This window comes from Conger conger, chromosome 10 (assembly GCF_963514075.1).
Source record: "Conger conger chromosome 10, fConCon1.1, whole genome shotgun sequence".
Lineage (NCBI taxonomy): Eukaryota > Metazoa > Chordata > Actinopteri > Anguilliformes > Congridae > Conger > Conger conger.
Window position 1 is genome coordinate 8,223,883 of NC_083769.1, and position 72,089 is coordinate 8,295,971.

General features: G+C 43.4%; 1 protein-coding gene across 1 annotated transcript; it reads left to right on the forward strand.

Moving 5' to 3' along the window:
- Nucleotides 1-24,862: 24,862 nt before the first annotated feature.
- LOC133138629 (mitochondrial import inner membrane translocase subunit Tim17-A-like) lies at nucleotides 24,863-29,433 on the forward strand. The gene is made up of 4 exons (XM_061257543.1): nucleotides 24,863-24,920; nucleotides 24,966-25,094; nucleotides 28,112-28,222; nucleotides 28,672-29,433. Exons 1-4 carry the CDS (start codon nucleotides 24,863-24,865, stop codon nucleotides 28,740-28,742), a joined length of 369 nt encoding a protein of 122 aa, XP_061113527.1. The 3' UTR covers nucleotides 28,743-29,433.
- The last annotated feature ends 42,656 nt before the right edge of the window (nucleotides 29,434-72,089 follow it).

Here is a 72,089-nt window from a genome sequence, read left to right on the forward strand (position 1 = left end):
TTTTGCCTAGCCCTTTTTGTACTTTTTGTACCATTCTTTTGCATCTCAATTCTGGCATTGTTTGAACTCTGATTACCTGGCTTGAAATTGGACTGAATAGAAACAAAGGTTTTTGCATACTCCCTGGTCTGCGCCTGGGTCCTCTGAACGGTACCTCACACAGTCAGCCTCCACACCACAGCCAGTCAGGCCCCAGTCAGCCTCACAGACAGGCCCACAGAGAGCCTCCATGCAGTGCAGAGATTGAGGCAGAAGAAGCCCATGCCCATGATAAACAAATCACTTCAAATTCACACATCAGCTCCCTCTCTCCGAGTGAAGCTTAGCAGAGCATTTTTGTCTCTTGACATGGACGGGGAAGAGTCCAAGGGCATAGGTTTGATTTTGACATTGGTTGGGACACAAATGGGGGAGGTTCGCAGGGGATGTAACCACCACTGGAAGCTGAGGGGTTTTGCATTGACGATCATCATCATCAGAGCCTTAATTTAGAGATAATTATGGTGGCCAACACACTCATTAAGAGACACACAGACACACATTAATTCATCCTTTACTCAAATTTGCCAGATGAATGGGACTTTGAAGAGCACATTTTAAGGCAGGTACTGTTTCCTATTCAAACCAATGATCTGTAAACATATATTTACATGAAAAATAAGACTGTTATGATTGTAAGACTAATAAAAATACACCTTTGCCGTTCTCTCACTGCTTAAGAATAAATCAATTTAAAATGCATTCAACATATTAAAATGCACCAGATGCCTCCAAATTGCATCAGAAAAAAAATGTCAGGGGACATCATCTGAACCCCCCTTTGGCCTACTACTTACAACTACCCTGTCTGCCACGAAAAAATCATTCCATGGTCAAAGTCACTTAGATCACATTTCTTCCCCATTCTGATGGTTGATGTGAACATGACCCGTATCTGCATGATTGTATGCATTGCCCTGCTGCCACACAATTGGCTGATAAGATAATCGCATAATCGAAGAAGTACAGTGGTGTGAAAAAGTGTTTGCCCCCTTCCTGACTTCTTATTTTCTTTTGCATGTTTGTCACTTAAATGTCTCTGATCATCAAACAAATTTAAATATTAGTCAAAAACAACACAAGTAAACACAAAATGCAGTTTTTAAATGAAGGTTTTTATTATTAAGGGAGAAAAAAAATCCAAACCTACATGGCCCTGTGTGGAAAAAGTGATTGCCCCCCCTGTTAAAACATAACTTAACTGTGTTTTATCAAACCTGAGTTCAATTTCTCTAGCCACACCCAGGCCAGATTACTGCCACACCTGTTCTCAAACTATCTCTAACTACTGGGCCTGTTGATGTGTTGATGTGGCATCTTTGCAGACTGAACCACTCAAGACCAAAATAAATTTAAAATAATTACTACACTCTACACAGGGCTTGAATGTAATTTCTTTCACTTATTAACTGTCAGTGCAAGCACACAAGTTTCTGCCTAAGCACCTAAGTGCTTGAGCAAAATGGCGGATGGTGGTTGGTCTTACCAAGTGACTTTGAAACTGATCTTCCTCTGAGTATAGCCGCAAGAGCAGCCAGAATTAGACATGCCAACACACCCAGAGCTGCACCAACAACAACAACAAGGCTGTCTGCAACACCTAACAGAAACTCAATCTACACTCAATAGCCCATAATGCTATTGCAAATGTATTAAAAATCTAAAACTGAAATCTCTCATTTACATAAGTATTCAGACCCTTTGCTGTGTCACTCTAAAGTGAGCAGGTGTATCCATCCTCTTTGCTGTAGTTATACTTGTGATGTGTCTAGAACTTGATTGGAGTCCACCTGTGGCAAATTTAATTGATTGGCTATAGCTTAGAAAGGCACACACCTGTGTAGATAAGGTCCTACAATTCACACTGCATTTCAGGACAAAAACCAAGCCATGAAGTCTGAGGAGCTCTCTGTTGACCTCAATGATATAGTTATCTGGCCAAACTGAGTAATCGGGCACAAAGGGCCTTGGTTAGGGAGGTGACCAAGATCCCAACGGTCACTCTAACAGAGCTTCAGAAGTCCTCTGCAGAGAAGGGAGAACCTGCCGGAAGGACAACCGTCTCACCAGCACTCCATCAGTCAGGTCTTTATGGTAGAGTGGCTAGCCCGAAGCCACTCTTAGTAAAAGGCATATGACAGCCCATTTGGAGTTTGCCATTATAGGACTCATAAGAACAAAGATTCTCTGGTCTGATGAGACAATAATTGAACTCTTTGGGCAGAACACCAAGCACTATGTCCGGCGAACACCAGGCACTGCTCATCACCTGGCTAATGCCATCCATTACATTACATTACATTACATGGCATTTAGCAGATGCTCTTATCCAGAGCGACGTACAACAAAGTGCAAATCAAACACAAGAACAAGTGCAAAGAGGACCTGAGAGGACAGTACAGTTCCGAGTCCTAGTGTAAACATATAGAAAATCAGAACCCTTGGAGAGTACAATCAACTTTCAAACTAGCATACCACAGTTGGCAGCTAGAATACAACAATACAACAGCCAATAAAAACAACAATACCTCTACAAGTAACAATATCTATACATAAGTGCCATTACAGTCTAAGGCTAATCATGCTGGTGAGTTGGGGAGGGAAAGGTATAGCCTGAAGAGATGGGTCTTCAGACTGCGCTTGAAGGAGGTCAGAGACTGCCGTTCTGACATCCACCGGGAGGTCATTCCACCACCGTGGGACCAGGACAGACAGCAGTCGTGAGCGTGAAGTGCAGGTGTGGCGAGGGGGAGGCACCAGACGGCATGAAGTGGCAGAACGGGGGGGGTCGTTGGTGTATAGGTCTTGATAAGGGATTGAATATATACAGGGGCTGATCCTTTAACTGCCTGGTATGCGAGCACCAAAGTTTTAAATTTGATGCGAGCCATAACAGGCAGCCAGTGGAGGTTGCTGAGCAGGGGGGTGACATGTGAATGTCTGGGAACATTGAATACCAGACGGGCTGCAGCATTCTGGATCAGTTGTAGGGGTCTGATGGCAGATGCTGGAAGGCCAGCCAGCAGAGAATTGCAATAGTCCAGGCGGGACAGGACCTTTGCTTGTACAAGGAGCTGAGTGGAGTAGGTGGTGAGAAAGGGCATCCCTACAGTGAAGCATGGTGGTGGCAGCATTATGCTTTTGGGGTGCTTCTCAGTGGCAGGGACACTGAGAAGCTGGTCTGAATTGAGGGAACCTCAGGCAACCTGAGACTGGGGGGACAGTTGACCTCTCAGCGTGACAAAGACCCAAAGCATTCAGCCACGATAACGCTGGAGTGGCTTTGAGACTAGTCTCTGACTGGCCTTGACTGGCCAACATGTTTTCACTTTGTCATTATGGGTTATTGAGTATAGGTTGATGGGCAAGCAATTTTATCCATTTAAAATGTAATCTACAACACAATAAAGTGTGCAAAAAGTGAAGGGGTCTGAATACTTTCTGAAATCATGTAGTTTTCTGAAGTCATCATCACAGTGTCTGTAACAAGCGTCTGACTGTATTTCTCAGGGGCACATGATAAGAGCTATTCCATTTGTTTATTTTGTGCCAACTTCTGCTGTTAATGACCTAATTTGGTCAATTTATTTGATCAAACATTTTTGCTAAGTCATGAGCCTCAATTGTAGACTATGTGCCCTTTCATCATTTGACTGTGGTCCAACACATACATAATACAGCTGTTTAGAAAATAAGCAATTAAATCAAAATCATTTTAACAAAATTCACTGTAGTTTTTCCATAACTTTCATCATCACCAGTGAGTACAGGTCATTCTCATTCGATGGAAGGTCTGAGAGCTGCACCGTGCAGTACGCCTGCTCCTGGGGCAGATCAATAGTGCTGTATACAACTGTGTCAGTGTATTCATCATACACATGCTCAGAGTTCTCTTCATCCTGAGGGAGACAAGTTGGAGCCAATAGAACACTTTTACGCTTTTACAATTAGTGTTTCTTTTACGTTTGAGCAAATTTATAAGCACTTACTCATAATATAGCCATCCACTGTATACAATACCTGTATAACCTAGTATTTAAGTGTGCCTCAACCCAATTTTTTTTCTTCCCAGTTGGTGGTTTGCCTTTTATAATCAGGCTCATAATTCTTTTCCCAGATTTTTCTGTCCCTTTTGATGCGTGCTTCTATATTTTTCTTCCCATTATGAATGTATGCGTTCAATAATAAGGGTTTAGAAATAAGATGCTACTTACCAGTACACTGTCTACAGAGATGGACAAGTCCGCTGGATTTAAGGGAATAGAAAGACAGTAAACCAGGGTTAAATTATGCAATAGGTCCCTAATCCTTTATTAAAGCACTTGGTGGTATGACCAGGCTTCTTTCAACAAACTGAAATACGGGGCTTGAATGTCATTTTTTTAACTTATTAACTGTCAGCGCAAGCACACAAGTTTCTGCCTAAACACCCAGTGCTTGAGTAAAATGTTGGATGGTTTTGATCTGTAACGTTGTCCAAACTGTGTATGGTGGTTGGTCTTACCAAGTGATTTTGAAACTGATCTTCTTCTGAGTATGGCCGCAAGAGCAGCCATAATTAGACACGCTAACACGCCCAGAGCTGCACCAACAACAACAAGGCTGTCTGCAACACCTAACAGAAAGCAGTAGTTCAGGAAGTTCAATCTTTTTTGAATATCCATGACACATGCAGAAGCAATTCACACATTAAATTTTGCAAAAATATTTTTAGATTTTAGATTTAAGATGAATAACATTAAAAAGGCTTTGCACATTTCAATGCTATAATTTGGATTATTTCTGCAATGATGCTGCAATAATCCAATAATCTATGCCAAAGTATTTTTTATCAGACATATTTGACCCTGTAATGAATGCATTTCCCTTAAAAACCCATCATCATTTGATGCACTATAGTGCCAGTGCTTCTACTAGTGCAGCATTCTACCCTGTACTGTGAAACCTTGAATTCATCTAAAACGCAATTAAAAGGTTTAATTCCAATTACCATTGTTTCCATCCAGATATATCAAAGTCAGTGGGACTGTGGCAGTTTCCATTGATTGATCTGTAAATGAAGGCAATAGTAGATCACTTATTGAATGTTACAATCAAGAAATGATGGATCCACATAAAACTCATGTGAAATTATTTAACTTCTCTCTAAAGCATAGATGGATAACATAGCTGTACCTTAGACCTGCATTTTAGTAAAATACTTTTTATTTAAAAAATATAACAGAAAAGGACTCTCAACATGTGAAGGAATTTCAGTGTATTTGAAGAAGCACTGTGCCTTTTTAAATGATAGACTTACTATATACAGTACATATACCTATATTTCATATACTGTAATGTGTTACATTTCTGAAACAAACCAGTTTGACCAGTACCCCAGATAGTGTCAAATGTCATGTGTGGGCTTAAATGATATATGTCCAAGAATATATCTGCAGCCAAATGAGCAGTTCGTAGTGCACAAGATCATCGCTATGACTTCCTAAAACTGCACTCATTTACAGTATACAGCTTATTTTGGTTCTTTATCAGTTCCTATTTTGGTTAAGATGTTTGCATGTTCAGATCTGAATGAAAGCCAAGCAAGAACGGCTGGCAAATGCATGGAGGACGCACCACTCACAAACTCACAAGTTGAGTTTTTGATATATATCTCTCTGGTTACTCTAAAATCACATGCACATTATTTTATCATGACACAGATGCAAACATTGTGCCATACTGCTACATATGGGAGGAGTTGTCTGCAGATGTATATGTATTTAATAGATTCAGGCTATCTAGAGTTTATCCTGTTGTCAAATGTCATGTGTGGGCTTAAATGAGGGCGAGATGGCTCAGGCAGTAAGAGCAGTCGTCTGGCAGTCGGAGGGTTGCCGGTTCGATCCCCCGCCCGGGCTGTGTTGAAGTGTCCCTGAGCAAGACACCTAACCCCCAAATGCTCCTGATGAGCTGGTCGGCGCCTTGCATGGCAGCCAATCGCTGTTGGTGTGTGAGTGTGTGTATGAATGAGAAGCATCAATTGTACAGCGCTTTGGATAAAGGTGCTATATAAATGCCAACCATTATCCATTATATCTGCAGCCAAATGAGCAGGTTTGTGCAAGATCATAGGTATGACTTCCTAAAACTGCACTCATTTACAGTATACGGCTTATTTTGGTTAAGGTGTTTGCATGTTCAGATCAAGCAAGAACGGCTGGCAAATGCATGGGGGACGCACCGCTCACAAACTCACAAGTTGAGTTTTTGATATATATCTCTCGGGTTACTCTAAAATCACATCCACATTTTTTTATCATGACACAGATGCAAACATTGTGGGAGGAGTTGTCTGCATATGTATATGTATTTAATAGATTCAGGCTATCTAGAGTTTATCCTGTTGAAATTCAACTCTTAAATGCATGTAGGCTATTGGTTGTGGTTTCCAGTGCATCCATGAATAATACAGGATTAATAGAGATCATGAAGAGACGAAATGATTTGTATCATAGAATGCTAGGTGTCTGTGTGCATATATGTGTGTACATGCATAGAGAGAGAGGGAGAGTGAGATGGAAAGAGAGAGGGAGAGAGAGGGAGGGAGGGAGAGGGAGAGGAGAGAGAGGGGAGAGAGGAAGAGGGAGACGGGAGAGAGGGAGAGAGAGAGAGGGAGAGGGAGACGGGAGAGAGGGAGAGAGAGAGGGAGATGGGAGAGAGGGAGAGGGAGGGAGAGAGGGAGAGAGGAGAGAGGGAGAGGGAGAGTGAGAGTGAGAGGGAGAGGGCATTCTCACAGGGAGGTGTGGAGAAAGGGACTCTCCATTCTTGCTCAGCACTGAAGGCAGTTCCGGTCGGTCTGACGGAGCTGCTGTGTGGTGAACCCCCGCCACTCTGAACAGCAGAGGGCGGCAGTGTGGTTTCAGGAACCGTTGCTGCACAAGCATAAAAACATGCATCAATCTCCTGACCACAGGGTGTCAACCAAAGCAGTTATTATTATAATATGTATCCAGATAAGCGCTCAAATGTTTACTCAAAATGAGGTGACACTTTTCAGTGTGTTGTGCTCAGCAATGAAGTGGTGTACTGAAAGCAGTCGTATATTCCTAACTCTAAAGTATCAGCACATATTACAATTACCAATCAGTGCCTCTTTTTGACGTAAGTGCATTACTCATGGCTGTTATAGAGCGGATACAGTAGAATTATTGTGGCATGCACAAACAAAGAAAGAATGGAAAGGCAAAGTTTGGGTAAGTTATACCTTTACTGACAGTCACTTTCACTTTGACCTTCCAGTCTCTGCCCCATGTTTCTATTCCACAGTAATAGAGGCCTGCGTCCTGTAGACTCAGTTTTATCATGGTGAAACTGAAAAAGCGCCAGTCGGAATTATCATTCAGGAGGAATCTTCTGACAGCCGACGTATCACTTCTGGTAAGAACATCCCTTCTCCAACATGGATGACGGCAGACATACTTTGGTAGATGCAGATAACCATCTGGATATGGACACCTGATGTGTAAATCTCCACCTTCAGTTCCATGTGCTCCAAGTACATCGGCCATTGCTGTCCAGTGAACTTAATGCACCGGCAAAAACATAAATATATATATTTTTTAATTGTTAATTCACCATAGTATTATCAAACACAAAAGTCAAAACATTTGGCCGAAGGTTTTACTCATGCTTTATATGTTATATGTATTTTATTATGTACAGTAAATTTATACTGTGTTGGCTGCTACCTTGGCCAGGTCTGTTTTGAAAAAGTGATTCCGGATTTCAATGCAGCTTCCTGCTTAATAAATAAAAAATGTTTCCGTGTTTGAGATTTTCATCACAAAATGAGTTCAGAAAGGTCAGAAATTACCAATATGAATTTGCTAAACTGTGTTTGCACAGAAATACATGAACTCTTAATTAATCAGGAGTCAAACTGTCATAAAGATATTGATTGAATCTAATGATTGTGTTCATATGCTAAGAATGTGCTTAGTCAGGAATGAACTTTCATATAAGTATTAATAGTCACTGAACTATCAGTAATTTTCAGTGAAGCAAAATGATGTGTGGAAAATGTACTTTGCTGCAAACCTATACACATTTCCTTAACCATCTCTTAAAATACAAAGTAGAACTTCAATAAAAAAACATATATAGGCTAAAAAATAATTACAAGCACAAGCAATGCAAATCACATCATGGCAGCATGCAACACCAGCCTATGAAGCTACAAAGGGAGACGTTTCTGCAAAAGGGGTATGCAGTGTTACCGTCATGCCTCATTCCTGCCCAGTGTCTGTTCCATCCTCTAAAGTACCAAAGGGATTCTGGAAAAAACAAAAACTTTGCTTGAGGAAATACAAAAGACAAGGACTTACTTGCTAGGAGAGAGAGGATCTGCAGAGGGTATCTCATCAGAAACCCAGTTCAAACTGACATCACAGCAGGCTCGTTCAACACACTATAGATATGACTCAAGAGAAGATCACACCTGCTGCACTAGGCGACCGCTTCTCAGTCAGTCCAGTTTTCAGCCTTATGAAGAGATCACATTTACCGACCCTGTGAAAGCTCTGGTCACAACAGAGCAGGGTGGTTTAGGGAAGGAAACTAGACAATAGCACCACAAATTTCCGTGACGGATACAAAAGGAGTGGCCACATCCAAGACTCAAGGGCCCGTGCCTCCCCTGAAATCTGATTGCCCACCCCAGTGCCACCCCGCACATAGCCAGCCTGCTTTTACCACGTTACCATTTTTACCAAGACCATCTTTCCTGTTTTGCTGCCTTCCAAATGTGAATCAAAAGCACTTGTCAGAAGCACCAATCTGATTCACACGTTATTGGCTGTTACGACAGTAAATCTGTTTTCACGAAGACACCATCTTTTCCACTTGCAATACTGCCAGATGTGCTGCAAAAAAGCTAGAATCACCAGGACATGACAGGACAGCTTGCAAGCCTGTATGGTGCAGTTTGTAGGCCTCTAAACTGTATTTTGCTCTTGTCAGTGTGACAGTTTGAAATATTGAATATTTTGAATTGTAACGTTATGGTTGAAATATCATTTGAATGTCATAGTGTTAAACTAGTTAGCTAGCTGACTAAATTGAAGACTACTGACTAGCTAGCTAAAAAACCTTAGTCTCAATAAGAAATAAATTACTTGAATGCTGTTGTTTCTTTAATATATGGCCCCCTTGTGTACAACTAGTTAAATCAGCTAAATATATAAAGCCAAATTGCAAACTTATCAAGTTAGTTGAAAGAATATGTTTTTACATAATATTGTATTGATGCAAGACAAAAAAATCATTCCTATAGTTTCCAAAAGCTCTTGTAAATGTTACATTGTGTTCTCTGTATTAACTCAGAAGAAGACTAACATGAAGTAACATGCATCAGAGCTGGTGAGAATATGATTTTGGACAAAGCAACAATGTATATTATCATAATTTTAATGAATTTAATGAATCATTTTAATCATATGAAGTTAATTTGTTAGAGCACAAACCGCAAATTCTTGAACAGGCTTAGTTACAGGTCAGAGCGTTATTTATTGTAATAGATCATCATGATGATAATACACATTCTTGCTTTGTCCAAAATCATATTCTCACCAGCTTGGATGCATATGTTACTTATCCAGTCACTTCATGTTAGTCTTCTTCTCAGATTGAACCCAGGGTTGGTATAATGCATTTCTGTTTGGTGGTTTGCTGAGAGCATTTGTCACTTTTGTAAGTGAGCACAAAGAAGGGTCTTGATGACAAAATGACAAAAGAGGCTCATAGCATATTTATTTGTCATTGTTAATGTCATCCTTTACATTAGCTTATCAGTAGCCCATAGCCTATTAATTTATGTTTAGTCTTAGTAGACTAGTAATGCAGTGTTTTTTCGTAGTTTCTTTCGCACGTGAAACAATAAAAAATAAAAAATAAACATAAATAACCACAAAAAATGTTTTGCGTGCGCAAAGCCAGGAGATATGGTGGCCACCCCCAGACAACCCTTGGACCCCCCTTGGCCACCCCAGTAAAGAAAATCCTAGAACCGCCCCTGCTGGTGGGAGCTGGTGGAGTGGCGGCCCGGGGAAGATCCAGGAGGGTGGCGGGGGGCTTCAGGGGGGGGCTTCAGGGGGGGCTTCTGGGGGGGCTTCAGGGGCGGCCGGACGTGATTGCCCAGACTGGAGTGGAGGTTCCGGCTGGGTAGTGGGCCTTGGGGTCATCCTCCTCGAAGCCCTCATCCTCCACATCCAGATCCAGGTGGAGAATGTCGCAGCCTCGTCTGCATGGAGCATCAGGGTCCGAGCTGCTGTCCTGCGGCACCCTGCCTGTCTGCGAGTACAGGCACTCAACGCTCAAAGTGAACCAATAAACAAACTCCATCAACACTCGTGCCAAAATGCACGTCAAAGTTGACGCCAACATAAGGAGCTATGCACTAGTGCACTCGCCAGGCTTGTGTTAGGGAAAAATGCAGACTTATGTAGTTTTCAGTACACAGACCCAGAAGAGGGGGCTTTATCAAAAGACGTGATGCTCGCCACAAACATTTGGCGATATGGTTCATATGATTCTGACCTAGTTATTATTGCCATATTATTGTAGCCGAGTTTGTGCTGAAAACAAAACGAAACACTTTGGAAAAGATTGTCTTTCCATCCATAACAATGCATCTAACTACCAATGTATCCAACTACTAAACATTATAAGTAAGTGTAATATTACTCCTAAAGCATAGTTTTTTGGAAACTGATTACCGTTACAACATTCCATGTTTAGATCATGACCATTGTCATGGTCATTACCACATTATCATTGAATGCAGTCATATTGCATCACTATCCTTTGTCACAGGGCTTTTCAACCTTTTTTCACACGCACTGTTGAGCTGGTGGTCAAATGACTGACGATTGATTTTACAGTGTTAAGAGCAGGATCCACCTGCAACATCACAGCAACAACATGGAGCAGTCAGATGGTCCATGTTAGAATAGAGATCAAGCAGTGAGAGGTGGAGGTGGAGGTGGTCAGTGGAATGGCAGATGACAAGTACCCCTTCAGAGAGGTGGCCTTGTTTCTCATCTTAGAGGTGGGGGGTCCTGGTAGGTGTCTTTCATTGCAGTTCAGGATTTTTTCAACATGCAGCTTGTCTGTTCATTTCATTCACAAAATGGATCAAAACTGCCAAACCACTGCAAACATGTCTCAAAAGCACCAGCTGTTCTGCCCCCGCTTCAGTGTGTGTGTGGCGCGATTTAGCCTGCTACATCAGCTCGGCAGATAGCTAAGTTTCCCCAAGATAAAGAATGAAGCAGCTTGTATTCTTTCCAAACTTTACTCAGGAAGCACTGTAAAACTAGACAGATAAAGGAATACATCTTTCAGTTTTTTATACAGACGTTGTTCAAGAACAATATTGTATATTGTCTGTTTAAAACGTATAGCAACAAATGCGTTAGCTCCGGGGTAACTTATATCAGAAATTCCATTACCATACTAGCGGTTAGCATATATGCTCAAAATACACATTTCGAACGAACTTGGGTTCATTAACAAAGGTTTTCATTACTAGTATTCTTAATACTCAATGTCAAGATAACTGTATGAGTCCGTACTTACAGGCAAACGTGTTTTCTGGCCAACCGAATCAAAAGAGAAAAATATGTGACCGTTTACTTCACCATGTATCATCAAACTACCGAAAGACTGATAGTACAAATTAAACAGTTACGTTAGGAGTCACCACTAGAGGTCTCCCTTTCCCCAGATAAACATCAGAACATCACACCAGCATACAGTGCTCTTGTGCTAACTGTGAAAAGTTAAAAGTATCAAAACATTTTCAATTGTAAAAAAAAAACCTGAAACAGACCCACAGTATGTTGTAATTATATATATATATATATATATATATATATATATATAAATATATATATATATATATATATATATATATATATATATATATATATATATATATTTTTTTTTATTTTTTATTTTTTTTTATTTTATTACAGTATTCTGATTTTGTTCAATGATTCTACTCTCTTCTACTGTTTCCACTATTCCCTTTATTTAGAACCACAAAAAGGACCTTATTGAAACATGTAAGTATTTTTTCCTACGACAGCGAAGTATTGTAAAAACAACTAAACTGCTATCTTTTGTGTGGCCAATCTAAACAAATGTTCCTATAGTATTTCATGAAAAGTTAGGAATTTGAACCAATGAGTTGAGAAGTGGGAGGCACAGATGGTGCAGTGCCGCCTCACAGCAAGGAGGTCCTGGGTTCGAATCCCTGTCGGCCGGGGCCTCTCTGTGCGGAGTTTGCATGTTCTCCCCGTGTCTGCGTGGGTTTCCTCCAGGTACAGTGCATCCGGAAAGTATTCACAGCGCTTCACTTTTCCCACATTTTGTTATGTTACAGCCTTATTCTAAAATGGAATAAATTCATTTTTTTCCTCAAAATTCTACACACAACACCCCATAATGACAACATGAAAGAATTTTTTTTGAAATTTCTGCGAATTTATAAAAAATTAAAAACTAAGAAATTACATGTACATATGCAGGTGTGTGAGTGAATGGTGTGTGTGCCCTGCGATGGACTGGCGACCTGTCCAGGGTGTATTCCTGCCTTTCAGACCAGTATCGGTTCAACATCTACTCCCAGAGTGATCCTCTAGGGCGGAAGTTACAAGAGTGTATCATATAAAATCTCATTGGCTGACGAGATGTTTTCCAGATTCCACATTACATTCGATTGGTTAACAAGTGCTTATAAAATAACCATGCTTAAATAAACATAACTTTGTGCACGTCTCAATCTAAGTGCAAAACTTGTCTTGTATTCTTCCTGGTTAATGGTACCTGACCAATTTACTCCTGCTGTTCTCTTGAGAATGCTCCATGCCAACTCTCAGGAATTGGCAGGTGCCCAACAAAGAATTTGTTGGGAATCTTCGTGGTAAATGGTTGGCATTTATACAGCACCTTTATCCAAAGTGCTGTGCAATTGACACACTCACACACTGATGATTGGCTGCCATGCAAGGCCAAGCCTGTCCAGCCTGACCAGCCTGTCAGGAGCATTTGGGGGTTAGGTGTCTTGCTCAGGGACACTTCGATACAGCCCGGGCGGGGGATCGAACTGGCAACCCTCCGACTGCCAGACGACTGCTCTTACTGCCTGAGCCATGTCACCCCATTCACAGGATGGGACAGGTGGGTGCAGTGGGTGGCGCTGTTGCCTCGCAGCAAGAAGATCCTGGGTTTGACTCCCAGCCCTGGCCTTTCTGTGTGGAGTTTGTGTGGTCTCCCCGTGTCCGTGTGGATTTACTCCAGTTTCCTCTCGCAGTCCAAGAGGTGCAGGTTAGCTGGAAGGCAAGAATCTGTTGATATTTGGCACTGTCAATGTTACCATCCACCTTACAGATCTCCCTGGCACCTCCGTATTGATCTTTCCACCTCCAAATTTGACTGTCTTCTGGGTGAACTGACGATTCATCTGAAAAATCAATTTTTCGCCACTTTTCTGCTGTCCAACCTTCCGTCAGGCTGTGGGCCTTGGCGTACGCAACACAGTTTCTTAGCTGTCTCTTGTTTAGCACTGGTTTCTGGGCAGCAATACGACCGTGGAGACCAAGCAAGCGAGCAAGAATCCGACGTACAGTTCTTGAAGAAACAGGTGTTGCTGGCATCCACTCCTCCTGGAGCTGTAAGACGGTTGACATGGGGCTGGCTTTTGACAGTTGGACCAGCAAGCTGTCGTCTCGAGCAGTTGTCTTGCGCAGTTTGCCCGACCTGGGTCTTTCATGGACGTCGCCAGTCTCTTGGTAGCGCTTGCGAATCCTCTCCACCTGCCGTTTAGACACATTGAAGATGTCTGCAACTTCAGCAGGAGACTTGGACTTGAGATTCTTGATGATCAGCACTTTGGTTTCTGGTTTGATCTTGGGCATGTTGACAGAAGCAATGTTGAGAGTGAACTTGATGGCTTAAAGTGTCAAATTTCTGCTCTTATAGCTCAAAGTTACCTACAGCTGACTAATCAAGCCCCTTGTTTGTCTCTTCCTTATTCACTGTGGCCTAGAAATTGGAGTTGGCCATTGCGACAAAACTGGCCTGTTGATCATTATCAAGCTGTAACATTTAGTAACAATTTTGAAATGTCATTTTGCTAGCTTCTAATAAACTTTAGACACTTATGATTAATTTGTGTTGTTTCCTAACTTTATTAGCTAATTAAGAGTTGGGTAATTAGCAATTGTCACTTTTGTCCACTCATGCGACAAAACCTTTGGCCGGGACTGTACACCATGTCTCTTGGTTCTGTTATCTCTTCCCATGGCTTTTCTTACCATTCTTATGCCGACACCCAACTCTTTCTTTCCTTCCCCCCCAATACCCACCACACAGATCTCTACCTGCTTGGCTAATATCTCTGCGTGGATGACTTCTGGCTTTCTGTTTATCATCCATCATTCATTGCATTTCGTCATCCCCTGTTATGTCTGTGTCAGGATGTTATCGAGGCACCCCCTGTCTGCGTGTTGCACTATTCGGGTCGTTTCGGAGATCTCCGGGTTTCGACGATTCCTTCTCAGTCTCGCATTTCCTTACTTTCTGCTTTTCTCGCTAGTTAATGTTGTATAGCACTATTCTTACTAACAACTACTAATTTTGATATTGTACAGTACTAATTATATGAATACACTTACTGTCTGTCTAACTAATAAACTAAGTCACTTAATTTGGGTTGTTTAGATTTAATCGTGTTATTAACGTTATTTCCCGTTTTCAAGTCTGCTCTGTAACTCCGCCTGTCTGTTCTATCACTGACTACTTGCTTAGTTTCAGCAAAGTGTTCGCACCTGTCTCTCACTATCACTACGTCTCCTAACTCTACACAATTGTCTACTCCTTAATCCGGAGCCACGTTTTCGTTTCCCCCTTGTTATTGTTTCATTACCCCATTATGTTCTTGATTTGTTCAGCCCTCCTCACTCCCATGCTCCGACTAGTATGTCTCTTCCCCTCATGTATTTGAGCCCCAGTCTCTGCTTGATACCTTGTCAGAACGTTGATCAATTTCCATTGCCATTGACACCAAGTTTGCCTTCCCCTTCTGTTTTGTTTGCCTTTTGATTATTTGGATATTTTGACTTTTTCCTTCCGCCTTCATTGACTTTGTTTTTGCCCATCCCTTTTTGTACTTCAGCCTGTGATTTTCAGATTATAGACTCCTGCTTTGTTTTTTGACCATTCTTTTGCATCTTGATTCTGGCATTGTTTGAACTCTTATTACCTGGCTTGAAATTGGACTGAATAAAGACAAAGGTTTTTGCATACTCCCTGGTCTGCGTCTGGGTCCTCTGAACGGTACCTCACACAGTCAGCCTCCACACCACAGCCAGTCAGGCCCCAGTCAGCCTCACAGACAGGCCCACAGAGAGCCTCCATGCAGTGCAGAGATTGAGGCAGAAGGAGCCCATGCCCTAATAAACAAATCATTTCAAATTCACACATTAGTTCCCTCTCTCAGAGAGAAGCTTAGCAGAGCATTGTTGTCTCTTGACTGGGAAGAGTCCAAAGGCATAGGTTTGATTTTGACATTGGTAGGGACACAAATGGGGGAGGTTCGCAGGGGATGTAAACCCCACTGGAAGCTGAGGTGTTTTACATTGACGATAGCCTTCTGCCCATCATTTCATGTCATCTAGAGCCTTAATTTATAGATAATTATGGTGGCCAACACACTCATTAAAAGACACATAGACACAAGGGTGTAGCACATGAATTAATCTTTTACTCAAATTTGCCAGATGAATGGGACTTTGAAGAGCACATTGTTTTAAGGCAGGTACTGTTTCCTATTCAAACCAATAATCTGTAAACATATATTTACATTAAAAATAAGATTGTTATTATTGTCCATCCATTATCTTAACCCGCTTATCCTGAACAGGGTCGCAGGGGGGCTGGAGCCTATCCCAGCATACATTGGGCGAAAGGCAGGAATACACCCTGGACAGGTCGCCAGTCCATCACAGGGCACACACGCCGTTCACTCACACACTCATATCTATGGGCAATTTAGACTCTCCAATCAGCCTAACCTGCATGTCTTTGGACTGTGGGAGGAAACCGGAGTACCCGGAGGAAACCCACGCAGACACGGGGAGAACATGCAAACTCCGCACAGAGAGGCCCTGGCCGACGAGGATTTGAACCCAGGACCTCCTTGCTGTGAGGCGGCAGTGCTACCCACTGCACCATCCATGCCACCTGTTATTATTGTAAGACTAATAAAATGTTGAAGATTGGTGGGATTAATTATTGTGACTAATACAAAATTGAACAACAAATTGTTATTCAAAATACATTGGTGTCATGTTCCAGTTTATTCTCCTTCGCTTGTCGCTGGCATCTACAAATACACCTTTGCCGTTCTCTCACTGCTTAACAATAAATACATTTAAAATGCATTCATCATATTAAAATGCACCAGATGCCTCCAAATTGCATCAGAAAAAAAGCGGATATCATCTGAACCCCCCTGGCCAGCTACTTTTTCTCTTTGGCCGACTACTTACATTTCTGGGGAACACTGCAAATGACAGACGACTAGAGACTAGTGAGCGTGAAAATCCCAGGAGATCAGCAGTTCCTGAGATACTCAAACTACCCTGTCTGCCATGAATAATCATTCCATGGTCAAAGTCACTTAGATCACATTTCTTCCCCATTCTGATGGTTGATGTGAACATGACCCGTATCTGTTTTGTTATGTTACAGCCTTACTCCAAAATGGAATAAATTCATTTTTTTCCTCAAAATTATACACACAACACCCCATCATGACAACATGAAAGAAGTTTTTTTGAATTTTTTGCACATTTATTAAAAATAAAAAACTAAGAAATCACATGTACATAAGTATTCACAGCCTTTGACATGAAGCTCAAAATTGAGCTCAGGTGCATCCTGTTTCCACTGATCAACCTTGAGATGTTTCTACAGCTTAATTGGAGTCCACCTGTGGTAAATTCAGTTGATTGGACATGATTTGGAAAGGCACACACCTGTCTATATAAGGTCCCACAGTTGACAGTGCATGTCGGAGCACAAACCAAGCATGAAGTCAAAGGAATTGTCTGTAGACCTCCGAGACAGGATTGTCTCGAGGCACAAATCTGGGGAAGGGTACAGAAAAATTTCTGCTGCTATGTACCAATGAGCACAGTGGCCTCCATCATCCGTAAATGGAAGAAGTTCGGAACCACCAGGACTCTTCCTAGAGCTGGCCGCCCGTCTAAACTGAGCAATCGGGGGAGAAGGGCCTTAGTCAGGCAGGTGACCAAGAACCCGATGGTCACTCTGTCAGAGCGCCAGCGTTCCTCTGTGGAGAGAGGAGAACCTTCCAGAAGGACAACCATCTCCGCAGCAATCCACCAATCAGGCCTGTATGGTAGAGTGGCCAGACGGAAGCCACTCCTTAGTAAAAGGCACATGGCAGCCCACCTGGAGTTTGCCAAAAGGCACCTGAAGGAATGAGAAACAAAATTCTCTGGTCTGATGAGACAAAGATTGAACTCTTTGGCGTGAATGCCAGGCGTCATGTTTGGAGGAAACCAGGCACCGCTCATCACCTGGCCAATACCATCCCTACAGTGAAGCATGGTGGTGGCAGCATCATGCTGTGGGGATGTTTTTCAGCGGCAGGAACTGGGAGACTAGTCAGGATTGAGGGAAAGATGAATGCAGCAATGTACAGAGACATCCTGGATGAAAACCTGCTCCAGAGCGCTCTTGACCTCAGACTGGGGCGACGGTTCATCTTTCAGCAGGACAACGACCCTAAGCACACAGCCAAGATATCAAAGGAGTGGCTTCAGGACAACTCTGTGAATGTCCTTGAGTGGCCCAGCCAGAGCCCAGACTTGAATCCGATTGAACATCTCTGGAGAGATCTGAAAATGGCTGTGCACCGACGCTCCCCATCCAACCTGATGGAGCTTGAGAGGTGCTGCAAAGAGGAATGGGCATAACAAAATGTGGGAAAAGTGAAGCGCTGTGAATACTTTCCAGATGCACTGTATAGCTGACACCCCCCCCCCCCACTCTCCCTTCTTTGACTAAGATTTCTGAAGCGACAGATATCACCTCATCTCAATAAATCTAAGGCAGGGGTGCACAACAAGGGCTGATCCTGTGGTGGGAATTTAAATTTATTCCTGTAAGAAAACACTCAAGAGACAGAGACAGTAAATAAAATCCAATCTTTACATAGGGTCCAAGTTACATGCAAAAACAAGGACAAAGGTTTTTCTCCTTTGTCTGGATATATGTATGTGCAGAGCGCAACAAATGTACGCCCCCTTTGAGTATTAATATTCCCAATGATCAATATTCAAAGACAATCCACTACTCTTCTCCTTACTATTGTTTATTCATATCTCCCCACTTCAAGGTACTGTCTATGCAGATACATGTTCTCCAAACATTCCAGCATGGTGTATACACAGGGGCCTGTGCAATTAACTGCGCGTCTGAGAAATCTATCTTATCTTGTTTTAACTCCCTATTTCCAGGAAGATAATCCCCATGGTAGCTTCCATCATGAGGTCTTATGTTTTTGGTTCTGCAGGCTCTCAGGCACCAAGACAAGACAATCCAGAACACACAGTTAATGGCCGTGGCCTTGGAGGCCCATGGTACAGACAGGTAGAGACATCTCCACTCACACAGTTACAGAAAATAATATTCATTAGCACAAAGCAAGTTATGGTACTTTAACAATTATGTATTATCTGGATCACTCCAGCATAAGCAACTAATAATAGGATAAGCAATTAATAATAAAATAATCACATGAATATATAATTTCAACAACATTTCCCTTCTCTTTTTAATTGATTATCCGCTAACATGCCACTCCTCTCGATTTTCGGCATGTGCTTCATTCACAGGAAAATACTTAATTGTTGAAACAGGTCATTTAATTCTATCACATGTTGGTATGGTCTCTCCGACGTGTCAGACGGAGCGGTCACTTCATTGACGTCCTGTCACATAAACATCTGATATCGTGGGTTAGCATTGAACATTTTTGATATCAATCCTTTAATTATGGGAACCCCACAGCAGCTGCAGAAGGACAGTACTGCGAATCCTGCTACTATGAGGGTCAGTACAGATGTTATTGCTGCTTTCCACCCCCCAGAAATGAGCCACTGACACCAGGAGTTATCATATACATAGTCGTTTTGTTGTGCATCCGACAGATCTTCTAAGCGCTGCAAAGCCTGATCTATTTCTCCGCTTTTCTCATCATTTTCTGGTATGTAAGTGCAACACGAGGCTCCCACGATATGACACACTCCCCCCTGCGCCGCCATCAACAGGTCTAGCACCATCCGATTTTGCAGTGTCATTAGCCGTAAAGCAGTCAACTGTCACTGTATGCTTCTAGTTATGTTGCTGGTCTCATTTATAAGTGTACTTAAACGGTAATTCACAGTCTCCAAACGTAGCATTATCTTCCCCACCCCTGTCCAAGGAAATACGGTGAGGGCTACCTTATGTCCGGTTGTCCACAATTTTGCCTCATCTGGGACGTTGGTGCCCCAGATAGAATCATGAGGCGCACTGGCGTCTCGACTCCCCCGCGTGGTCTCATGCGCGCTCACAATGTACGTGTGATCTCTCAATTGTATAAACACATGCCCCTCCCCAGTTCGGTGGTAATGCCACGATGTCCACACAACCAATACCAACTGTCCACGGCTCTCGTCCCATTCCAATGCGGTGCCGATGGGTTACATAGCGTGCCATTTGGACTGTTCTCTTTACCGGTGGAAAAGGACAGTTCGGTTACGAGCGGATATCCACAGAAAATCAGTAATTTCCCCTGACACCCCTGGGTAACCTCCCACAAATTCAGTGCCATTTCCCTTGACACAACGCCAAAACTTCTGCCCCGATTTATACTGGACTACCATGAGTGGAATGTTAGAAGTCATATTCCCCAATTTCAGATATCCATCTTTATCGGTACAATATTTTAAACCAGAATCCGTTATCAGGTCGAGTGGGGGTGTACTGGGATCCATTGATGTTAATGTACTACGAGCAGTGGATACCGCAATAGCGCACTTTACTGTATCATTCACACTTCGCGTGGGCGCTGCGACTTGTATCACCTCTAGCCTGGGTGTAGATATAGAGGCCGGCAATTGTGTGCACACATAACATTCAGTGCGGTTTGCAGAATGTGCTGATCTATTTGCATATCTCCACCATGACTTAGTAGCATATTGTCGTGAGCCACGGACCCCTTGCCGAGCTCAGACCTCACGTTCCCACGAGCAGTACCCCATGAGGAGGTGTCTCGGGGACGAACTCTCTTTTCCTTTAAGTACTCCGAACGTCCTGGAGCCCTGGTAAGTTCTACTGAACTTCCAGCCCAGTCTCGAAGTGAAGGGTGTGATGCAAATCTGGTATACGACTTCCTGTATTCACTGTATTCCTCTAAAAGAACCCTTATCACATATGATTATAGTAAGATATACTTTATTATAATCAATCAAAAGAATAGTTATACAGCTGACAGGTTAAACATCATCTTTCCGTTTGCTAATCACATACAAGTTTCATATACCCCTTTAGCTCTTTCTAATTTACCTTTCCACCAGATGTTAAATTCAAGGTACACCCCTCAAATATCCATCCTCTTTGGCCTTAGCCTTATCCTATAGCTCCCCCTTCTGGACGTTAAAAGAAACTATTCCTAGAATATTATGTTCATCTAAACTCTAAAAACTTCTCTACATTTTTCTACCTTATATAGTATCTTAATGAAAAATAAAAGACATAAAAATAAAAGGAAACTTATAAAGTTGCGTTGCTCTCTCTTCAACAGCCCATAGATATCTTCAACAGCGAAATCCAAAGAGGGTTTTTTCTTCTCTCTTCTTTTTTCTTATTTTTTCCTGCTTTTTAACGTCTTAAAGCTCACTCCTTATATATCCTTAACTTGTATAAAAGTGTCCCTTTTTTGATAAGAAATGTCCCCAGTATACCGAGTGGAAAGACATTTATCTCTTATGCAACTTTTTTAATGAACATATTCATCACTGTTATTTGTCTCCCTGTCTAATCTCTCCTTGGACTCTCTCCAAACTTTGACATCATACAAGCCAGCAGTAAGTGCCTTCCACCATCTCAATACACTCTTCCGGTGCTCTTTTTTGTGGCACCTTAAGGGATCTACAAAGGACATCCAGCTAATAGCCAAGTGTAATTCATCACTTAACTCCTCCACTGTTAGTCCTTTGAATCTATCCGATAAATTATTCGTGCTATAATCAGGAAGGCCCTTAAAGTCTCTTAATCTTCTTTCGGTATTGACATCCCTTCCGTTTTCCTTATCTTTCCTACATTTTTCCATCTCCTCATACTCTTTGATCTCCCAATCATCTACATTGTTTTCCTCATCTTTTTCCTTTAGCCAGGCATTGTGCTCCTCCCCTGTAGGGTTGGGGTATTCCCCAACTGCTCGCTCAGCATGTTGAATCTCCTCCAAGGTCATGCTGGAACTCATTCTATGCATGGCCTCAGTCAGAACTTTAACCTTGCTCCTTAGTACTCTAAATCTAAGTCCCCCGACTTCAGACTCCTCTGCTGAAAATTATGGCTGCTCATTAGCTCTGAACCGCATATTTTTCCTCTTACGGGCGTTCTTGCTACCACCTCATTGGCGTGTGCGAGGGGTTAACAATGCATTCCTGCCTAACCCATCTCCCGTCAATCTCTCATCAGGGGGGCCTAGGGCTGAGTCCTCGACAATATATGTGTGCAGGATTTCCTGATTCAGCTAGGTAATCATTCGCCTCCAGATATCTTCTAGCCTTAGGCGAGGTTGGCATATGACCTTGCACTTACCATGCATGTCCCTAAGATCAACAGAAACAGGGAGGAGAGAGGCATCTCTGGGAACCGGTCTGGAGTCTCTACTGACTTGGAGTGTAAATAAGTTCTTCACCAGGTTTGAGACGGACGAGCTCTCTATGCCACGCCCCCCTTTGTAGCTGGACTCCCTCCAAGTCTATCCGGACCCTTTAATAATATTGAGATGCACCTACACACCAGCAACTGGAGGCGATACTACCTTACAGTGTGACTGATGTATCCACGTCTCTCTCTCCTGGATTCTCACTGCAGTAGGTGTGGTCAGGAGCACTTGACATGGACCCTTCCACATCGGTTCACTCCACTTTTTCTTTTTACCGACACTTCGCACCAGGATCCAATCTCCAGGCTTAATCTCGCCTGGTGGCAGCTCCGCTGGCAATCTGGGAGGAAGCACATTTCGAATCTCACTCTTATTAGTAACCTCGGCGGGTCAAGACTTCATTCCTAAATTCTGGCCCATTATCACTATATAATGCCTTTGGAATCCCCCACCTAGCAATGATTTCTCTACTCAGACATTTTGCTACTGTGATTGCATCTATAGATGTGGCTGGGAAAGCTTCTACCCATTTAGAGAAAGGTCATATGATTACCAATACATATCTCTTCCCTTCACACGGTGTTAGATGTATAAAGTCCTTCACACCCCGTGTATTATAACTTTGCCATATTGGGCATTTCTTAGAAAACTTTTTTAAGTAAGTGGTGAGTCCAATGGTATAGTAACTTTGATCTATTACCCCTCTCATCCCTTCTCTTGATACATGGCACTGCCCATGTACCAAATGAGCAGCAATATGGAACCACCCCAAAAAACGGCTAAGGAAAATAAAGCAACCCTTAAAAAACCAGGGCGAATAACCCAACCAAAATGAGTGCTAAAAGGCGAGCGCTGCAAGGCGATCCCAAAATAACAACCTAGTATAAAAGACTAGGTAAGCAAAATGAAGAACCTTGAGTCGCAGCTCAGGAAAACGCACACACTACATACCGGGGACAACGTCCCTCACCCACAGGTTCACACGAGCCGAAAACAAGAGAAAACCAAAAGAACCTATAGGAAGGCGTTCGCAGTGTACACCACACTAGCGAGCAGAACACCTTCCTTACCTTATTTTCTTTTAAATTAATCGAAAACCCAAACCAGCACAATACCTGACTCCTATAATCACTGAGTCTACCGTGTGCTTTACCAGCGTGGTGACAGAGCGAACAGTGACACCAAACCCACGATGGCGTCTGAGGCTGCCATATGGACGGCATATATCAAATCTAACAGTGGCTGCACAATCTGTGCATAGTCAGGAATCCAGCTCCGGCAGAAATTTACAGTACCCAAAAGTGACATCATGTCCTTTTTAGTTCTAGGTTTCGGCATCTGGGCTATTGCCAGTTGTCGCTCAGGCAATATAGTCTTTCCCGTTTTTGAAATGTTATGGCCCAAACATTGAACTGTTTCCTGCCACAGTTGCAATTTGCTTTTGTTTACCTTGTGACCTTGTGAAGCAAAAAATTTCAAACATGCCAAAGTATCTATTTTACATTGTTCCACCGTACGCGAGCAAATTAATATATCATCTACATGTATTATAATTTGTCAATCACAGAAAAATCTGCAGATTGCGGTCACATATCATTAAAAATAGTATTGGGGTCCGGTGTGACAGGAGCCCTTGGAATTACCGCTGCATTTACTGCTTGTAAATCCTGCACTAATCTCCATTCTCCTTTCGCTTTACGGACTGGAAAAAGAGGCGTATTACATGGAGAATTTGGGCAAGACACAATTACACCTTTATCAAATAATTCACGTATAACACGTCACTCAGCAGTTCCTCTTGTTCTAGAGTGAGGCATATTTTTTCTCACATCGGATTACTTTAATCGACTTCCCCCATAAAACGGACCCGTGTGCCGCGCAAATTCCATTGTAGTGGTATTGCCGTCATTTTTAGTTCAGGCGAGTATATTGTTATCGGAGAATCACAGATCTGCTCCCAGTTCTGTGCCCTCTGCGCAGAACGTACAACTGCTCCCATATCTTCCCAGTGCTTAGACGGAGCTTTCCCTAGTGAAATATGTCCGTGATCGTCCGGCGACAACTGTAATGATACCACTGCTAACTCATCGGTGTAATAAATCCATAGAGCTGTAGCAGAAGTCGGGGTACCCAATTTAAATTTGGATTCGTATCTCGGAGCCGCTCAGCTTCTTCATGCGAATGAAGTGCTGCTTCCTAACCAAACTTTTTTAACAACTTTTTGTCATCACCTGCCCGCCTCATTATATCACGCATAAGTTTATTCGTATGGGCAGGCTTCAGCAGTCCACTAAAACCAAATTCCTTTACCCAAAATGATTCCCATTTCCCGAACCATTATGCCGACACTCCACACTCTCCCCAGTCATAGTCAAAGTCACGTCATCTGTCCCACAACAGTCTTTACAACAGTTACAACAACACTCCCCTTTACTGTTAGTGTGTTAGTGTTACTGTGAGTTTTTTAAATATATATATTTATTTTTAGTTTTACTCTCTCTGTCTCACATAAACACAAGCCGAATTCAGGGATACCGTCACTCACCCGCCTGCTCCTCTGCTTTTTTGGAGAAACTGTTTTCTGCTTTATATTGTGAATTGTGTTGCGATGTATATAAATTGAAATGCATTTGTTATTTAGCGGATACTTTCATCCAAAGCGTCTTACCATTGATTCGACTAAGCGGGTGACAATCCCCTGTGTGGATCTGATCATGGCTACACTTGAACCACCAACCTTCGGGGGTTCCAGTCATATACCCTTGGCACTAGGCTCCAGGCTGCTATATCGTTCTGTTCTTTTGCACCACGATGTATGGCTGCTTCCATGATCAGCTGGAGCAGAGTGCTTGCGGCCGAGACGGGTTGGGTTGGGCGGAGGAGGAGTTTTTTTGACCGGTCGCTCCCCCCCCAGGCAGCTTCGCGATGTGGGGAGGCCTGTTCTCCCTGATCGACTGCGGGCTGGTGAAGGTGCGCGGGAAGGAGGACCCCTGGAACTCCATCACCAGCGGAGCCATGACCGGCGCCATCCTCGCTGCCAGAAGTGAGTCCCGATCCCGCGGAAACCCACAGGGCGGGGCAGCGCTCGTCTGTGTTCGGTTGTCATGCGCGCAGACGCTCTAAAAATGTTTAAAGGTACCATAGGTAATTTTGGACTTCTAACGGTCGAGAGAGAGATATTGCAGCAACGAACACCCTCAAACCACTACACTGTTTATCCCTCCACCTTCTCTGTGAATGCGCTGACGTTGAAACGCCATTGGCTGTGGCAATTAGAACCAATTTTCAACCAACAAGCTTGAATTACTGTACAGTTATACAATGTGTTGGTACAGAGTGTCGGCCCGTCAACTGCATATTTTGAAACCCGAATTTAAGGACTATAAACACAGGCAGAGGGCGAGTCAACATGTCAGTGAGCCTTTTTCAATGATAGGAAGGGATTTACAATAGTCTTGTAACAATGTTTGAACACAAAAATCTTACCTATTGTACCTTTAACCCTTTCAGTCCCGTATGGCACTCAAGCGTAACTACAGTAAAAGCCCAAACTGCCAACTGGCACTCTCAAACTTATACCTTTCCAACCAATCAAAATGACTGCTATACTGTTGTTTTGAGCCTCTATTAAGACCATTCAAACTTGACTTTCTCCATTTTCCCAGCCACAGCCGAAGCCCCCTTGGTATTGGGGTGGAGCCACTTCATATTGGGCTTGGGGCTGAAAGAGTTAACTGGCTCATAGTTTGTTAAATTGGACATTTTGATAACGATTATCTGCAGCAGCTTGCGATTCCACATGCGTGTGTCCTTGGTGATTCACTGTGGGCAGATATGAGTGAAATACAATTTATGTATCTGGATCTCTCCATTTCCCTCGGGGATACCACACTCACGCCGTCACCCAGTGCAAGGAACCTCGGCGTGGTGATGGACAGCAGACTGTCCCTTTCCGAGAACATTGCGGCGGTGACCCGGTCTTGCAGGTTCTTCCTATACAACATACGGAGAATCCGCCCCTTTCTCACCCCCTACTCGACCCAGCTCCTGGTCCAAGCGATGGTTCTGTCCCACCTGGACTACTGCAATTCCCTCTTGGCTGGCCTCCCAGCGTCCGCCATCAGACCCCTCCAACTCATCCAGAATGCAGCAGCTCGTCTGGTCTTCAACCTTCCCAAATACTCACACGTCACCCCCCTGCTTACTTCCCTCCACTGGCTGCCTGTCATGGCTCGCATCAAATTCAAAACATTGGTGCTAGCCTTCCAAGCAGTTAAAGGGTCTTCCCCAGCTTATCTGCAAAAAATCATGAGATCCTACAACCCTGCCAGACCTCTTCGTTCAGCCTCCACAGGCCGCTTGGCACCTCCCCCTCTCAGAACCTCCACCTCACGCTCACGACTACTGTCTGTTCTGGCTCCACGGTGGTGGAACGAACTCCCCGTTGAGGTCAGAACTATAGAATCTCTCCCCACCTTCAAGCGCAAGCTGAAGACGCACCTCTTCAAGCAGCACCTCTCCCCATCCCTCCCTACCTCCCTGTGAACCTTAATTGTTGTCTCTGTGACTTGCTTTGTGTATCGGTATTTTTAGTTGGCTAGGTAAGCAGTGTTTGGATAGTTAACTTTGGTGACTTTTGCTCTGTTTGTTTGTTTGTTCAAAAAAAAAAAAAAAAATAAATAAAAAAAGGCCCTTGTCCTTATCTTTGTTGTACAGGTAGCAGTTGAAATTGTACTTACCTCTAGGGTCTTTCAGCGAACTTATCCCTGGTTATGGGTATGCACTTTGTTGTACGTCGCTCTGGATAAGAGCGTCTGCCAAATGCCAATAGTGTAATGTAATGTAATGTATGTGTAGAGCGGTTTTGGAACAATTTAATTGGCTGGAACAAAATGGGGTTTATCGGCTGTAGGCTCTGTTTGTTGGTACCTGTTTTCTTAGAGGGGAGGTTTGTGCTTTGCCTCACAGACTTCAGTGGAAAAATGAAGCCTATTTTACATCCTGACCAGGCCCTGTTTGATGAGACACAGCTAAATGTGTCCGTGTGCCTTGTAGCAGCTGGGCTCCAGCTAAAGTGGGTCCCCACTGTACTCCAGCGCTGATCTTTGAACTCCCCTCTTGGGTCGATTAGACGTTGCGATAGCCCTTCCCCTTAGCCAGGGCTATATTTAGCGTGTATTTGCACACGCACTCAAGAACTAAACCACAAGCTTCCAGAAAGATTGGATGCACAGTGTGTGTACGTTTTCTTTTGTTCACTTGTGTGCAGTTTCCAGGGTGAAAATAATGCACACATTATTATTATTTATAATAATAATAATAATAATAATAATAATAATATTAATACTACAAATATTAATAATCATAATACAGGTCTATTATAGAGAGGAACCAAGGGAAACCAAACATGCCCTAGACTAATCTCTCGGTGTCAGGAGTTGTAGTAATGTAGTGTAATTCAGGCTTAGTGGTGTGAGTCATGATCTGTGTCGGCTCACGTAAAGGTCCACAGTGTAATATCAGTGGCTAATATGCGAATATTGCGAAAAAGTCAAAGCTATGGTATAATAGTACAGAATTATTCTGCTAATAAAAATAACAATAAAAATCATTTCAAAGGAAAAATAAATATTGAAAATAAGTATCGGCCAACACTAGTTCCGTTTTCGTCTTCGTTTTGTTTTTAATAACGGACGTTTTGGAGTCCTTTTTATGAGCTGATCACCTTGGAAACAAACTCATAACTCACTTGTCCGGACATCAAAATTAATAGTTAGCTAGCGTTTTGCCAAATGCAAAACTACCTCAGATGTACTCGACATTGCCACAGCGGGCAAACTGCAAGGGGAACAAAGGCTCTGTATCATAGACTTCAGTGGAATAAGCAAAGCTGTTGCCCTGGTAACCAAGACGCCAGTGCAAGACTTTAAATACTACAAGTCCCACAATCCCCCGTGGTACTCGGTTGCCGTCCGGGAAGTGGCCGAACGGTCTGTGGAAATGAGGCGGCGTGCCTTTAAGAGCGCAGAGCCGGGTGTAAGGTGGGCGTGTTCTCCGCAGATGGGCCCGTTGCCATGGTGGGCTCGGCGGCGATGGGCGGAATCCTGCTGGCGCTGATCGAGGGTGCAGGCATCCTGCTCACCAGATTCGCCTCCTCACAGTTCCCCACCGGTGAGTGTGTTTTTCTTCTTTCGCACCATTCTTTGCAAACTCTAGAGACTAGTGTGTGTGTGTGAAAATCTCAGGAGAACAGCAGTTTCTGACATACTCAAACCCCCGTGTCTGCCACCAACAATCATTCCACGGTCAAAGTCACTGAGATCACATTTTTACCCCATTCTGATGGTTGATGTGAACATTAACTAAGCTCCTGACCCATATCTACATGACTGTTTGCATTGCACTGCTGCCACACAATTGGCTGATTAGGTAATGGCATTAATAAGTAGGTGTGATAAAGTAAAAATGTTCCTAATAAAGTGCTTGGTGAGTGTAGCTTTCCTCTTTTTTCCTGAGTTTGAAAGTGTCTGAGCGTGCAGTGAGTGTGCAGTGTGCAGCGTGCAGACACAGAGTCCAGCTGTCAGTGTTGTGACTAGCGGCCGTTGTCACCTCTCTTTCAGGGGCCCAGTTTGCAGAGGAGCCCGCCCCGATGCCGCCCCCCCCCTTCGGAGAATACAGGCAGTATCAGTGAGGGAGGGGCCGCCCTCACCCACCCCTAGGCTTTTTAAAATACCTCCACAGATCTGACTCGAAAGAAAATTCTGGAACTTCTTCAGAAGGAACTCTGCAGTGCATCCCAACTTCAAGGATTTCATTTTTTTACTGATTGTTTTTTTTTTTTTTTTCCTGAACCATCATTGCCATCTGCCTGTTAAAAAGCCTCATCTGTTGCATGTTCCCCACGATCAGTGTGTGAATGTTGGTGGTCAGCCCCGGAATGGAAATGTCGTCAGGGCCCATGCAGTTGGGTGGCATACAGGGGGTTATATTGGGATTTAGGAGACAATGGAACTCTAGTCTTTAACATGCTTCAGTGTCCTGGTGGGATTATTTCAGCTGTCAGCAGGCTGACTTCCGCTTTTACGTATTCTGGAAACGTACGGCTAACCGTTTTTTTAAATCGGTAGCTGTGCGAGATGGCTTTGGAGTTCCGTTGCGTCCTCCCTGCTCAATATCACCATTGTACACAGAGATGTGCGGCCCACTTAGATTCCCCGGAGGTCCGCTTACGAGGTAGCCTGTTGACTAGTAGCACACCTGAGTCACATGACTTGGTCCTGACCAGTGGACAAGCTGGAGAGGTAAACTAGCCTCACACCGATAGGGACTCCAGAGCCTAGCTGGCCTAACCCCATGGCACACCCACCTTCTGCTAATGTGTGTAAATATGTGTGTGTGTGTGTGTGTGTGTGTGTGTGTGTGTGTGTGTGTGTGTGTGTGTGTGTGTGTGAGAGAGAGAGAGAGAGAGAGAAAAGGCTGTTCACGGAGGTTCAGTTTGTACAGCAATGGAGAGCTGCCACGTCAACACCTGTACTGCACGTTCCCCCTGACCGTGACCCTGGACCCCAACACCCCGCCGTGAAGAAAGCAGACCGCTCCAGATCATTTATTTATTCTCGTCTCCGTTACTCTCTGTAACGGAGGCCGTCCGTTGGGTGCACTGTGAGGACCGTGAATGACACCAGGACTGTGATCGTGCGCAGGGATGGATCAGTACGACTGAGGACCGCGGCAGTGTACAGCGCAGACCTGCAGTACGAGCTCGGCCGCGACCGGGCTGCTTTCACTGTCGGTTCATGCCACACACAAGATCTGTATGACAGATTGGACAACATTAACAATAAAGTCAAACGAGAGGCGCGATGATTCCCTTGCTCTGTTGTGCGTTATTTACGTGTGTGCATTTAGCAGGTGCTCTTATCCTGAGTGGCTTTCACAGTTGAAGGTTTTTGTATGCAGTCGACTTGCATATGTGCATATTTATTGAAGAAATTCAGGCGCAGTGCCTCGATTAAGGGTACGTCACCCAGACCTGGGTCGAATATGCTGAGTTTTGCTGAGCTTGTCTGCTCTATTGGAACCTATGGAATACTCTCAAAAAGTACAAACCCTGCTCTCTGGTCCTCTTGGTTGGCTCAACTGTACCAGACAAGATCTAGTTCTAGTTCTAATCTAGTTCTCTTGCCATCATATTACCCTATCCCCGACAGTGTGATGTCATATGAAGAGAGTGCTTTAATGTACTACTAGTAATGTACATCAATAACCCCCATGCAATGTTAAATGGTGTCTTGGCAATGTTTGTACTTGTTTATTGTGGCACAATGTGATTTCGGTACATGCACTCAGTGGAAGGGAGATTGGCACACCAGAGGAGGGCTAGCCTTTGGAAAATTGCTCATGAAGTTAAAAACAGAACTTGATAAAATCTTGCTCAAAATCTTTGGTTATAGAAAAAACTACTGAATACACACAGTCCACCAAACTGAAACGCCCACAGCCACTTTCCCCTTTGTGTATTAATTTAGGTTATGGTGTTTTTATGGTTCTAGATTTCTGTTCTTTGGCCTAGTTGTGGATATAGTCTGTGGATTTAGCACTTGTATTTTAGTTCTGTGATAGCATAGTTAACTCGCTCTAGCGCTTTAGTAATGTTCCCTGACTTTCACTCACTGGTCTGGGCATGTTGTTAGCAAGGCTGGCTGACCGGCTCAGGCTAGATAGCAGCACTTTGTGGTTGACCATCTCATACCCAGCTTATGACCAACTTCACTAGCTCAATTTTCAAGGCAATTTTCAAGATTTTATAGTAGGGTGAAGTCACTCATCTTTTTATCATTTAAATTAACTTGCAAAGATTACTTTCCGTTACATGACTCAGCAGGTGTTTCCATAGCATTTCATAATGACTAACGTAGTATTTTGGCTAGCTGGGCAATCAATCCAGCATCTCAAATGTTGAAAATATTAATACATAACACGTCACACATCATGAAATACAGTGCTGGGGGAATATTATCTTTTATTTGAGTTTAAATGACATTTTTTGACAGCTGGAAAGAGGTTATGTTTAGTACCTTGCATAAGGGTGCGATGGCGGGGCTTTGCATGCGAAGCAAATATAGGACCTCTCCCCGTTTTTGAGGGCCACTGTTAGTCAGGGCTCTTGTCATTGGCCTAACGCCCCCCCTCCACCTTCACCACCACCACCTCACCTCCCCCCATTCAGCGCCGGTGGTTACAAGACCCAATTCTCTATCTGTTTTGCCACATAGTCACTTCCTCAATGCAAACAAATTCACATCATTTGATCGTAAAATTACTTGAAATACTCGTTTTCAGATCACTTGGGTGTCAAACAATTCCAGGATCTGAAATGGGTCTTGGATGTGGCGGCTCCTTTTGTATCCGTCACGGAAATTGCGGTGCTATTGTCTGTGTAGTTTCCTCCCCTAAACCAGCCCACATTTCTGTTGTGACCAGAGCTTTCATAGGGTTGGTAAATGTGATTTCTTCATAAGATATCTGAGTGAGAAGCGGTCACCAAGTGCAGCAGGTGTGATCTTCTCTTGAGTCATATCTATAGTGTGTTGAACGAGCCTGCTGTGATGTCAGTTTGAACTGGGTTTGTGATGATATTCCCTCTGCAGATCCTCTCTCTCCTAGCAAGTAAGTCCTTGTCTTCTGTATTTCCTCAAGCAAAGTTTTTTATTTTTTCCAGAATCCCTTAGGTACTTTAGAGGATGGAACAGACACTGGGCAGGAATGAGACATGACGGTAACACTGCATATCCCTTTTGCAGAAACGTCTCCCTTTGTAGCTTCATAGGCTGCATGCTGCCATGATGTGATTTGCATTGCTTGTGATTGGTATTTGACATTAATCAAATTGACCTGAAACCAATGGTAATTATTTTTTAGCCTATATATGTTTTTTATTGAAGTTTTACTTTGTATTTTAAGAGATTGTTAAGGAAATGTGTATAGTTTTTGCAGCAAAGTACATTTTCCACACATAATTTTGCTTCACTGAAAATGACTAATGGTTCAGTGACTTTATTAATACTTACATGAAAGTACATGTAATGTACACAATCATTAGATTCAATCAATATTTTTACGACAGTTTGACTCCTGATTAATTGGAAGAGTTCATGTATTTCTGCACAAACACAGTTTAGCAAACTCATATCGGTAATTTCTGGCCCTCCTGAAATCAATTTGTGATGAAAATTTCAAACACGTACATTTATTTTACTTATTATTTATTCAGCAGGAAGCTGCATTGAGATCCGGACTCTCTTTTTCAAAACAGATCTGGCCAAGGTAGCAGCCAACACAGTATAAATTTACTGTACATAATAAAATTACATATAACATATAAATCATTTGTAAAACTTTTGGCCAAATTTTTTGTGTTAGTTTTGTGTTTGATAACGCAGCTAAATTAACTTTTAAAATCTTGAATTTTTTTTTTTACTTTTTTGTTTATGTTTTTGCTGGTGCATTAAGTTCACTGGACAGCAATGGGCGATGTACTTGAAGCAAATGGAACTGAAGGTGGAGATTTAAACATCAAGTGTCCATATCCAGATGGTTATCTGCATCTACCAAAGTATGTCTGCCGTCATCCATGTGGGAGATGGGATGTTCTTACCAGAAGTGATAGGTCGGATGTCAGTGAACGCACTGGAAGATTCCACCTGAATGACAATTCCCACGGGCGCATTTTCAGTATGACCATCAAAAAACTGAGTCTACAGGACGAAGGCCTCTATTACTGTGGAATAGATACATGGGGCAGAGACTGGAAGGTCAAAGTAAAAGTGACTGTCAGTCAAGGTATAACTTACCCAAACCTCACCTTTCTATTCTTTCTTTGTATGTGCATGCCACAATAATTCTACTGTATCCGCTCAATAACAGCCATGAGTTATGCGCATAAGTCAAAAAGAGGCGCTGATTAGTAATTGTAATATGTGCTGATACTTTAGAGTAAGGATATATACGACTGCCGTCAGTACACCACTTCATTGCTGAGCACAACACACCTCATTTTGAGTAAACATTTGAGCGCTTATCTGGATACATATTATAATAACTGCTTTGGTTGACACCCTGTGGTCAGGAGATTGATGCATGTTTTTATGCTTGTGCAGCAACGGTTCCTGCAGCCACACTGCCCCCCTCTGCTGTTCAGAGTGGCGGGGGTTCACCACACAGCAGCTCCGTCAGACCGACCAGAACTGCCTTCAGTGCTGAGCAAGAATGGAGAGTCCCTTTCTCCACACCTCCCTGTGAGAATAACCTCCCCCTCTCTCTCTCTCTCTCCCTCTCTCCCTCTCTCCCCCCCTCTCTCTCTCTCTCTCCCCTCTCCCTTTCCCTCTCCCTCCCCCCCCCTCTCTCTCTCTCTCTCTCTCTCTCTCTCTCCCCTCTCCCTTTCCCTCTCCCTCTCTCTCTCTCTCTCTCCCTCTCTCTCTCTCTCTCAATGCATGTACACACACATATGCACACAGACACCTAGCATTCTATGATACGAATCATTTAGTCTCTTCATGATCTCTATTAATCCTGTATTATTCATGGATGCACTGGAAACCACTACCAATAGCCTACATGCATTTAAGAGTTGAATTTCAACAGGATAAACTCTAGATAGCCTGAATCTATTAAATATATATACATATGCAGACAACTCCTCCCAAAATGTTTGCATCTGTGTCATGATCAAAAAATGTGCATGTGATTTTAGAGTAACCCGAGAGATATATATCAAAAACTCAACTTGTGAGGTTGTGAGTGGTGCGTCCCCCATGCATTTGCCAGCCGTTCTTGCTTGCCTTTCATTCAGATCTGAACATGCAAACATCTTAACCAAAATAGCGTCATAGCGATGATCTTGTGCACTACGAACTGCTCATTTGGCTGCAGATATATTCTTGGACATATATCATTTAAGCCCACACATGACATTTGACACTATCTGGGGTACTGGCCAAACTGGTTAGTTTCAGAAATGTAATACCTTACAGTATATGAAATATAGGTATATGTACTGTATATAGTAAGTCTATTATTTAAAAAGGCACAGTGCTTCTTCAAATACACTGAAATTCCTTCACATGTTGAGAGTCCTTTTCTGTTATATTTTTTAAATAAAAAGTATTTCACTAAAATGCAGGTCTAAGGTACAGCTATGTTATCCATCGATGCTTTAGAGAGAAGTAAAATAATTTCACTCAAGTTTTATGTGGATCCATCATTTCTTGATTGTAACATTCAATAAGTGATCTACTACTGCCTTCTTTTACAGATCACTCAATGGAAACTGCCACAGTCCCACTGACATTGGATGGAAACAACGGTAATTGGAATATAACCTTTGAACTGAGTTTTAGATTAATTCAAGGTTTCACAGTACAGGGTAGAATGCTGCACTACTTGAAGCACCGGCACTATAGTGCATCAAATGATGATGGGTTTTTAAGGGAAATGCATTCATTACAGGGTCAATGTCTGATAAAAAATACTTTGGCATAGATTATTGGATTATTGCAGAATAATTGCAGAATTAATCCAAATTATAGCACTGAAATGGGCAAAGCCCTTTTAATGTTATTCATCTTAAATCTAAAATCAAAAAATATTTTTGCAAAATTGAATGTGTGAATTGCTTCTGCATGTGTCATGAATCTTCAAAAAAGATTGAACTTCCTGAACTACTGCTTTCTGTTAGGTGTTACAGACAGCCTTGTTGTGGTTGGTGCAGCTCTGGGCATGTTGGCGTGTCTTATTATGGCTGCTCTTGCGGTCTTTCTCAGAACAAGATCAGTTTCAAAATCACTTGGTAAGACCAACCACCGTACACAGTTTGGAAAACGTTACTGATCCGACATTTTGCTCAATCACTGGGTGCTTAGGCAGAAACTTGTGTGCTTGCGCTGACAGTTAATAAGTTAAAAAAAATTCAAGCCTCCGTATTTTAGTTTGTTGAAAGAAGCCTGGTCATACCACCAAGTGCTTTAAAAAAGGATTAGGGACCTATTGCATAATTTAACCCTGGTTTTCTATACCCTTAAATCCAGCGGACTTGTCCGTCTCTGTGGACAATGTCCAGGTAAGTAGCATCTTATTTCTAAACCCTTATTATTATACGCATACATTCATAACTAGAAGAAAAATATAGAAGCACGCATCAAAATGGACAGAAAAATCAGGGAAAATAATTATGAGCTTGATTATAAAAGGCAAACCACCAACTGGGAAAAAAAAAAAATTGGGTTCAGGCACACTTAAATACTAGGTTATATAGGTATTGGCAATGGATGGCTTTATTATGAGCTCAAACGTAAAAGAAACACTAATTGCTATGAATTTTTACCTTTGATACATTTTTAATCCAGAGGCAGTTCATCTCCCAGATTCCAGTCGAGACGTTCTGGAGAGTTACTGGCTCTGCTGGTTTTTGAGTGAGGCCAGTGTAATTAACCGCTTTAAAAACTCAATTACCCATAAGCACTGAATAACAGAGCACCAGTCCCAGAATTTAGGATCCCTGATACATTTTGATAGCAGTTATGCCGTCTTCTCAATTATGAGCAGGGCATACCACATACTCATACACCCCAGAATTAGACACTTTTCAAGGTACTAATTATAATTAATTAACATGACGTGGAACAGATCTGTTATGAATGGTGCCCTAGACCTTGTAAAAGTGTTCTATTGGCTCCAACTTGTCTCCCTCAGGATGAAGAGGACCCTGAGCATGTGTATGATGAATACACTGACACAGTTGTATACAGCACTATTGGTCTGCCCCAGGAGGATTCTGAGCAGGCGTACTGCACGGTGCAGTTCTCAGACCTTCCATCGAATGAGAATGACCTGTACTCACTGGTGATGTCTCATTGAGGGAAGATTGCCTGTCGGCCTGTGTATGTTAGTGTTTCAGGTGTTTCAGTTGTTGAATGGCTAGAAGGTCCACATGTCTGGTGTCCAGTACAAAATTGGGGTATGGACCCACCCAATTTTGTGGGTGGTCTGTGGGAAAACAATTCCTGGGCCTGGGTTGTCTGTGCTGAATTTTGTTAAAATGATTTTGGTTTAATTGCTCTTTTTCTAAACAGCTGTATTATGTATGTGTTGGACCACAGTGAAATGATGAAAAGGCACATTGCGATCACTGAGGCACTCCACTCTGCCAAAGCCAAATCCCTCTCCTCTGTCCTCATCTTCCTCGACCTGTCGGCCACCTTCGATACAGTCAACCATGAGATTCTGCTCTCATCGCTGTCTGGGATGGGTATCACAGGGTCTGCACTCGCTTGGTTTTCCTCCTACCTCTCTGGTCGTTCCTACCAGGTGACTTGGAGGGGCTCAGTCTCTGTCCCTCACCCCCTACAAACTGGAGTCCCACAGGGCTCAGTTCTTGGTCCTCTCCTCTTCTCTCTAAACACCATGTCTCTTGGTTCTGTTATCTCTTCCTATGGCTTTTCTTACCATTCTTATACTGACACCCAACTCTTTCTTTCCTCCCCCCCCAATACCCAGGTCACCACACAGATCTCTGCCTGCTTGGCTGATATCTCTGCGTGGATGACTTCCCACCATCTGAAGCTTAACCTTGCCAAGACTGAGCTTCTCTACATCCCTGCTACATCCTCTCCGACGATTGACCTCTCACTGATTGTTGAGGACTTTGTGGTATCCTCCTCCCATACGGCCAAGAATCTTGGGGTGACTCTTGATAACTGCCTCACCCTGGCTCCACATGTATCCTCCACTGCCAGGACCTACAGGTTCTTCCTCTACAATATTTGCCGTATCCATCATCTCCTGACGGAGAAAGCCACCCAGCTCCTAGTCCAGGCGCTTGTCATTTCCCGCCTGGATTACTGCAACTCCCTCCTAGCCAGTCTCCCAGCTTGTGCCATCAAGCCCCTCCAGCTTGTCCAGAATGCTGCAGCCTGCCTGACCACCAGTCAGCCCAGGTCGGCTCATGTCACCCCGTTTCTCATTGGCCTCCACAGGCTTCCTATTGCCGTACGCATCCGATTCAAGGCCCTACTGTTGGCATTTCAGGCTGCTAAGGGGACTGCCCCACCTTACATCCAATCCTTAATCACTCCCTACTCCCCAGCTAGTTATGTCTTATATACAATTTCTGTAGCCTATAGAATATGTTTTACATTAGGTAATGTGAAATGTGCATATTATTTAGGCTACTGAACAGAAACATGAATAAAGACATTAATGGATTCATCAGTGATTATGAATTGGCAAAAATACACTAAATTTGATTGGTGCTTAATTATGATTTTACTGTAAGGCCGAAATCTGGCATTATCACTCAGGGCTGGTCAGCTTGCTGGCTTCCTCTGGTATTGTGGAATATGTGGCTGTAAAGTAATTTAGGAGCATGCATCATGAACCCCCCCCTTATCTCCACACCCATACGGGCAGGAGCCTGTGGGGGAAGACTCAGGCCTCCAGTCGTAAAACTCTTACGACAGGGCAACATTCTTTACGGCACTGGAAGGTTTCAGAGGGCACGGCCTCTTAGGCCCTGACCTTCTCCTGAACCCCCCTTCATTGTTCTCTCCCTCTTTACTCAGTCACTAAATGATGTGTACAGCATTGGATGTTTCATGACAAAGTCAGTTTAGATAATATTCATGTTTGGTATTATTCTGATTGTTTCAGTGCGACTGGTGCAATGGTTTTATTTCTGCAACAGCAAACCCTGTACGTCATAACCAGGAACCAGGAGAAGCTGTGTGGAGCTCTGCCCCAGTGAAAGCCATGTGCCTCAACCCCCCTGCGCTTCCTGGGGAGGCGTGGCTCCAAATTACAGATGGGTGAACATCAAAGGCCAGAATTTGGATTTAAGGACAGCAAACTAAGCAATCTGGGAGAATGCAATCAGCCTCCCGTGCACTCCGTGCACGTAGTTTCTACGTACAGGGTATCTGTAGCCAGACTCCCGTATGTAGCTTTTATTACCAGGTATGACGTTTAAGACTCCGTAATTTGGTTTGCATTGTAATGTTTTTATTTGGAACTAGTATGCAATTACGTGTATGTAACCTGCCTGGTAAAATAAAATTGTTAAAACTTGATCTGTTTGGTTTTCCTTACTGACACTTAATGTTACACAGGGAATGCGTGGTTTACCCCCTCGAACTGGTCTAGGGAGGATGAATATTTCCACTTACTGTATCACGGCGTATAGCACCCGTAGACCTATGTTGGTAAATCCCTCGCCTCCGCTTGGTAGTTCATTCATGTCGAGCACAGCCGTAGCTATGTTGGTCTGCTTGGGTCCCTAGGCTGTAAACAGATATACCCGAGAGTAGCTATTCCTGCGACCTCTGTAATGACTACAGATAGCTAGTCAGTTCGTGAGACGTGCACATTACGCGCGATGTGACATGCGGTGGTACCAGCAGAGGATTGTTCAGCGAGTTCTTCTCAGTACAGGATTCCTGTAGCGATCAAGTCCAAATTATAAATACGACATCCACTAATGTGGATAACTAATCTAAATTATTATTCTAAAATGGAGTCAGATAAACGAAGGTGAATCTATTGGCCCTATTGTGGAGATTCTGGGTCAGCCCCGGACCAGTAAAGAGCGGAAGGCAGAGTGGTACTACTGCCTTTGTATCGTGGTTTGTTTATTGGCTGATCTAGACTGTCTACATAGGGGCCACTACTTTTTAACCCTATTAGTATTCTTTCAGCAACACCAGAAGGACGAGCACGCTGATACCTTCAGCCCTCGCTAAATTCCGTCGTTGGGTTAGCGTTGGGTTTTACATTACCAATAGGGTATTTTATTTTTAAGAAAGACCTGAGTGATTCCATTTGAGTCCTAAATTAATGTGAAGAATGAATGAATGAAATATCATATTGGAATTGTTTTTGGTTTTGTGGAGGGAGATCAGTCTGTTATGTTTCTGAGTCTGTCTGTTAGTTTATTTGTTAAATTCTTGGAATTTATTATTTTTCATTATCATACCCAACCCATTATGTTCTTGCCCTGCTGTTTATTTGTTCAGCCATCCTCACTCCCGTGCTCCGACTAGTATGTCACTTCCCCTCATGTACTTAAACCCCAGTCTCTGCTTGATACCTTGTCAGAACGATGATAAATTTTCATTGCCATTGACACCAAGTTTGCCTTACCCTTCTGTTTTGTTATTTGGTTATTTTGACTTTTTCCTTCCGCCTTCATTGACTTCGTTTTTGCCTAGCCCTTTTTGTACCATTCTTTTGTATCTCGATTCTGGCATTGTTTGAACTCTTATTACCTGGCTTGAAATTGGACTGAATAAAGACAAAGGTTTTTGCATACTCCCTGGTCTGCGTCTGGGTCCTCTGAGCGGTACCTCACACAGTCAGCCTCCACACCACAGCCAGTCAGGCCCCAGTCAGCCTCACAGACAGGCCCACAGAGAGCCTCCATGCAGTGCAGAGATTGAGGCAGAAGAAGCCCATGCCCTGATAAACAAATCATTTCAAATTCACACATCAGTTCCCTCTCTCTGAGAGAAGCTTAGCAGAGCATTGTTGTCTCTTGACTGGGAAGAGTCCAAGGGCATAGGTTTGATTTTGACATTGGTAGGGACACAAATGGGGGATTTGGCATCTACAAATACACCTTTGCCGTTCTCTCACTGCTTAAGAATAAATCTATTTAAAATGCATTCAACATATTAAAATGCACCAGATGCCTCCAAATTACATCAGAAAAAAAATGCCAGGGGACATCATCTGAACCCCCCCTGGTCGGCTACTTTTTCTCTTTGGTCTACTACTTACATTTCTGGGGAACACTGCATTTCTGTCTGCAGAACTGCTGTCTAGAGACTAGTGTGCGTGAAAATCCCAGGAGATCAGCAGTTCCTGAGATACTTAAACTCTGTCTGCTACGAATAATCATTCCATGGTCAATGTCACTTAGATCACATTTCTTCCCCATTCTGATGGTTGATGTGAACATGACCCGTATCTGCATGATTGTATGCATTGCCCTGCTGCCACACAATTGGCTGATAAGATAATCGCATGAATAAGTAGGTGTAATAAAGTTATAAAATGTTCCTAATAAAGTGTAGCTTCCTTTGAAGGCTATTCATAGATATGATATAACCACGCTGCTATACCACCATACCATACAATTTCATGGATGTAAATTCTAATATAGGTCATCTTGTAATTGTGTGTGATACTGTCATGTATTGTATATTTTGACTTATAAATTAAGAAGTACAAATGATATAACCCGTACATAGACCCTGCACTACCCCAATAAAGGACTGCAGTCAACAATATGCACTAAAACTAATAATACAACCTATCTGGACAAATGCAATCAAAGGAGCAAGCTACAGCTGTCATGCATCAGCTGTATTTTGGCGTGTGCCATTTTAAGATGTTGAGAAGCAGAACTTGATCCAACTGTGCCATCAGTTCTCTCATCTGGTTCTCTCTCTCATTTGGTTTCACCAGTCACCTCTAGAGCATGCTATGTAGCGGTTTCACCATAAAAGCAGAAGATCTTTGGTGTGAGTGTATGGAAACTTTATTCCACGAAAATCAATGCAAGCTGGTTGGTCCTCTCATCCTCCCACTCACTGAATCATGCAAATGTCTGCTGCTTATCTACCCATTTAACCCTGAAAATGAGAGGCATTGTGTCAACCCTGTCAAAATAGGTTGACATCACATGGTTATGTGGAGCCAAATCTTTAGAAAGAATCTCTTGAAATGTCTTTATATTGTGTGTTTCTTAAGAACTTAGCTTAGCCTTATGTCCTACAGGCCACACAGTACTGTGGGAGGATCAGGAACTATTTTATATCCTGAAGGACACAAGAAAGTCAGAAATAGCTATCAGCACATTAGAAAGGGTAGTAAACTGTTGTCAAGCTAAAATAATATCAACTAATGTGCTATCCGGTCCATAGAACAAACAACCCAGATGTGAGACCAAGGTGTAGAGTTTATAATAAAAGTCTTTATTATAAAAATGCAGGTCAGACAGGCGGGGATAAGGCAGTTCGTAGTCCAGGCATGGGTAAAAACTCCAGCAAACGCGTATATCAGGGATAATCCAAAATGTAATCGTTGGCACAGGCGAAGGGTCAATAACAGGTGGGCTAAACAGACAGAAATGGAATCCAGAAATGAAAACAGGTCGATACACTGCGGGTCAAAATAAAACAGTCGGGAGTAACTAAACACGAAGTCGGGGACGAAATGGGTCGTAACAGAAATCAATCAGGTAACGCTGGAAAGTATGGAGTTGACCCATCACAATCTGGTGGGGAACTGGACAAACAACGGGGTTTAAATAACACAGTAAACGCAGAGGGAATGGCAATCAGGTGTGGGAAACAATCAGGAAGTGTAACACAGGTGAAACGAATGAATGAAGTGAACGAACTAACAAGGCGGCTACAGTGTGCACAGAGATAACAAAAACACGGAAACGCGACGCACTTAGAATACAATACATAGAAAACACGAAACCTAACATGTGCACGTTTTGCTCAAGTGAATATGTGAAATAGGAAAGAACAAGCCAATAAAACGTTTCATCATCAATGCCATTATTGCATCAGACATTCAACGCAATGATACTCTTCTGAAGATACATAACAGGTTAGTAAATTGTTTAGACAAAGACAAGTGATATGCTCAACAAAACAATGTAACAAAGCAAAACATAGGCCACACTGTTCTACTGGAAAACTAGTTTGGAACACTACAAGTTGCACACATACTGACATTTCTGAACAAGGCTATATTTACAGCTGATATTGACTGAGTATATGTCTTTGTTTTGTTCATGCTGCATGTGTATTTAGTCAATCTTTAGTTGGCCAGATTATTTACAATTATAAGTGAATCAGAAGTGCAGTACTACGAAGTACACTACCTGATTGGTGGTAACTATACCAACCAGTATCATTCATCCAGTACTGGTCACAGCCCAGACTTAAATCTCTAACTACTGGGCCTGTCGATGTGGCATCTTTGCAGACTGAACCACTCAAGACCAAAATTAGTGATTATTTTTTAAATAAATGTCAAAATAATTTTACAGTGTTGAGTTCACTCTTGTTTGTCTGAACACACTGCTAAAAGTTCAAGAATGGTTAACACTTTTTCATGCAATCTCTACATCTACACTCAATAGCCCATAATGACAAAGTGAAAACCAGTTTTTTGACATTTTTGCAAATGTATTAAAAATCAAAAACTGAAATCTCTCATTTACATAAGTATTCAGACCCTTTGCTGTGTCACTCTAAAGTGATCAGGTGTATCCATCCTCTTTGCTGTAGTTATTCTTGTGATGTGTCTAAAACTTGATTGGAGTCCACCTGTGGCAAATTTAATTGATTGGCTATAGCTTAGAAAGGCACACACCTGTGTAGATAAGGTCCCACAAATCACATTGCATTTCAGGACAAAAGCAAGCCATGAAGTCTGAGGAGCTCTCTGTTGACCTCAATGATATAATTGTCCGGCCAAACTGAGTAATCGGGCACGAAGGGCCTTGGTCAGGGAGGTGACCAAGATCCCAACGGTCTCTCTAACAGAGCTTCAGAAGTCTGCAGAGATGGGAGAACCTGCCGGAAGGACAACCGTCTCAGCAGCACTCCATCAGTCAGGTCTTTATGGTAGAGTGGCTAGACGGAAGCCACTCTTAGTAAAAGGCATATGACAGCCCATTTGGAGTTTGCCATTATAGGACTCATGAGAACAAAGATTCTCTGGTCTGATGAGACAATAATTGAACTCTTTGGGCAGAACACCAAGCACTATGTCCGGCGAACACCAGGCACTGCTCATTACCTGGCTAATGCCATCCATTACATTACATTACATTACATGGCATTTAGCAGACGCTCTTATCCAGAGCGACGTACAACAAAGTGCAAATCAAACACAAGAACAAGTGCAAAGAGGACCTGAGAGGACAGTACAGTTCCGAGTCCTAGTGTAAACATATAGAAAATCTGAACCCTTGGAAAGTACAATCAACTTTCAAACTAGCATACCACAGTTGGCAGCTAGAATACAACAATACAACAGCCAATAAAAACAACAATACCTCTACAAGTAACAATATCTATACATAAGTGCCATTACAGTCTAAGGCTAATCATGGTGGTGAGTTGGGGAGGGAAAGGTGTAGCCTGAAGAGATGGGTCTTCAGACTGCGCTTGAAGGAGGTCAGAGACTCTGCCGTTCTGACATCCATCGGGAGGTCATTCCACCACCGTGGGACCAGGACAGACAGCAGTCGTGAGCGTGAAGTGCAGGTGTGGCGAGGGGGAGGCACCAGACGGCATGAAGTGGCAGAACGGAGGGGTCTTGTTGGTGTATAGGTCTTGATAAGGGATTGAATATATACAGGGGCTGATCCTTTAACTGCCTGTTATGGCTCGCATCAAATTTAAAACTTTGGTGCTCGCATACCAGGCAGCCAGTGGAGGTTGCTGAGCAGGGGGGTGAATGTCTGGGAACATTGAATACCAGACAGCTGCAGCATTCTGGATCAGTTGTAGGGGTCTGATGGCAGATGCTGGAAGGCCAGCCAGCAGAGAATTGCAATAGTCCAGGCGGGACAGGACCATTGCTTGAACAAGGAGCTGAGTGGAGTAGGTGGTGAGAAAGGGCATCCCTACAGTGAAGCATGGTGGTGGCAGCATTATGCTTTTGGGGTGCTTCTCAGTGGCAGGGACAGGGAGACTGCTCTGAATTGAGGGAACCTCAGGCAACCTGAGACTGGGGGGATAGTTGACCTCTCAGCGTGACAAAGACCCAAAGCATTCAGCCACGACAACGCTGGAGTGGCTTCGAGACTAGTCTCTGACTGGCCTTGACTGGCCTAGTCAAAGCCCAGACTTAAACCCCATCCGTGGAGAGACCTGAAGATGGCAATCTTGTAGAGACTTACCCAAGAAAACTTGAAGCCCCTTTCAGTCTTGCTGCCAAAGGGGTCTCTACAAAATACTGAATTAAGGGTCTGATTATTTATATAAATTAGAGATTTTCATTTTTGATTGCAAAAATTTCAAAAAACATGTTTTCACTTTGTCATTATGGGTTATAGAGTATTGGTTGATGGGCAACGCAATTTTATCCATTTAAAATGTAATCTACAACACAATAAAGTGTGCAAAAAGTGAAGGGGTCTGAATACTTTCTGAAATCATGTAGTTTTCTGAAGTCATCATCACAGTGTCTGTAACAAGCGTCTGACTGTATTTCTCAGGGGCACATGATAAGAGCTATTCCATTTGTTTATTTTGTGCCAACTTCTGCTGTTACTTACCTAATTTGGTCAATTTATTTGATCAAACATTTTTGCTAAGTCATGAGCCTCAACTGTAGACTATGTGCCCTTTCATCATTTGACTGTGGTCCAACACATACATAATACAGCTGAGCAATTAAACCAAAATCATTTTAACAAAATTCACTGTAGTTTTTCCATAACTTTCATCATCACCAGTGAGTACAGGTCATTCTCATTCGATGGAAGGTCCGAGAACTGCACCGTGCAGTACGCCTGCTCAGACTCCTCCTGGGGCAGACCAATAGTGCTGTATACAACTGTGTCAGTGTATTCATCATACACATGCTCAGGGTCCTCTTCATCCTGAGGGAGACAAGTTGGAGCCAATAGAACACTTTTACACTTTTACGCTTTTACAATTAGTGTTTCTTTTATGTTTGAGCAAATTTATAAGCACTTGCTCATAATATAGCCATCTACTGTATACAATACCTGTATAACCTAGTATTTAAGTGTGCCTGAACCCAATTTTTTGCCTTTTATAATCAGGCTCATAATTCTTTTCCCAGATTTTTCTGTCCCTTTTGATGTGTGCTTCTATATTTTTCTTCCCATTATGAATGTATGCGTTCAATAATAAGGGTTTAGAAATAAGATGCTACTTACCAGTACACTGTCTACAGAGATGGACAAGTCCGCTGCATTTAAGGGTATAGAAAGTCCCTAATCCTTTATTAAAGCACTTGGTGGTATGACCAGGCTTCTTTCAACAAACTGAAATATGGGGCTTGAATGTAATTTTTAAAAACGTATTAACTGTCAGTGCAAGCACACAAGTTTCTGCCTAAGCACCCAGTGCTTGAGCAAAATGTTGGATGGTTTTGATCAGTTACGTTTTCCAAACTGTGTATGGTGGTTGGTCTTACCAAGTGACTTTGAAATCTTCTTCTGAGTATGGCCGCAAGAGCAGCCATAATTAGACACGCCAACACACCCAGAGCTGCACCAACAACAACAAGGCTGTCTGCAACACCTAACAGAAAGCAATAGTTCAGGAAGTTCAATCTTTTTTGAAGATCCATGACACATGCAGAAGCAATTCACACATTCAATTTTGCAAAAAGATTTTTAGATTTTAGATTTAAGATGAATAACATTAAAAGGGCTTTGCCCATTTCAGTGCTATAATTTGGATTATTTCTGCAATGATTCTGCAATAATCCAATAATCTATGCCAAAGTATTTTTTATCAGACATATTTGACCCTGTAATGAATGCATTTCACTTAAAAACCATCATCATTTGATGCACTATAGTGCCAGTGCTTCAACTCGTGCAGCATTCTACCCTGTACTGTGAAACCTTGAATTCATCTAAAACTCAATTCAAAGGTTTAATTCCAATTACCGTTGTTTCCATCCAATGTCAGTGGGACTGTGGCAGTTTCCATTGAGTAATCTGTAAAAGAAGGCAGTAGTAGATCACTTATTGAATGTTACAATCAAGAAATGATGGATCCACATAAAACTCGAATGAAATTTTACTTCTCTCTAAAGCATAGATGGATAACATAGCTGTACCTTAGACCTGCATTTTAGTGAAATACTTTTTATTTAAAAAATATAACAGAAAAGGATTCTCAACATGTGAAGGAATTTCAGTGTATTTGAAGAAGCACTGTGCCTTTTTAAATGATAGACTTACTATATACAGTACATATACCTATATTTCATGTACTGTAATGTGTTTCATTTCTGAAACTAACCAGTTTGTCCAGTACCCCAGATAGTGTCAAATGTCATGTGTGGGCTGAAATGATATATCTCCAAGAATATATCTGCAGCCAAATGAGCAGTTCGTAGTGCACAAGATCATCGCTATGACTTCCTAAAACTGCACTCATTTACAGTATACGGCTTATCTTGGTTCTTTATCACTTCTTATTTTGGTTACGATGTTTGCATGTTCAGATCTGAATGAAAGCCAAGCAAGAACGGCTGGCAAATGCATGGGGGACGCACCGCTCACAAACTCACAAGTTGAGTTTTTGATATATATCTCTCGGGTTACTCTAAAATCACATTTTTTTATCAAGACGCAGATGCAAACATTGTGCCATACTGCCACATATGGGAGGAGTTGTCTGCATATGTATATGTATTTAATAGATTCAGGCTATCTAGAGTTTATCCTGTTGAAATTCAACTCTTAAATGCATGTAGACTATTGGTAGTGGTTTCCAGTGCATCCATGAATAATACAGGATTAATAGAGATCATGAAGAGACTAAATGATTAGTATCATAGAATGCTAGGTGTCTGTGTGCATATGTGTGAGTACATGCATTGAGAGAGAGAGAGAGAGTGAGAGGGAGAGAGAGGGAAAGGGAAAGGGGAGAGAGACAGAGAGAGAGAGGGAGGGAGAGGGAGAGGCAGAGAGAGAGAGGGAGACGGGAGAGGGAGAGAGAGAGAGAGAGGGAGACGGGAGAGAGAGAGAAAGAGAGGGCATTCTCACAGGGAGGTGTGGAGAAAGGGACTCTCCATTCTTGCTCAACACTGAAGGCAGTTCCGGTCGGTCTGACAGAGCTGCTGTGTGGTGAACCCCCGCTACTCTGAACAGCAGAGTGGCTGCAGGAACCATTGCTGCACAAGCATAAAAACATGCATCAATCTCCTGACCACAGGGTGTCAACCAAAGCAGTTATTATTATAATATGTATCCAGATAAGCGCTCAAATGCTTACTCAAAATGAGGTGTGTTGTGCTCAGCAATGAAGTGGTGTACTGACGGCAGTCGTATATTCCTAACTCTAAAGTATCAGCACATATTACAATTACTAATCAGCGCCTCTTTTTGACTTATGCGCATAACTCATGGCTGTCATAGAGCGGATACAGTCAAATTATTGTGGCATGCACATACAAAGAAAGAATAGAAAGGTGAGGTTTGGGTAAGTTATACCTTGACTGACAGTCACTTTTACTTTGACCTTCCAGTCTCTGCCCCATGTATCTATTCCACAGTAATAGAGGCCTTCGTCCTGTAGACTCAGTTTTATGATGGTCATACTGAAAATGCGCCCGTGGGAATTGTCATTCAGGTGGAATCTTCCAGTGCGTTCACTGACATCCGACCTATCACTTCTGGTAAGAACATCCCTTCTCCAACATGGATGACGGCAGACATACTTTGGTAGATGCAGATAACCATCTGGATATGGACACTTGATGTTTAAATCTCCACCTTCAGTTCCATGTGCTTCAAGTACATCGCCCATTGCTGTCCAGTGAACTTAATGCACCGGCAAAAACATAAACAAAAAAGTAAAAAAAAAAATTCAAGATTTTAAAAGTTAATTTAGCTGCGTTATCAAACACAAAACTAACACAAAAAATCTGGCCAAAAGTTTTACAAATGATTTATATGTTATATGTAATTTTATTATGTACAGTAAATTTATACTGTGTTGGCTGCTACCTTGGCCAGATCTGTTTTGAAAAAGAGAGTCTGGATCTCAATGCAGCTTCCTGCTTAATAAATAATAAATCAAATTAATGTACGTTTTCATCACAAATGAGTTCAGAAATGTCAGAAATTTTCTTAAGAGTTTGCTTAACTGTGTTTGTGCAGAAATACATGAACTCTTCCAATTAATCAGGAGTCAAACTTTCATAAAATATTAATTGAATGATTGTGTACATTACATGTACTTTCATGTAAGTATTAATAAAGTCACTGAACCAGTCATTTTCAGTGAAGTAAAATGATGTGTGGAAAATGTACTTTGCTGCAAAAACTATACACATTTCCTTAACAATCTCTTAAAATACAAAGTAGTACTTCAATAAAAAAACATATATAGGCTAAAAAAGAATTACAATTGGTTTCAGGTCAAGTTGATGAATGTAAAATACCTAGGACAATCACAAGCAATGCAGATCACATCATGACAGCATGCAACACCAGCCTATGAAGCTACAAAGGGAGACGTTTCTGCAAAAGGGTTATACAGTTGCCATCATGCCTCATTCCTGCCCAGTGTCTGTTCCATTCTGGAAAAAACAAAAACTTTGCTTGAGGAAATACAAAAGACAAGGACTTACTTGCAAGGAGAGAGAGGATCTGCAGAGGGAATATCATCACAAACCCAGTTCAAACTGACATCACAGCAGGCTCGTTCAACACACTATAGATATGACTCAAGAGAAGATCACACCTGCTGCACTAGGCGACTGTTTCTCACTCAGTCCAGTTTTCAGCCTTATGAAGGGATCACATTTACCGACCCTGTGAAAGCTCTGGTCACAACAGAAATGTGGGGTGGTTTAGGGAAGGAAACTACACAGACAATAGCACCGCAAATTTCCGTGACAGATACAAAAGGAGCCGCCACATCTAAGACTCAAGGGCCCGTGCCTCCCCTAAAATCTGATTGGCCACCCCAGTGCCACCCCGCACATAGCCAGCCTGCTTTTACCATGTTACCATTTTTACCAAGACTGTCTTTCCTGTTTTGCTGTCTTCCAAATGTGCATCAAAAGCGCACATGTCAGAAGCACCAATCTGATTCACACGTTATTGGCTGTTATGACAGTAAATCTGTTTTTACGTAGACACCATCTTTTCCGCTTGCAATACTGCCAGATGTGCTGCAAAAAAGCTAGAATCACCAGGACATGACAGGACAGCTTGCAAGCCTGTATGGTGCAGTTTGTAGGCCTCTAAACTGTATTTTGCTCTTGTCAGTGTGACAGTTTGAAATATTGAATATTTTGAATTGTAACGTTATGGTTGAAATATAATTTGAATGTCATAGTGTTAAACTAGTTAGTTAGCTGACTAAATTGAAGACTACTGACTAGCTAGCTAGCAAACCTTAGTCTCAACAAGAAATAAATTACTTGAATGCTGTTGTTTCTTTAATATATGGCCCCCTTGTGTACAACTAGTTAAATCAGCTAAATATATAAAGCCAAATTGCAAACTTATCTAGTTGAAAGAATGTTTTTACATAATAATATTGTATTAATGCAAGACAAAAAATAATTCCTATAGTTTCCAAAAGCTCTTATAAATGTTGCATTGTGTTCTCTTTATTAACTAAAGAAGACTAACATGAAGTGACTGGATAAGTAACATGCATCAGAGCTGGTGAGAATATGATTTTGGACAAAGCAACAATGTATATTATCATCATATGATTCTGACCTACTTACTGTTGCCATATTATTGAGTTTGTGCTGAAAACAAAGATATGAAACACTTTGGAAAATATCATCATTAATTTAATGAATCATTTTAATCATATGAAGTTAATTTGTTAGAGCACAAACCGCAAATTCTTGAACAGGCTTAGTTACGAGTAAGAGCGTTATTTATTGTAATAGATCATCATGATGATAATACACATTCTTGCTTTGTCCAAAATCATATTCTCACCAGCTCTGATGCATATGTTACTTATCCAGTCACTTCATGTTAGTCTTCTTCTCAGATTGAACCCAGGGTTTGTATAATGCATTTCTGTGTGGTGGTTTGCTCAGAGCATTTGTCTGCTGAAAAGCCTTACCTTTTGTAAGTGAGCACAGAGAAGGGTCTTGATGACAAAAGAGGCTCATAGCATATTTATTTGTTATTGTTCATGTCATCCTTTACATTAGCTTATCAGTAGCCTATAGCCTATTAATTTATGTTTAGTCTTAGTAGACTAGTAATGCATAGTGTTTTTTTGTAGTTTCTTTCGCACGTGAAACAATAAAAAATAAAAAATAAACATAAATAACCACAAAAAAATGTTTTGCGTAAAGCCAGGAGATATGGTGGCCACCCCCAGACAACCCTTGGACCCCCCTTGGCCACCCCAGTAAAGAAAATCCTAGAACCGCCCCTGCCGGTGGGAGCTGGGGGGGGGGCTTCTGGGAGGGCTTCTGGGAGGGCTTCTGGGGCGGCTTCAGGGGGGGCTTCCGGGGGGGCTTCAGGGGGGGCTTCTGGGGGGGCTTCTGGGGCGGCCGGACGTGATTGCCCAGACTGGAGTGGAGGTTCCGGCCGGGTAGTGGGCCTTGGGGTCATCCTCCTCGAAGCCCTCATCCTCCACATCCAGATCCAGGTGGAGAATGTCGCAGCCTCGTCTGCATGGAGCATCAGGGTCCGAGCTGCTGTCCTGCGGCACCCTGCCTGTCTGCGAGTACAGGCACTCAACGCTCAAAGTGAGCCAATAAACAAACTCCATCAACACTCATGCCAAAATGCACATCAAAGTTGACGCCAACATAAGGAGCTATGCACTAGTGCACTCGCCAGGCTTGTGTTAGGGAAAAATGCCCTTTTTAACATTTCACAGGTGAGCATCGTTCGAATCAGACATAGTAAGACTTATATACAGTTTTCAGTACACGGACCCAGAAGAGGGGGCTTTATCAAAACAAAAAGACGTGATGCTTGCCATGAACATTCATCAGTATTTTGTCTTCTGATGACCCCTTGTTGACCTTGCTGTAAGACCGGAATGAGCTCGCTATCCCCTTCTCGGCGAGGCAGAGACATTAAGGTCAAAGGCCGTCTGTCTGCTGGGAGAGAGACAGAGAAAGACTCCTAGTAAGCACGGTTAGGTTATTTTTTTATATTGTGATTGTCTTTATGTAAACACACATTGTCAATTAAGAATCAATTCAGGAAATTACCCTTACACTTGTTGTAAGCCTTAACCTGACTCTGGCCAAGCGCCCTTTGGCTGAGCTGGTTAAGGGAGTGCTGCAGGTGGCCACTGTAGGAGAGCGGGGGGGGGAGGGGGGGGTCACCTGCACGTTTTGTTATGGAATGCAGGCGGGTGAGGGGCTTACCTGGGATGGACCGGTCGAGGTGGAGGTGGAATCACTCCGAATTGAAGAAGTTGAACCCCACACATTGTGATAGGCAGCTGACTGTTCCATGTTGTCGCTATGTTGTTGCAGGTTTATACACATCCTTACTCCTGCTCTTAACACGGTGTAAAATCAGTCATCAGTCATCTGCTCAAACGTGCGTGTCACAAAAAGGTTGAAAACCCCTATGAGAGAAGATGGGGATGCAATATTACATTCAGTGATAATGTGGTAAAATTGATCCTGTTCCAACGTAATTGGTATCAATCGATTTATGTATCCTAAAACATACATGATCTAAACATGTAATATTGTTACAAGTAATCTGTTTCGATGAAGCTACTTTACTGTTTACTGAGACGCCAAGGTGGCACCCCCCAGCTCATCGGCGTGGACCGGGACTGCTGCTCCTCATTTGGCGGGTCAAAGACAGCTGCCTGGTTCCATGAGTGCGACAAGCTGCTGGTCAGGGCGGACGTGTGACACCTCATGCACCAGATTATTGGTAGTACTCTGTACCTAGTTATGTTGCCCTCCAGAGGGTATTTTTTTCATTAGCCAACTTTTGTCATTTTTTGGTCGGATGTGAAATAGGTCGGATGTTGTCCTGCTAGTGCCAGCACAGGGGTCATGTATCGACTAGCAGTTGTGGTCTTTCTAAAAGTGGAGCCACTCTAAGCCATAAAAGGTGGCATGCATTTTTTCTCTCAAAAAATAAGTAGGCCTAAATGATCTCATCGACTCGCTAGTTTATTTTGTCAGTGGCCGCTTCCCTGGGTTCTCTTTGGATATGATTCATGTGGTTCATATGATTCTGACCTACTTACTGTTGCCATATTATTGAGTTTGTGCTGAAAACAAAGATATGAAACACTTTGGAAAATATTGTCTTTCCATCCAAAACAATGCATCTAACTATCAATGTATCCAACTACTAAACAGTAAAAGTAAGTGTAATATTACTCCTAAAGCACAGTTTTATGGAAACTGATTACCGTTACAACATTCCATGTTTAGATCATGACCTTTGTCATGGTCATTTCCACATTATCATTGAATGTAGTAATATTGCATCACTATCCTTTGTCACAGGGCTTTTCAACCTTTTTTCACACGTACTGTTGAGCTGGTGGTAAAATGACTGGTGATTGATTTTACAGTGTTAAGAGTAGGATCCACCTGCAACATCACAGCAACAACATGGAGCAGTCAGATGGTCCATGTTAGAATAGAGATCAAGCAGTGAGAGGAGGAGGTGGAGGAGGTCAATGGAATGGCAGATGACAACTACTCCTTCAGAGAGGTGGCCTTGTTTCTCATCTTAGAGGTGGGGGGGGGGGGGGGGGGGGGGTTGTCCTGGTAGAGGGCCGCGTCTTTCACTGCAGTTCAGGATTTTTTCAACATGCAGCTTGTCTGTTCATTTCATTCACAAAATGGATCAAAACTGCCAAACCACTGCAAACATGTCTCAAAATTACCAGCATACAGTGCTCTTGTGCTAACTGTGAAAAGTAAAAAGTATCAAAAAATTTGCAATTGTAACGCCCCATGTGGAGTTTGCGTAGTCTCCCCGTGTATTCTTCATGGTTGGCATTTATATCGCGCCTTTTTCCAAAGCGCTGTACAATTTATGCTTCTCAGTCACCCATTCGTATACACACTCACACACTGACGGCGATTGGTTGCCATGCAAGGCGCTGACCAGCTCGTCAGGAGCATTTGGGGGGTCAGGTGTCTTGCTCAGGGACACTTCGACACAGCCCGGGCGGGGGATCGAACCGGCAACCCTTCGAATGCCAGACGACTGCTCTTACTACCTGAGCCATGTCGCCCCATTCACAGGACGGGACAAGTGGGTGCAGTGGGTGGCGCTGTTGCCTCGCAGCAAAAAGATTCTGGGTTTGACTCCCAGCCTTGGCCTTTCTGTGTGGAGTTTGCGTAGTCTCCCCGTGTCCGTGTGGATTTACTCCCCGTGTCCGTGTGGATTTAGGCTATTTGTGTTTGCAGTGTTTGAGTGAATGGTGTTTGTCTGTCCAGGGTGTATTCTCACCCAACGCTTGCTTGGATAGGCTCCAACCCCACCACGCCCCACCCTCCACTGCAGGTTAGATGATGGATGGATGGATTTATACCTTCTGACCTCTTTGTGAGGCCGACCTCGGCGCTGTGACTGCTAGGGAAGTCACAGAGCTGCAGCTGGGCACAAGGCAGCAGCTGCACGGAGGCAGCGATGGAAGGATGGATGACGGGATGAGGCTACGAAGCCTGCATTACTGTATTGTACATAATTTCGACCAGCAGAGGGAGACAGATACCGTAATTGGAAGAGACTCAAGAAAGATTTATAATTTGACAAGAGTAATGCTGATATTGTCAGTGGAACAAATTAAACTAACAGGGCGGTTGACTTTAGCACGTGACAGATGACAGACTTCACCTGCATGTTTCTGCCAGAGGGCAGCCAAAAGCCATGCTCACGAGATCACAAGCCTTCAGTGTGCCGGGTTTATTTTTCACCTTTGTGCCAAAGGGGATCTCCAGTGTCTGAGAGTGTTATTGTTCCTGCCCTGACATTAGCTCTGGTTATGAAAGTGTTCCTCTCTGTCTGTTTTGAGGGGAAGTGGAAACAATCGGGAAGCTTCGCAATAGGAAGGAGCTCCAAGCTCACGCCAGCCTGCCTGACCCCTCGGTCTCTTCCCCTGAAAGGCTTTTTTTCCACTGAGGCTCTTAATGAATGGAGGCAAGTCTCTGGTGTGTCACTCAGTGAGGGCGACCAGGCCAGAACGTGGGGCCCCTGGCGGGCGAGGTTAGCGCAGAACAACAGCCACAGAGACACTCGTTCATGGGTGTGTGTTTGTGTCGCTTCAGGAATGTCGCTACGTCCCTTCCCTATTTTCCGGACCAGACTGCACCGAGAGACCGTCGGACTGTTTGACACTCAGCTCCTTTTCAATTATGACACCCACACCGGGCAAGCAATGAGTCAGTGAATTCAATTTCGAAGTGAGTTCTAAAGACTGAGTTCGAAGATGACGAGAAAGCAATAAGGTCGGTGGTTAACCACAAGTTGAGTCATTGCTGAAATGGTCAGAGAAGATGCAGGGATGGAATTAATGAAGAAGATGGTTGCAACGTGAGCACTGTTTTGAGAGGTAGTAAAAAATGGGTTCAGGCACACTTAAATACTAGGTTATATAGGTATTGGCAATGGATGGCTTTATTATGAGCTCAAATGTAAAAGAAATGATGAAAAGGCACATAGTCTGCTTGCGATCACTGAGGCACTCCACTCTGCCAAAGCCAAATCCCTCTCCTCTGCTCTCTGCTTTCATTGCTGACTGGGATGGGTGTCACAGGGTCTGCACTGGCATGGTTTTCCTCCTACCTCTCTGGTCGCTCCTACCAGGTGACTTGGAGGGGCTCAGTCTCTGACCCTCACCCCCAACAAACTAGTCCCGCAGGGTTCAGTTCTTGGTCCTCTCCTCTTCTCTCTAAACAGTCCCGGCCAAAAGTTTTGTCGCATGAGTGGACAAAAGTGACAATTGCTAATTACCCAACTCTTAATTAGCTAATACAGTTAGGCAACAACACAAATTAATCATAAGTGTCTAAAGTTTATTTAGACACTAGCAAAACTAAAATTTCATAGATGCTTATAAGGTTTATTGCTTGATAATGATGAACAAGCCAGGTTCTACCTGGACAAAAGTCTTGTCGCAAATCAAATTATAATCAATACATTTTATCTTTCTCAAAAAGTAAATAAAATACCAAATGAAAAATCAGTCTAGAATTTCATCATGGACTATAAGTTAAGAAATTAATATCTTGTACGGGTTCCTTTGGCCTGCAGAACAGTTGCCATCCGGTTTGGCAGAGAGTCGTAGAGCTTGTTGATGAAGTCGTCGGGGATGGCATGGAAGGCCACCTTGCAGGCATCCCAAAGCTCGTCCAAGTTCTTTGGCTTGGTCCTCCAAGCTTCCTCCTTCATTCTTCCCAAGATATGCTCAATAATATTCATATCTGGAGACTGTGCTGGCCATCCCTGAAGGACCTTGATCTTCTTCCCCCAGCTCCATCCTGTTGAAAAATCTGACCCCTTTTGTAGTTGGGAATGTACTGGAAGGCAAGAATCTGTTGATATTTGGCACTGTCAATGTTACCATCCACCTTACAGATCTCCCTGGCACCTCCGTATTGATCTGATTTGACTGTCTTCTGGGTGAACTGACGATTCATCTGAAAAATCAATTTTTCGCCACTTTTCTGCTGTCCAACCTTCCGTCAGGCTGTGGGCCTTGGCGTACGCAACACAGTTTCTTAGCTGTCTCTTGTTTAGCACTGGTTTCTTGGCAGCAATACGACCGTGGAGACCAAGCAAGCGAGCAAGAATCCGACGTACAGTTCTTGAAGAAACAGGTGTTGCTGGCGTCCACTCCTCCTGGAGCTGTGAGGCGGTTGACATGGGGCTGGCTTTTGACAGTCGGACCAGCAAGCTGTCGTCTCGAGCAGTTGTCTTGCGCAGTTTGCCCGACCTGGGTCTTTCATGGACGTCGCCAGTCTCTTGGTAGCGCTTGCGAATCCTCTCCACCTGCCGTTTAGACACATTGAAGATGTCTGCAACTTCAGCAGGAGACTTGGACTTGAGATTCTTGATGATCAGCACTTTGGTTTCTGGTTTGATCTTGGGCATGTTGACAGAAACAATGTTGAGCATGAACTTGATGGCTTAAAGTGTCAAATTTCTCCTCTTATAGCTCAAAGTTACCTACAGCTGACTAATCAAGCCCCTTGTTTGTTTCTTCCTTATTCACTGTGGCCTAGAAATTGGAGTTGGCCATTGCGACAAAACTGGCCTGTTGATCATTATCAAGCTGTAACATTTAGTAACAATTTTGAAATGTCATTTTGCTAGCTTCGAATAAATTTTAGACACTTATGATTAATTTGTGTTGTTTCCTAACTTTATTAGCTAATTAAGAGTTGGGTAATGAGCAATTGTCACTTTTGTCCACTCATGCGACAAAACTTTTGGCCGGGACTGTACACCATGTCTCTTGGTTCTGTTCTCTCTTCCCATGGCTTTTCTTACCATTCTTATGCCGACACCCAACTCTTTCTTTCCTTCCCCCCCAATACCCACCACACAGATCTCTGCCTGCTTGGCTAATATCTCTGCGTGGATGACTTCTGGCTTTCTGTTTATCATCCATCACTGTTCATTGCATTTCGTCATCCCCTGTTATGTCTGTGTCAGGATGTTATCGAGCCATAGTCACCCCCTGTCTGCGTGCTGCACTATTCGGGTCGTTTCGAAGATTTCCAGGTTTCGACGATTCCTTCCCAGTCTCGCATTTCCTTACTTTCTGCTTTTCTCGCTAGTTAATGTTGTATAGCACTATTCTTACTAACAACTACTAATTTTGATATTGTACAGTACTAGTTATATGAATACACTTACTGTCTGTCTAACTAAAAAACTAAGTCACTTAATTTGGGTTGTTTAGATTTAATCGTGTTACTAACTCACTAACGTTATCTCCCGTTTTCAAGTCTGCTCTGTAACTCCGCCTGTCTGTTCTATCACTGACTACTTGCTTAGTTTCAGCGAAGTGTTCGCACCTGTCTCTCACCATCACTACGTCTCCTAACTCTACACAATTGTCTACTCCTTAATCCGGAGCCACGTTTTCGTTTCCCCCTTGTTATTGTTTCATTACCCCATTATGTCAGAACGTTGATCAATTTTCATTACCATTGACATCAAGTTTGCCTTACCCTTCTGTTTTGTTTGCCTTTTGATTATTTGGTTATTTTGACTTTTTCCTTCCGCCTTCATTGACTTCGTTTTTGCCTAGCCCTTTTTGTACTTTTTGTACCATTCTTTTGCATCTCGATTCTGGCATTGTTTGAACTCTGATTACCTGGCTTGAAATTGGACTGAATAAAGACAAAGGTTTTTGCATACTCCCTGGTCTGCGTCTGGGTCCTCTGAACGGTACCTCACACAATCAGCCTCCACACCACAGCCAGTCAGGCCCCAGTCAGCCTCACAGACAGGCCCACAGAGAGCCTCCATGCAGTGCAGAGATTGAGGCAGAAGAAGCCCATGCCCTGATAAACAAATCACTTCCAATTCACACATCAGTTCCCTCTCTCCAAGAGAAGCTTAGCAGAGCATTGTTGTCTCTTGACTGGGAAGAGTCCAAAGGCATAGGTTTGATTTTGACATTGGTAGGGACACAAATGGGGGAGGTAACCCCCACTGGAAGCTGAGGTGTTTTGCATTGACGATAGCCTTCTGCCCATCATTTCATGTCATCTAGAACCTTAATTTATAGATGATTATGGTGGCCAACACACTCATTAAGAGACACACAGATACAAGGGTGTAGCACATGTAGTAATGAATCTTTTACTCAAATTTGCCAGATGAATGGGACTTTGAAGAGCACATTTTAAGGCAGGTACTGTTTCCTATTCAAACCAATGATCTGTAAACATATATTTAAATTCATAATCCATCCATCCATCCATCCATTATCTGAACCCGCTTATCCTGAACAGGGTCGCAGGGGGGCTGGAGCCTATCCCAGCATACATTGGGCGAAAGGCAGGAATACACCCTGGACAGGTTGCCAGTCCATCGCAGGGCACACACACCATTCACCCCCACACTCATACCTATGGGCAATTTAGACTCTCCAATCAGCCTAACCTGCATGTCTTGCATTATTGTAAGACTAATAAAATTTTGAAGATTGGTGGGATTAATTATTATGACTAATACAAATTTTTATTCAAAATACATTGCCGTCATGTTCCAGTTTATTCTCCTTCACTTGTCTACAAATACACCTTTGCCGTTCTCTCAAGTTACATGCAAAAACAAGGACAAAGGTTTTTCTCCTTTGTCTGGATATATGTATGTGCAGAGTGCAACAAATGTACGCCGCCTTTGAATATTAATATTCCCAATGATCAATATTCAAAGACAATCCACCACTCTTCTCCTTACTACAGATTGTTTATTCATATCTCCCCCCTTCAAGGTACTGTCTATGCAGATACATGTTCTCCAAACATTCCAGCATGGTGTATACGCAGGGGCCTGTGCAATTAACTGCGCGTCTGAGAAATCTATCTTATCTTGTTTTAACTCCCTATTTCCAGGAAGATAATCCCCATGATAGCTTCCGTCATGAGGTCTTATGTTTTTGGTTCTGCAGGCTCTCAGGCACCAAGACAAGATAATCCAGAACACACAGTTAATGGCCGTGGCCTTGGAGGCCCATGGTACAGACAGGGAGAGACATCTCCACTCACACAGTTATAGAAAATAATATTCATTAGCTTTAATTCAAAGCAAGTTATGGTACTTTAACAATTATGTATGATCTGGATCACTCCAGCATAAGCAACTAATAATAGGATAAGCAATTAATAATAAAATAATCACATGAATATATAATTTCAACAACAGATCCATTTCAGGTTCATAAGTTCATAATTACTGAATTAGCTCAGTCATATCTTGATCTGACATTTGTAAAAGCACCAGCTACAGCCCCAGCCTGCAGGTGCATCCTAAAGATCCGTACAGGAATGAACCAGTGTAGTTTATAGTATAGAGCGCTCAGGAAACTAAGGTAACTGGTTCCAACAAATACCAGCACACAGACCGGTCCTCCAGGACCCAGAGTTGTGCACCTCACACCGAAGGACTCTAAACAGAGTAAGAACAGGGTAAACCACTAGTGTCCAACTCCAGTCCTTGGGTGCCACAGTGTCTGCTGGTTTAACTCCAGTCCTGGAGGGCCGCAGTGTCTGCTGGTTTAACTCCAGTCCTGGAGGGCCGCAGTGTCTGTTGGTTTAACTCCAGTCCTGGAGGGCCGCAGTGTCTGCTGGTTTAACTGCAGTCCTGGAGGGCTGCAGTGTCTGCTGGTTTAACTGCAGTCCTGGAGGGCCGCAGTGTCTGCTGGTTTAACTCCAGTCCTGGAGGGCCGCAGTGTCTGCTGGTTTAACTCCAGTCCTGGAGGGCCGCAGTGTCTGCAGGTTTAACTCCAGTCCTGGAGGGCCGCAGTGTCTGCTGGTTTAACTGCAGTCCTGGAGGGCCGCAGTGTCTGCTGGTTTAACTGCAGTCCTGGAGGGCCGCAGTGTCTGCTGGTTTAACTCCAGTCCTGGAGGGCCGCAGTGTCTGCAGGTTTAACTCCAGTCCTGGAGGGCCGCAGTGTCTGCTGGTTTAACTGCAGTCCTGGAGGGCCGCAGTGTCTGCTGGTTTAACTGCAGTCCAGGAGGGCCGCAGTCTCTGCTGGTTTAACTGCAGTCCTGGAGGGCCGCAGTGTCTGCTGGTTGTCGGGTTGTTGTGGGGTGACATTGGTTCAGGCGGTAAGAGCAGGTGGGCGCAGGTTTGTTTTCTAACCCAGCACAATAAGTCCCCTGCATCTACTTACCGAGGCCTTAATAAAAAAATATATATTAAAAAAAGTTAATTAGTTGAATCAGTGGTCGTAGTGCGAGGCTAAAACAAAAACCTGCAGCCACAACTGTTGTTTTCTGCTTTATATTGTGAATTGTGTTGTGATGTATATAAATTGAAATGCATTTGTTATTTAGCTGATACTTTCATTCAAAGTGTCTTACCATTGATTCGACTACTACTACTACTGTGTGTAATTCAGGCTTAGTGGTGTGAGTCATGATCTGTGTCGGCTCACGTAAAGGTCCACAGTGTAATATCAGTGGCTAATATAATGCGAAAAAGTCAAAGCTATGGTATAATAGTATAGAATTATTCTGCTAATAAAAATAACAATAAAAATCATTTCAAAGGAAAAATAAATATTGAAAATAAGTATCGGCCGACACTAGTTCCGTGTTCGTCTTCGTCTTGTTTTTAATAACGGACGTTTTGGAGTCCTTTTTATGAGCTGATCACCTTGGAAACGAACTCATAACTCACTTGTCCGGACATCAAAATGAATAGTTAGCTAGCGTTTTGCCAAATGCATAACTACCTCAGATGTACTTGACATTGCCACAGCCGACAAACTGCAAGGGGAACAAAGGCTCTGTATCATAGACTTCAGTGGAATAAGCAAAGATGTTGCCCTGCTAACCAAGATGCCAGTGCAAGACTTTAAATACTACAAGTCCCACAATCCCCCGTGGTACTCGGTTGCCGTCCGGGAAGTGGCCGAACGGTCTGTGGAAATGAGGCGGCGTGCCTTTAAGAGCGCAGAGCAGGGTGTAAGGTGGGCGTGTTCTCCGCAGATGGGCCCGTTGCCATGGTGGGCTCGGCGGCGATGGGCGGAATCCTGCTGGCGCTGATCGAGGGTGCAGGCATCCTGCTCACCAGATTCGCCTCCTCACAGTTCCCCACCGGTGAGTGTGTTTTCTCCTTTTGCACCATTCTTTGCAAACTCTAGAGACTAGTGTGTGTGTGAAAATCCCAGGAGAACAGCAGTTTCTGACATACTCAAACCCCCCTGTCTGCCACCAACAATCATTCCACGGTCAAAGTCACTGAGATCACATTTTTACCCCATTCTGATGGTTGATGTGAACATTAACTAAGCTCCTGACCCATATCTACATGACTGTTTGCATTGCACTGCTGCCACACAATTGGCTGATTAGGTAATGGCATTAATAAGTAGGTGTGATAAAGTAAAAATGTTCCTAATAAAGTGCTTGGTGAGTGTAGCTTTCCTCTTTTTTCCTGAGTTTGAAAGTGTGTGAGCGTGCAGTGAGTGTGCAGTGTGCAGCGTGCAGACACAGAGTCCAGCTGTCAGTGTTGTGACTAGCGGCCGTTGTCACCTCTCTTTCAGGGGCCCAGTTTGCAGAGGAGCCGGCCCCGATGCCGGCCCCCCCCTTCGGAGAATACAGTCAGTATCAGTGAGGGAGGGGCCGCCCTCACCCACCCCTAGGCTTTTTAAAATACCTCCACAGATCTGACTCGAAAGAAAACTCTGCAGTGCATCCCAACTTCAAGGATTTCATTTTTTTCCTGATTGTTTTTTTTTTTTTGAACCATCATTGCCATCTGCCTGTTAAAAAGCCTCACCTGTTGCATGTTCCCCACGATCAGTGTGTGAATGTTGGTGGTCAGCACTGGAATGGAAATGTCGTCAGGGCCCATGCAGTTGGGTGGCATACAGGGGGTTATATTGGGATTTAGGAGACAATGGAACTCTAGTCTTTAACATGCTTCAGTGTCCTGGTGGGATTATTTCAGCTGTCAGCAGGCTGACTTCTGCTTTTACGTATTCTGGAAACGTACGGCTAACCGTTTTTTTAAATCGGTAGCTGTGCGAGATGGCTTTGGAGTTCCGTTGCGTCCTCCCTGCTCAATATCACCATTGTACACAGAGATGTGTGGCCCAGTTGGATTCCCCGGAGGTCCGCTTACAAAGTAGCCTGTTGACTAGTAGCACACCTGAGTCACATGACTTGGTCCTGACCAGTGGACAAGCTGGAGAGGTAAACTAGCCTCACACCGATAGGGACTCCAGAGCCTAGCTGGCCTTAACCCCATGGCACACCCACCTTCTGCTAATGTGTGTAAATATTGTGTGTGTGTGACCGTGACCCTGGACCCCAACACCCCGCCGTGAAGAAAGCAGACCGCTCCAGATCATTTATTTATTCTCGTCTCCGTTACTCTCTGTAACGGAGGCCGTCCGTTGGGTGCACTGTGAGGACCGTGAATGACACCAGGACTGTGATCCTGTGCAGGGATGGATCAGTACGACTGAGGACCGCGGCAGTGTACAGCGCAGACCTGCAGTACGAGCTCGGCCGCGACGGGGTTGTTCTCACTGTCGGTTCATGCCACACACAAGATCTGTATGACAGATTGACAACATTAACAATAAAGTCAAACGAGAGGCACGATGATTCCCTTGCTCTGTTGTGCGTTATTTACGTGTGTGCATTTAGCAGGCGCTCTTCTCCTGAGTGGCTTTCGCAGTTGAAGGTTTTTGTATGCAGTCGACTTGCATATGTGCATATTTATTGAAGAAATTCAGGCACAGTGCCTCGATTAAGGGTACGTCACCCAGACCTGGGTCGAATATGCTGAGTTTGTCTGCTCTATTGGAACCTATGAAATACTCTCTAAAAGTACAAACCCTGCTGTCTGGTGCTCTTGGTTGGCTCAACTGTACCAGACAAGATCTAGTTCTAGTTCTAATCTACTTCTCTTGCCATCATATTACCCTATCCCCGACAGTGCGATGTCATATGAAGAGAGTGCTTTAATGTACTACTAGTAATGTACATCAATAACCCCCATGCAATGTTAAATGGTGTCTTGGCAATGTTTGTACTTGTTTATTGTGGCACAATGTGATTATGGTATATGCACTCAGTGGAAGGGAGATTGGCACACCAGAGGAGGGCTAGCCTTTGGAAAATGGCTCATGTTAAAAACAGAACTTGATAAAATCTTGCTCAAAATCTTTGGTTATAGAAAAAACTACTGCATGCACACAGTTGACCAAACTGAAACGCCCACAGCCACTTTCCCCTTTGTGTATTAATTTAGGTTATGGTGTTTTTATGGTTCTAGATCTGTTCTTTGGGCTAGTTATGGATATAGTCTGTGGATTTAGCACTTGTATTATAGTTCTGTGATAGCATAGTTAACTCGCTGTAGCGCTTTAGTAATGTTCCCTGACTTTCACTCACTGGTCTGGGCATGTTGTTAGCAAGGCTGGCAGACCGGCTCAGGCTAGCTAGCAGCACTTTGTGGTTGACCATCTCATACCCAGCTAGACCAGCTCATACCCAGCTTATGACCAACTTGACCAGCTCAATTTTCAAGGCAATTTTCAAGATTTTATAGTAGGGTAAAGTCACTCATCTTTTTATATTTTAAATTAACTTGCAAAGATTACTTTCCGTTACTTGACTCAGCAGGTGTTTCCATAGCATTTCATAATGACTAACGTAGTATTTTGATTCCATATTTCCACTTTTTCCTCCAAACGTAGGACTTCCAGGTTTTAGTTGACGTGCCCCATTTCTGTGGCACTTTTCTGTTGATTCAATTTGACATACTGAGGGAGGAGCATTAGTGCACTAAAAAAAATCTGCTTTTAGCTGGGCAATCAATCCAGCATCTCAAATGTTGAAAATATGAATACGTAACACTTCAAACACCATGAAGTACAATGCTGAGGGAGTATTATCTTTTAGTTTAAATTACATTTTTGACAGCTGGAAAGAGGTTATGTTTAGTACCTTGCATAAGGGTGCTATGGCGGGGCTTTGCACGCAAAGCAAATATACGACCTCTCCCCGTTTTTTGAGGGCCACTGTTAGTCAGGGCTCTTGTCATTGGCCTAACGCCCCCCCCTCCACCTTCACCACCACCTCACCTCCCCCCATTCAGCGCCGGTGGTTACAAGACCCAATTCTCTATCCATTTTGCCACGTAGTCACTTCCTCAATGCAAACAAATTCACATCATTTGATTGTAAAATAGGCGGCACGGATGGTGCAGTGGGTAGCACTGCTGCCTCACAGCAAGGAGGTCCTGGGTTCTAATCCCTGTCGGCCGGGGCCTCTCTGTGCGGAGTTTGCATGTTCTCCCCGTGTCTGCGTGGGTTTCCTCCGGGTACTCCGGTTTCCTCCCACAGTCCAAAGACATGCAGGTTAGGCTGATTGGAGAGTCTAAATTGCCCATAGGTATGAGTGTGTGAGTGAATGGTGTGTGTGCCCTGCGATGGACTGGCGACCTGTCCAGGGTGTATTCCTGCCTTTCGCCCAATGTATGCTGGGATAGGCTCCAGCCTCCCTGCGACCCTGTTCAGGATAAGCGGGTTAAGATAATGGATGGATGGATGGATGATTGTAAAATCACTTGAAATACTCTGAAACGGTGACTTCCGTTTTCAGATCACTTGGTGTCAAACAATTCCAGGATCTGAAATGAGTCTTGGATGTGGCGGCTCCTTTTGTATCCGTCACGGAAATATGCGGTGCTATTGTCTGTGTAGTTTCCTTCCCTAAACCAGCCCACATTTCTGTCGTGATAAGAGCTTTCATACGGTCGGTAAATGTGATCTCTTCATGAGGCTGAAAACTGGACTGAGTGAGAAACAGTCGCCTAGTGCAGCAGGTGTGATCTTCTCTTGAGCCATATCTATAGTGTGTTGAACGAGCCTGCTGTGATGTCAGTTTGAACTGGGTTTGTGATGATATTCCCTCTGCAGATCCTCTCTCTCCTAGCAAGTAAGTCCTTGTCTTTTGTATTTTCTCAAGCAAAGTTTTTGTTTTTTCCAGAATGGAACAGACACTGGGCAGGAATGAGGCATGATGGCAACTGTATATCCCTTTTGCAGAAACATCTCCCTTTGTAGCTTCATAGGCTGGTGTTGCATGCTGCCATGATGTGAGTTGCATTGCTTGTGATTGTCCTAGGTATTTTACATTCATCAAATTGACCTGAAACCAATTGTAATAATTTTTTAGCCTATATATGTTTTTTATTGAAGTACTACTTCGTATTTTAAGAGATTGTTAAGGAAATGTTTATAGTTTTTGCAGCAAAGTACATTTTCCATACATCATTTTGCTTCACTGAAAATGACTGGTTCAGTGACTTTATTAATACTTACATGAAAGTACATGTAATGTACACAATTATTAGATTCAATCAATATTTTATGACAGTTTGACTCCTGATTAATTCGAAGAGTTCATGTATTTCTGCACAAACACGGTTTAGCAAACTCATATCGGTAATTTCTGACCTTTCTGAACTCATTTTGTGATGAAAACGTACATTTATTTTATTTATTATTCACTCTTTTTCAAAACAGACCTGGCCAAGGTAGCAGCCAACACGGTATCAATTTACTGTACATAATACAATACATATAACATATAAAGCATTTGTAAAACTTTTTGCCTGATTTTTCGTGTTTTGTGTTTGATAACACAGCTGAATTAACTTTTTAAATCTTTTTTAAAATGTTTTACTTTTAAAAAAAATTTTATGTTTATGTTTTTGCCGGTGCATTAAGTTCACTGGACAGCAATGGCTGATGTACTTGGAGCACATGGAACTGAAGGTGGAGATTTACACATCAAGTGTCCATATCCAGATGGTTATCAGCATCGAGCAAAGTATGTCTGCCGTCATCCATGTTGGAAAATGGATGTTCTTATCAGAAGTGATGTGTCGGATGTCAGTGAACGCGCTGGAAGATTCCTCCTGAATGACAATTCCCTCTGGTGTTTTTTCACTGTGACCATCATAAAACTGAGACTACAGGACGGAGGCCTCTATTACTGTGGAATAGAAACATGGGGCAGAGACTGGATGGTCAAAGTAAAAGTGACTGTCAGTAACGGTATAACTTACCCAAACCTTGCCTTTCCATTCTTTCTTTGTTTGTGCATGCCACAATAATTCTCCTGTATCCGCTCTATAACAGCCATGAGTTATCCGCATAAGTCAAAAAGAGGCGCTGATTGGTAATTGTAATATGTGCTGATACTTTAGAGTTAGGAATATACGACTGCCTTCAGTACCCCACTTCATTGCTGAGCACAACACACTGAAAAGTGTCACCTCATTTTGAGTAAACATTTGAGCGCTTATCTGGATACATATTAAAATAATAACTGCTTTGGTTGACACCCTGTGGTCAGGAGATTGATGCATGTTTTTATGCTTGTGCAGCAACGGTTCCTGCAGCCACACTGCCCCCCTCTGCTGTTCAAACTGGCGGGGGTTCACCACACAGCAGCTCCGTCAGACCGACCGGAACTGCCTTCAGTGCTGAGCAAGAATGGAGAGTCCCTTTCTCCACACCTCCCTGTGAGAATGCCCTCTGCCTCTCTCTCTCCCTCTCTCTCTGTCTCCCTCTCTCCCTCTCTCCCTCTCTCCCTCTCCCGCTCCCTCTCTCTCTCTCCCTCTCTCTCCCTCTCTCTCCTTCTCTCTCTACGCATGTACACACGCATATGCACACAGACACCTAGCATTCTATGATACTAATCATTTAGTCTTTTCATGATCTCTATTAATCCTGTATTAATCATGGATGCACGGGAAACCACTACCAATAGCCTACATGCATTTAAGAGTTGAATTTCAACAGGATAAACTCTAGATAGCCTGAATGTATTAAATACATATACATATGCAGACAGCTCCTCCCATATGTGGCAGTATGGCACAATGTTTGCATCTGCGTCATGATAAAATAATGTGCATGTGATTTTAGAGTAACCCGAGAGATATATATCAAAAACTCAACTCGTGAGTTTGTGAGCGGTGCGTCCCCCATGCATTTGCCAGCTGTTCTTGCTTGCCTTTCATTCAGATCTGAACATGCAAACATCTTAACCAAAATAGGAACTGATAAAGAACCAAAATAAGCTGTATACTGTAAATGAGTGCAGTTTTAGGAAGTCATAGCTATGATCTTGCACAAACCTGCTCATTTGGCTGCAGATATATTCTTGGACATATATCATTTAGCCCACACATGACATTTGACACTATCTGGGGTACTGGTCAAACTGGTTAGTTTCAGAAATGTAATACCTTACAGTATATGAAATATAGGTATATGTACTGTATATAGTATATAGTAGTCTTTTGAATTTCATGCGGTTTCTGTTACTCTGCTGTGCAAACTGTTTATTATTGTTGTTTATCGCCCCCCGGGTCCTCTGGGGAACTTTTTGGATGAGATGGACATCCTCCTCAGCTCCTCACCTGTCAATGACACCCCCCTGATCCTCCTGGGTGACTTCAACCTCAACTCAGAGTCCACCCAGTCTACCTTTCTCTCCCTCCTCTCTTCTTTTGACCTTACCCTCACTCTTTCCCCTCCCACCCACAAAGCAGGCAACCTTCTTGACCTCATCTTCACAAGGAGCTGCACAACAACCAACCTCTCTGTAACACCACTCCATATATCTGACCACTCCTTCATCTCTTTCTCTCTTCCACTCTCCTCTAACACCCATCCATCTCTCCCACCATCCACTGTCACCTGGCGACGGAACCTACGCCACCTGTCTTCCTCCACCCTCTCATCTACAATCCTCTCCTCCCTACCATCTGCGGAGTCTTTCTCTCGACTGTCTCCCGATGATGCGGCTACAACTCTCATGTCCTCCCTCTCATCTTCCTTTGATTCTCTGTGTCCCCTCACCAACAAACTAGCTTGGGCCTCCCCCCCCAGTCCTTGGCTTTCTGATGCTCTACGAGCTGTCCGAACCGAACTGCGGGCGGCGGAGAGAAAATGGAAAAGGTCTTGTCTCCCCAGTGATATGGCTTCCTTCCATGCCCTCTTATCATCTTTCCATTCCTCTGTCTCTCTAGCTAAATCTTCCTTCTTTCACTCGAAAATGAACGCGGCCGCCTCTAATCCCCGCAAACTGTTTTCAACTTTCTCCTCTCTTCTGGCCCCCCCTCCCCCCCCACCCCCCTCATCACTCACACCTGATGACTTTGTCTCCTTCTTTGAAAAGAAGGTCGATGCTATTCGCAATTCCTTCTCCCAACCCTCCACCCCTGCTGACCCTCCTACCCTCCCCAACTCCCTAACCTCCTTTTCTCCCATCTCTGACGCCGACACACTGAAACTCCTTACTTCCCACTGCCCAACCACCTGTCCTCTTGACCCCTTCCCCTCTCCCCTCCTACAATCTATATCTGATGACATTCTCCCTTTTCTCTCCTCTCTAATCAACACCTCCCTCTCTTCCGGCACCATGCCCTCTTCCCTGAAGAGGGCCAGAGTCACTCCCCTGCTCAAAAAACCTACTCTTGACCCCTCTGCCCTGAACAACTACCGGCCTGTCTCTCTTCTTCCCTTTCTCGCTAAAACTCTGGAACGGGCGGTCTGCTCCCAACTGTCCGCTTATATTCGCCAGAACAATCTCCATGACCCCAACCAGTCTGGCTTCAAGAGTGGCCACTCCACTGAAACCGCCCTGCTCGCGGTCACTGAGGCACTCCACTCTGCTAAAGCAAAATCCCTCTCCTCTGTCCTCATCTTCCTCGACCTGTCAGCCGCCTTCGATACAGTCAACCATGAGATTCTGCTCTCATCGCTGTCTGGGATGGGTGTCACAGGTTCTGCACTCGCTTGGTTTTCCTCCTACCTCTCTGGTCGCTCCTACCAGGTGACTTGGAGGGGCGCAGTCTCCGACCCTCACCCCCTACAAACTGGAGTCCCGCAGGGCTCGGTTCTTGGGCCTCTCCTCTTCTCGCTATACACCATGTCTCTTGGTTCTGTTATCTCTTCCCACGGCTTTTCTTATCATTCCTACGCTGATGACACCCAACTCTTCATTTCCTTCCCCCCCGACACCCAAATCACCACACGGATCTCTGCCTGCTTGGCTGATATCTCTGCATGGATGACTTCCCATCACCTGAAGCTCAACCTTGCCAAAACTGAGCTTCTCTACATCCCTGCTAAGTCCTCTCCGTCAGTCGACCTCTCATTGACTGTTGAGGACTTTGTAGTTTCCTCCTCCCGTACGGCAAAGAATCTTGGGGTGACTCTTGATAACTGCCTCACCCTGGCTCCGCAAGTATCCTCCACTGCCAGAACCTGCAGGTTCTTTCTGTATAATATTTGCCGTATCCGTCATCTCCTGACTGAGAAAGCCACCCAGCTCCTAGTCCAGGCGCTCGTCATTTCCCGCCTGGATTACTGCAACTCCCTCCTAGCCGGTCTCCCAGCATGTGCCATCAAGCCCCTCCAGCTGGTCCAGAATGCTGCAGCCCGGCTGATCACCAGTCAGCCCAGGTCGGCTCATGTCACTCCGCTTCTCATTGGCCTCCACTGGCTTCCTATTGCCGCACGCATCCGTTTCAAGGCCCTAGTGTTGGCATTTCAGGCTGCTAAGGGGACTGCCCCACCTTACATACAATCCCTGATCACTCCCTACTCCCCAGCTAGACCACTCCGGTCTGCCAGCTCTGGTCGCCTTACGGTTCCCTCTCTACGTGCACCTGGCGGTCGAGCTGCACGTTCACGCCTGTTTTCCGTTCTGGTTCCTCAGTGGTGGAATGACTTGTCTACCACTGTCAGAACAGCAGAATCCCTCCCCCTATTTCGACGCAGACTCAAAACCCACCTTTTCAAACTCTACCTTAGTCCTCCCTCCTGATTTCCCCTGCCCCTCCTTTCTGATATCCCTATCCTTGTCTAACCCCCCCCCCCCCCCCCCCCCCAAAAAAAAAAAAAAAAATGCACTTCTGATGACAACTATGTTTAGAACAGCATTTCCTGTGTATTTTGCTAGTTTCTGGATGTGATGCTCTGACTTATGGTAGAACCTATGCACTTGTAAATCGCTTTGGATTAAAAGCGTCTGCCAAATGACTAAAATGTAAATGTAAAATATAGTAAGTCTATCATTTAAAAAGGCACAGTGCTTCTTCAAATACACTGAAATTCCTTCACATGTTGAGAGTCCTTTTGCGTTATATTTTTTAAATAAAAAGTATTTCACTAAAATGCAGGTCTAAGGTACAGCAATGTTATCCATCTATGCTTTAGAGAGAAGTAAAATAATTTCACTCGAGTTTTATGTGGATCCATCATTTCTTGATTGTAATTCAATAAGTGATCTACTACTGCCTTCTTTTACAGATCACTCAATGGAAACTGCCACAGTCCCACTGACATTGGATGGAAACAACGGTAATTGGAATTAAACCTTTGAACTGAGTTTTAGATGAATTCAAGGTTTCACAATACAGTGTAGAATGCTGCACTAGTTGAAGCACCGGCACTATAGTGCATCAAATGAAGATGGGTTTTTAAGGGAAATGCATTCATTACAGGGGCAAATATGTCTGATAAAAAATACTTTGACATAGATTATTGGATTATTGCAGAATCATTGCAGAAATAATCCAAATTCTAGCACTGAAATGGGCAAAGCCCTTCTAATGTTATTAATCTTAAATCTATAATCTAAAAATCTTTCTGCAAAATTGAATGTGTGAATTGCTTCTGCATGTGTCATGGATCTTCAAAAAAGACTGAACTTCCTGAACTCCTGCTTTCTGTTAGGTGTTGCAGACAGCCTTGTTGTGGTTGGTGCAGCTCTGGGTGTGTTGGCGTGTCTAATTATGGCTGCTCTTGCGGTCCTTCTCAGAACAAGATCAGTTTCAAAATCACTTGGTAAGACCAACCACCATACACAGTTTGGAAAACGTTACTGATCAAAACCATCCGACATTTTACTCAAGCACTGGGTGCTTAGGCAGAAACTTGTGTGCTTGCGCTGACAGTTAATAAGTTTAAAAAATTACATTCAAGCCCCGTATTTCAGTTTGTTGAAAGAAGCCTGGTCATTCCACCAAGTGCTTTAATAAAGGATTAGGGACCTATTGCATCATTTAACCCTGGTTTTCTATACCCTTAAATCCAGCGGACTTGTCCGTCTCTGTGGACAATGTACAGGTAAGTAGCATCTTATTTCTAAACCCTTTTTATTGTACGCATACATTCATAATGAGGAGAACAATATAGAAGCATGCATCAAAATGAACAGAAAAATCAAAAATTATGAACCTGATTATAAAAGGCAAACCACCAACTGGAAAGAAAAATAATTGGGTTCAGGCATACTTAAATACTAGGTTATATAGCTATTGGCAATGGATGGCTTTATTCTGAGCTCAAACGTAAAAGAAACACTAATTGCGATTAATTTTTACCTTTGATACATTTTTAATCTGCTGGTTTTTGAGTGAGGTCAGTGTAATTAACCGCTTTAAAAACTCAATTACCCATAAGCACTGAATAACAGAGCACCAGTACCAGAATGTAGGATCCCTGATACATTTTGATAGCAGTTATGCCATCTTCTCAATTATGAGCAGGGCATACCACATACTCATACACCCCAGAATTAGACACTTTTCAAGGTACTAATTATTATTAATTAACATGACTTGGAACAGATCTGTTTTGAACGGTGCCCTAGACCTTGTAAAAGTGTTCTATTGGCTCCAACTTGTCTCCCTCAGGATGAAGAGGACCCTGAGCATGTGTATGATGAATACACTGACACAGTTGTATACAGCACTATTGATTTGCCCCAGGAGGATTCTGGGCAGGCGTACTGCACGGTGCAGTTCTCGGACCTTCCATCGAATGAGAATGACCTGTACTCACTGGTGATGTCTCATTGAGGGAAGATTGCCTCCCGGGCCTGTGTAGGTTAGTGTTTCAGGTGTTTCAGTCGTTGAATGGCTAGAAGGTCCACATGTCTGGACAAAATTGGGGTATGGACCCACCCAATTTTGTGAGTGGTCTGTGGCAAAACAATTCTTGGGCCTGGGTCGTCTGTGCTGAATTTTGTTAAAATGATTTTGGTTTAATTGCTGTATTAACAGCTGTATTATGTATGTGTTGGACCACAGTGAAATAATGAAAAGGCACATAGTCTGCTTGCGATCACTGAGGCACTCCACTCTGCCAAAGCCAAATCCCAACCCTCTGTCCTCATCTTCCTTGACCTGTCGCCCGCCTTCGATACAGTCAACCGTGAGACTCTGCTCTCATTGCTGACTGGGATGGGTGTCACAGGATCTGCACTGGCATGGTTTTCCTCCTACCTCCCTGGTCACTCCTACCAGGTGACTTGGAGGGGCTCAGTCTCTGACCCTCACCCCCAACGAACTAGTCCCGCAGAGTTCAGTTCTTGGTCCTCTCCTCTTCCCTCTATACACCATGTCTCTTGGTTCTGTTATCTCTTCCCATGGCTTTTCTTATCATTCTTATGCTGACACTTTCTTTCCTTCCCCCCCAATACCCAGGTCACCACACAGATCTCTGCCTGCTTGGCTGATATCTCTGCG

Coding starts and splice junctions, on each gene's coding strand:
- LOC133138629 (XM_061257543.1), top strand. CDS start 24,863: ATGTATGGCTGCTTCCATGATCAGCTGGAGCAGAGTGCTTGCGGCCGA. Junction 25,095..28,111: donor CGCCATCCTCGCTGCCAGAA/GTGAGTCCCGAT, acceptor TGTTCTCCGCAG/ATGGGCCCGTTGCCATGGTG. Junction 28,223..28,671: donor CTCCTCACAGTTCCCCACCG/GTGAGTGTGTTT, acceptor CCTCTCTTTCAG/GGGCCCAGTTTGCAGAGGAG.